General features: G+C 41.7%; 1 protein-coding gene and 2 pseudogenes across 1 annotated transcript; 2 read left to right on the top strand and 1 right to left on the bottom strand.

Moving 5' to 3' along the window:
• The first annotated feature begins 19237 nt into the window (after positions 1-19237).
• Positions 19238-20335, top strand: LOC147005573 (TD and POZ domain-containing protein 3-like). Its single transcript, XM_085835305.1, has one exon. The coding sequence runs from the start codon at positions 19238-19240 to the stop codon at positions 20333-20335; it is 1098 nt and encodes a 365-aa protein (XP_085691431.1).
• A 17778-nt stretch (positions 20336-38113) lies between these two features.
• Positions 38114-39127, bottom strand: LOC147005572 (TD and POZ domain-containing protein 5-like; annotated as a pseudogene).
• Positions 39128-53432: 14305 nt separating this feature from the next.
• Positions 53433-54505, top strand: LOC147005571 (TD and POZ domain-containing protein 5-like; annotated as a pseudogene).
• Positions 54506-72089: the final 17584 nt, after the last annotated feature.

Raw genomic sequence — 72089 nt, 5'->3', positions numbered from 1 at the left:
AAAGCAAGTGAATTGGCAGAAGCAACAGACTCCAGACCTAGCAAAGATCCTGTTAGCAGCCATGTTCAAATCAGAAGACCATTGCAGACACCTGAAACAGCATCAGAAAAATGTGATAAGCGAGACCCAGAAATTCAAAGGTGCCCCTTCCCCATGTCCAGGGTAACCCCAAAATTAAAGGGGAAACCCACCAGCATTTTTTATTGATAACAAAGTTCCACATTTTGTCTTGCTAAAATCTGAAGATAAAGTCTTTTCATCAGTTTATAAATGACTTTCCAGTGGCAACAGAAACAAAACAAAAACCCTAAAGACCTCTTAGATATCCCGAATATTTTGGACTTTTAAGCCTCTGCTAAAAAGGCCTTACTCTGACAATTACAGGTGATGTCCCTAGATCTGGGGATATATACTCAAAACTGGGTCCCTGTCATCAGCCAATGGCCAATATGTCACCAGTTGGCAGAATCTGGCTCTCATCCTGTTTACACATCAGAGCAGCAACGACCTCCTGGTTAAAGATGATGCCAGAATGACTCATTACCAGCCTCTTTGCTTGAATGCCCCCAGGATAACTTTTCAGCTGCCCTGCTGTCTGGCCCTGACCTGCAATGTTGCGCCTTTGCAGGACTGATAGATGGATGCAGAGATAACATGGTTCACCAATGGCAACAGCCTCATTCAGGAAGGACAGAGGTATGCTGGGGTAGCAATGGTCTCAAACACTGAGATCATATGGGCAGAGCTACTCCTGGCAGGAAGATCAGCTCAGAAAGCTGAACTGGCAGCTTTGTCCAAGGCATTAGAGGTGAGTAAAGACAAGAGACACGATAGCCAGTGTGCTTCTGCTACCACTTATGTCTGTGGGACTACTTATCTATAGGGAGAGAGGCCTCCTGACAGCAGAAGGATGAACTAAACTTTATCCCAGAGGACAACAAGACAGCCCAGTGGGTGACCCCTAGAAATTGGGCCCTTCATGTCCTTGTTTACCCTAATCCCAGGAGATCCCACCCACTGACCAAACAGAAGATGTGATCTGGGCCAAAACACTGCCCATGTGTCAGTGTCATAAGACATGACAGAAGACAGCTACAAACTAATTATACCAGAGAAAATGGGTCTACACAAATTGAAAAAGATCCATTGTTCTTCACTCATGGGGCCCTGGAAATTGCAGAATTTAGTCTGCCAGTCCCACATCAGAATTGAAGATGCCAATTTAAAACAGTTGGAATTGTTAAAAGCTGTAAGGCTTGTCAAATGACTAATGCAGTTGCCAATGGAAAACAACCCAGTACTCAATACCAGAACAGCAAGCCAAGAGTCTATCAGTAACTGGACTTCATAGATGTAAAACCAGGAAAATTCAGACACAAATATTTGCTGGTGTTCATAGATACCTTTTCACGATAGACTGAGACTTTCCCAACTAAGCAAAAGACTGTTCAGATGGGAGCAAAGAATCTACTAACAGAAATTCTTTCAAGGTGTGTCGGGCACTTGTTGTGAGAAAACAAAGTGGTTAGGAGAGATGACCTGCATCTCATAACTCCAGGGCTCTGGGTGGGCATACTCAGGGACTCCTTCATGCTCTCCATGCTGCCCTGGTGAGCATCTGACTGTGGGAAGCCTAGGAACTGCAGTCTGCAGGGTTAGAGAGGGAGCAGTCTGGGATCCCTAGTCTCAAGGAGTCCAGGTTCTAGCTGTTAGGCATTTTAGGATGTAAGTGAACACCACAGAAGAACTGAGAATGGGCTGGGAGCTCCGGGGAGTGGTTCAGTCTGCCCCGAGGCTGAAGAGAAAAGTGGCATCGAGAGAAGATATGATGATTTCCTTCAGGGCATAGTCTTTGGTCCTGTCTGCTGACTAGATATGCCGATTCCATTATTCCAGTACAGCAGGTCTTGATGAGCAGAGATGGTTCATGGTTTTAGAGCTTTATTACAGAGAAGTAGAGAAAGAGAGAAAAGGTAGGAAAGTAGAGGCTGGCAATGGCCAGGTGGAGAGAGGGGAGAAGGGAGGGGGAGAGAGGGACTAAGGGGGCTAGAGAGAAAGCAAGAGAAGAAAGAGAGGCAAGGGTAGAAAGAGAGGGAGGTAGGGCCAAGCAATCTCTTTTATATTGGGCTGAGCTACCTTGCTGTTACAGGGTAACTGTGGGGTGGAGCATACCTGGCTGTTGCCAGGTAACTCTGAGGTTGGGGTCTGGACAGCCTACATGACTGATGGACACAGAATGATGCAGTTGAGGGCTCTGGTGTGGGAGTAGCTCACTGTTCTCTCCCTTGTAGGATTTTCTACTGAGTCTCCAAAGTAAGCCTCTTTTGACCAGAACACAAACTGCCTTTCACAGTCTCACAGAGGTATGGTTTTTCTAAGTTTATAGGGTTAGACAATAAAACTACATTTGTGTCCCATGTACGTTAAAGATTAGTTAATATTATGGAGATTGATTAGAAATCTCATTGTATTTACAGACCCTAGAGTTCAGGATAGGTAGAAAAAAACAGAATTCTAAAAGAGATGTTAACTAAATTGAACTTAGAGATTGACAGTGACAAGGTCACTCTTCTTCCTTTCATCCTTTATAGATTACAAAATTCTTCCTACCAGATGGACTCACACCTTTCAAAGTTATGTTTTATTCACCTACTGACAGAAGATAGTACATGATTTCAAGAGTTTTCAATGGGTACACAAATGTGTTTGGTTTAAACTTCTTGCTTTCTATAAAACAGGTCCAGATCTAGAGCATCACCAACTTTAGTTCAGAGATTGGGGCCTGGTCAAGACACACTGCCAGGGGTTACTAGAGATTCCTGAAAGGGTCCCTGTGCTTCAGAGTTGCGGTGTGGGCCCACCACACGTCCATTTACAGGCTAAGAAGGCCCTTGCCAGCAGAAGAAAAATTCAGCCTCAAGATGCACTCCTGTATCTCACTGATGGGTCCCTACCCATGCCCCAGGGATACCACAAAGATATAGCCATGTTAACTGTTTTCATAAAGCTTCAGGAACTCCCATGATTGGGACTTCTAGTCACAAGAGAAAGTGGGGATGAGAGCCCAAACCTTTTAAGTTCAGGTTCCATTTTAGAGAACCTGAACTAAGTTTGACCTCAGGTAAATGGACAGGCTGGTATCTAGCATAGTTTCCAAATTGGCCCCACCCCAATAAAACCAGAGCCTAGAGGAGAGCAGAAGTTTATGATATGACTCCCAGCACCAGTCAATCATGTTAAAGAGTACAGCAGCTTTCCAATTAGATGCCTGCACACATAACCCTGCTTGCTGCTTAATATAAAGTCTTGCACCTATAGACATTTGGGGCTCCCCCTCCACCAAAACTGTCCTACATGATGGTGGTGTGTTGGAAGGGCCCCAGGTAACTCAAATAGAATAAAGAGCATGTTGTGAATTGCATCAGATTGACTCCTGTGTATGTTCTTGGGATCACTAACATTTCCCAGCACAATAGTTTCCCATAACTTTCTCTGCCTACTATCCAAGGATCACCTGCACAGGGATGACACCACCCACAATGGACTGGGTCCTACCCCATCAGGCACTTTTTAAGAAAAGCCCTTGCAGCTGGATTTACTAGAAGCACTTCCTCAATTAAGGTTCCCTCCTCTCAGATACCTCTAATTTGTGATGTTAATATGAGACAGGCCAGCATGTTTAGTAAGCTGGGGATGCCTTGGCTTTATTAGTAATCAATTGCACATTCTCCTTAACGATGAGGTGTCTGCTCAACTGGTGTTTTAATAATTGCAGAACCTGTGTTTTTGGCTTGTTTGTTTGTTTGGTTGGTTGTTTTCATTTAATGTTGTGTGTTTGTTTTTTTCTTTCTTTCTTTTTCTTTTCTTCTTTTTAGATATTAATTCATTTAAGAAGGATGCCATCAATTCAAATAAACTGAGTTTCCCAGGGCAGCCTTACTCACTGTGTATCCTAGGGTACCACTTCAGCTTAGGTTCTTTGCCTCTGATCTTGAATATAATTTTCAGAAGGACACCTTTGACATTACCCTCATAGTTCATCTTTTGGGGAGTCAATTTAAGGGTGTGGATGTTTAGGTGGAATTTGTGAGTTTGTTTTGGTTTTGGAGACAGAATCTCCACATGTGTGATGGACACATAGATCAAGCACCCAAGACTCTGAATTTCCCAATGCAGGCCATTTAGAATATCAAATTTTTTATATATAGAGAGAAAACAGTTGTTTTCATCCTTTCTAGACAAGATTTTGAATCATTGTTCAGAATGACTTTCTTGTATATAAGCAATTTCCTGTGACAATCTTAAAACTACTGTGTACTAAAAACATAAATCACCCAAACCACACAATGAAAAGCAATTTACATGTTGATTTGGTCTCTCTCTGTCTCGCTCTGTTTCTCTCTCTGTCTCTCTCTGTCTCTCTCTCTTCCTCTCTCTCTCAAGAGAGAGACATGACATTGACTACTGGGCTAAAGAAGACAGAAATATTTCTACCTCTGTGTTGTGAGGAATTAAATGTTTGATTTCTTAATTCATAAGGCACAAAATTAAGAGTGTTGGGAAAGGTCATGAAAAAGATATAATAAAAATATTTTTAAATGAATGGAATGTATGTGGTGCAGCCTATGGGCCCTAGCACTTAATAGACAATTGCTTGATAAGATTATTTCCCTAAGCAAATGCAGAACAACATTTTTCTCATACTCTCTTCTTCTCTTTCATTATATACATTCTCAGTTTGTTACTGTTGTAACATCTTCCTTAAGAACAGGCTAGCCTTCATCCTACTACCTATCCCAACCTCCCAGGTAAGAAGATCATTCATGAGTACCACACACCCTCTCTAGGTGACCCCTTTAAGGAGTGTCCTAGAGATGAATCAATGCAAATAATAAATGTGCTTCTCACATCTTCTTCTTGGTCTCCAGACAGTTTTCTTCTTTCTGGAGCCAATCCACATATACAAGCAGTCACTTGTGGGAAGTTGCATCTGTGTGTTGGCAGGAGATACAGTTGGCAACCTCGACATGCTAGGCACATTCCCTTGCATTGAGCTACATTTTCACACTTCATAACCTCATTACTGCCACAGGTCCTTTCTTCCTCTCTTAGAATTTATCAGATTTTCCTAAAGAAAACTTGGTCAAAGAATGACACAGAGCATACAACACTGTGTTTCTGAGACTAATGTTACTCTTAATTTGTTGCATGTAGGACCTCAGGTCTCCAACCCCAGCAGTACAGAGTATAAGACAGGGAAATCTCTATGTCTTGGAGGCCAACATCATCTACATCAAGAATTGTAATGTAACAAAAATTAGGTTTCTGCAAAACCAATAAAAGGGATTCAAAAAGTCCAATTTTTGAGCTTTTCTCCTCTCCCATGGGCATTGGCTTCTCCCTGAAGACCAGCCCACACTCGGCTGCAAGGTGAGCATAGTACAGGGCTCCTTCAGCATTCCTGGACCAAACAGGAAGCTTGAAAGCATGGTTCCAAGGAATCTGAGACCTCCACCCTACTTGTTACCTCTTCTAGAAGATGGTTAAGACAACCTCTATTTGGAGAGATAGGAGAATTCAGCCATGACCAGCTGATTCAGTGTCCAGAACAAGTATGAGATATTACCAGATTCCATGGTGGAGGCCAATCAGGATGCAAACCCCAGCACTTACAAAACGCTACCTGTTAAACTAAAACCAAGGTACATTTGATCATAGTCCACAGTGTTGGAGTGTAGTGCCAGGGAAATGTTAGTGATCCCTTAATACACAGAGAGGAGCCAATCTCATGCAACTTACAGCAGGGTCTTTATTCTATTCAAGCTAGCTCAGGCCCCACCAACCACACCACCATCATGCAGGGTGATTTTGGTAGTTGGGGAGCCCTGATAGCTATAAAGCATGACTTTATAGTAAGTAGCAAGCAGGGAGTATCTGTCAAAACATCTAATTAGAAAACTATTATGGTCTTTATTTGGTTGGTGCTGGGAGTCCTATCATAAAGTTAATTTCTGTACCCCTCTGCATTGCTGGTCATTAGTCAGGGGTGTGCTCCTTACCTGTGGGTGAATGTTTCTTCAGGGAATAACCTAGAGGTACTTGATTTGTTGAGCATGTAATCTAGAGATGCTGGTCTGGTTGGGGATTCGCCTAGAAACTGGAGTTAGACTCAGGTTTTGGTGAGGTGGTCCGGAAATTTGGAAACTAGTGCTAGGTACCAGCATGTTAGTTTATCTGAATTTGAACTTAGGTAACGTTTTCTAAAATGGAGTCTGAGCTTAAAAGATTTGACCTACCAACAGTAATATCTGAATATTCTTTTTTGTTGTTGTTGGTGGTGGTGGTTTTTTTTTTTGTTGTTGTTGTTGGTTTTTTTTTTTTTTTTTTTTTTTTTTGAGACAGGGTTTCTCTGTGTAGCCCTGGCTGTCCTGGAACTCACTCTGTACACCAGGCTGGCCTCAAACTCAGGAATCACCCTGCCTCTGACTCCCCAGTATTGGAATTAAAAATATTCACAACCACTGCCTGGCTTAAATATTCTAACTTTACATTTTGGCTGCCAACTTTCTGTTCCTGGATAACTTTTCCTGTTAACTAAATTGTATCAATGCACAATATGGATTTTGTCATTAAAAGCTTGCTCCATTGAAGCTGATGGTACACTGAGTTCCCAAAAACCCATTGAAAGTTTAGGACTGTTAATATGCATTTTCTATTCACTTAAATCTATGTTCAAGCAGCCTTCTCTGGTTCTACCATATATTTCAGAAGGGTCATTCCACTGAGATCTTGGAGACCAGACATGGATATGGCTTTAGTTTACCTATTTGTCCTTCTGACCCTATTCCCGTCTTGCACTTGCTTTTGCCTGAGGTAAAGTTTTAGTTCCTAGAAGCTGAATATTTACTTCCTACAGAGGTCAATCTGGATGCCAAGATTTTGATGAAATCATTATTACATCTACTCTTCTGTCTACTAAAAGTTCAATTTCAATGGCATTTATTGCATTCTTGGATTTGGTCTGATCATTTGTAGCATTGTGCCAAAATGTTTGTGTGATCTTCTCTCTGAATTTTTTGTCTTAGTTACTGGTGCTGATTTGTCCTTCATTATCTCTAGAGCAATATTGCTTTTGTACAATAAGCATTACATCTTTTAATTACTCTGTGACTGAGTGTCTCTCATACTGACAAGGAATGATTGAATGAAATTTGATATCGGGGCCTGCATGAGCCCCCTTTCCTGATGGCAAAGGGTTACATTGCCTATGCCTTTTTGATCTGTAATCATTACTCCAATGCCAGCCTTTGCCACACCTTCTGCATATGCATATTCCAGAAGGCAGGAGACTTCTCTTTGGATTAATTAAAAAAAAAAAAACCCAAAACCATTGTTGCTATGACTCCCTTACCTACAATCCATGTCAAGTGACCTTGCTTACCACAATTAAAGCATCTGCTATTTTGATTTTTCTTAATACCTTTAGAAGTCACTTCTATCAAACTAGAAACATAAGCATGAGATCCAATGATCCCAGATTGTAATATGGAGACAAAAAGCCACAGAGATGACAAGAAATACAGATGAATAATAGTTACTTTTCCAATAAACACCTTAGAAATTCAACTGCTCTGTCACCTCTGGAGGTAAGTTTTGTTAAGGCATCTTCAGTTTAGGTATTCGTGTCCTGAAACTTTGAAAGATGTGATGTCAGACTTTACAGGATTCTGATCTGAGGCTGGGGTTCCAATGTCTGAAAAGAATCTGCTGAAGAGTCACTGATACTAATAGTAGCAATAAGTCAAAGGGAGGAATCAAAAATCAAAAACAACGAATTGATTTATCCTGAGGGATGAGCAGCATTGGAGCCAGGCATACAGGAGAGCTGGGGGTGGCTGAGCTGGTTGAACCAATCTAGGTATTTTTGTGTCCTCTAGACTATAGTTCTAAGAAATGAAGAACTGAAGAGATGAGACATGTAGGAAAAGATTTACACTTCATTTTACATGAGGGCGGTAATGACTAACCCTAATCTTTGATATCTGTTGCATGTATGCTGCAGTCCTCCCCTTTCAGGACTAATACAGTAAGCATGGCAGTTCCATGTCTGAAGAAGACAAAAATCATTTGTGGAGGATGGAGTCTATGAGGCATTGATAAGGTGAATCCTGCCAATTAAAGTGTTGAATTAAGAAGCATTTAGGATATTTCTAAACCACTACCTTAAGTGAAAAATAATTTCTAGTGAGGTTTTCCTGAGGGGGACGTACAAGATCACCAACCAAATTGGGAGGAGTCATCACAAGAATTGTGCCTCTAATCAGAATAACACACTGGAAAAAAGAAAGTCACCTTAAGATGTTTGGGGTTTTGCTTTCTGCTCACTATATAGAAGCTCTTCCACATGCCCATCATTTTGTGAGCACTCAGACTGCTGACAAGTTCAGGACAAAACACCTTCCTTAATGATGTTTATGGCAGGAATCAGTGTAAGACCAGCACAAGGGTAAGTAACAGATGTGTCGAGATTGACATGCCTTCATTTGTGGAAGAGTGACCCCAGTAATCAAAGTACACTAGTGATGGCCATTCTTCCTGTCTGGATACTCTGGGCTTACATAACATGCAAAACTCAAGGGCATAGCTTTTAAAATTTTTTTGCTTAAGATAAAGTAGCTAGATCCAGTTCAAATACAGACCCATGGGGTAGAAAATCACACACCTTTAATCTGAGTCTTGAGACAAGAAAACACACACCTTTAAACCAGAAATTGAGACTAGAAGACACACCCTGAACTGGGCCACACCTTCTGATAGGGGCCTATATAAACACATGGAAGAAGGAAGATTTGTCTCTTGGCCTGCTTGCTCTCAACACTAGCAAGCTCATTTCTTCAGTGACATTAGAAACTACTTCTTCAGGATTCTGGTATATACTGAAGAACACCTGAGACTTCAAACTTTGTGGACTAAGTAAGTACTGGCTTTAGCAGCTGTTATATTAGCTGGACCTCTGCCCATACTCTTTTGTTGGTAGTCCAGTCTTGGGGATAGTCTAGCCTGTTGAAACTGTTGCTCAGAAAATGGGCATGCAAACCCCCTCAACTCCTTCAGTCTCTTCTCCAAATCCTTCATTGGGGACCACATTCCACCTCACTACTTGTGCTCACTGAAATGGTTTGTCCTTTGAGTAGAGGAAGGCTACTAATTTGTTTGAGTTAATTTCATATCCAGCCCTGCTGAAGTTGTTTATCAGATTTAGGAGTTCTCTGGTGGGATGTTTGGGGTGGCTTAAGGATACTATCATATCAGTTGTAAATAGTGATATTTTTTTACTTCTTCCTTCCCAATTTGTATCTTTTGTTGTCTAATTACTCTGGTTAGGATTTCAAGTATTATATTGAATATGTAGGGTGAGCATCCTTGATTTTAGTGAGGTGTCCTCAAATTTTTCTCCATTTAGTTTGATGTAGGCTACTCACTTTGTAGACCAGGCTGGCCTGGAACTCAGAAATCTGCCTGCCTCTGCCTCCCCAGTGCTGGGATTAAAGGCGTGAGCCACTATGCCTGGTAGTATTTGTTTTCTTTATTGATTCTATTTCCATCTTTTGGCCTTATACATTTTTATTCATTTTCTTCCACTGTTTGTTTTGTCTTCTGGGATTTCTTTAATGGATTTCTTTCTTTCCCCACACTGTTTGTATGTGTTTTTATGGACTTGTTTAAGGGATTTCTTCATTTTCTCCTTAATGACCTCTATCACCTTCATACAGATTGTTTTATGGTCTATACTTGTGCCTGAGCCATGTTGGAATGTTCAGGGACTGCTGTGTCAGGATAGCTGGGCTCTATTCTAAACATAAAGTCCTAGCTGCTTTTGACTTTGTTGTTTTTGCTAGCATCTAAGATTCTGGCATTGCAATGGTTAAAGATTTTTGTTTTTTTGTTTTTTTGTTTTTTTTTTTGAGACAGGATTTCTCTGTATAGCCCTGGCTGTCCTGGAGCTCACTTTGTAGACCAGGCTGGCCTCGAACTCAGAAATCCGCCTGCCTCTGCCTCCCGAGTGCTGGGATTAAAGGCGTGCGCCACCATGTCTGGCGGTTAAAGATTTAGATCCTAATTTCTACATTATCTGTGTTGGGTAGCAGATCTGTTACTTGACAGGGAAAGTTGAATAAAATTTGATATCAGAGCCTGCAGGAGGTCCCCTTTTCTGGTGCTGAATGGTTATCCTTGCATATCCTTGTTGATCAGCATTCATTACTCCAATGAATGCCACACCTTCTGCATATCCCAGAAGGTTGAAATCTTCTCTTTGGATTATTTCTAGAAAAAAAAATTGGTTCCAGGAGTGCCTTGCCTAAAATCCATTTCAAATGACCTTGCTTACCACAATTAACCCATCTGCCATTTAAATTTTTCTTAATACCTTTAGAAATTGCTTCTTTAAAATTAGCACCATGCACATGAGATACAATATCAGCTCTATGTCTAATCCATTCCTCTATTTGCTCTAATATTGCCTTTAAATATCTAATCACCCCTTTGCATTCTGAATTGGCATTTTCAAAAGTCAAAGCTTCAGTTTTTTCTGACTTCTGAATCTCATATATCCTATTTACAGCTGAAGTAAATCTTTGCAAAAAAAGTCAGCGAATGCTTCTTTGGCCCTTGTATAATTGTAGTAAGTGACGCAGACCACTTTCATACCCCTCAATTTTGTTTGAAGAATTTAAAACTGCTAGACTACATAACACCAAGGTGTAATCATCATATTCCAGCTGTCTTTGTAATTCAGCATTGTATGATGAAAAAAACTTCAAGTCTTTGAACAAATTGATTGTTTCAGATGATGGAAAGATCTGTCATGTTCATGAATCAAATGATTAATCCATAGATTCGATGCAATCTCTGTCCCAATTTTCTGGATGGCTGCATATAGATATAGAATGCAAGTAGATCCACATCTTTCACCCTGTACAAAAATCAAGTCCAAATGTATCAAAGACCTTAAGATAATATCAAGTATAATGAACCTCATAGCAGAGAATGTAAGGAATAAGCTTGAACTCTTTGTCAAAGGAGCCAGCTTTCTAAAAAGAATACAGATAATGTAGGCAGTAAGATCAAGAACTAATAAATAGGACCTGTTGGTCCTGAAAAGCTTCTATAAGGCAAAGAGGACTGCCATTTGGATAAAGCAGTAACCTACAAAATGCAAATAGATTTTTACTTACCATATCATCATCTGACTTAGAGTGAATCTGTCATATTACACACACACACACAAACACACACACACACTCTTACACATATATGTGTTAGTGTAAAGTACATACACATATATGAGAAAATCATGATACTTGAGGAAAAAACAATAAGCAAATTAAAAATGGGTTATAGTGGTGTCTTAGTCAGGGTTCCTATTCCTGCACAAACATCATGACCAAGAAGCAAGTTGGGGAGGAAAGGGTTTATTCAGCTTACACTTCCATACTGCTGTTCCTCACCAAGGAAGTCAGGACTGGAATTCAAGCAGGTCAGAAAGCAGGAGATGATTCAGAGGCCATGGAGGGATGTTCTTTACTGGATTGCTTCCCCTGGCATGCTCAGCTTGCTCTCTTATAGAACCCAAGACTACCAGCCCAGAGATGGAACCACCCACAAGGGGCACTCCCCACTTGATCACCTACACCTAATAGAGGAAATGCCTTACATCTGGATCTCATGGAGGCATTTTCCCAACTAAAGCTCCTTTTTCTGTGATAACTCCAGCCTGTGTCAAGTTGACCTAAAAGTAACCAGTACAAGTAGTAAACAGAGAACTCAGGGAAATATTCTAATGGCTGAAAATCACTTTAAAAATGTTCAACATTCTTAGATATTAGGGAAATGCAAGTCAAAGTACTTTGTGATTCCATCTTCCATCAGTTAGAATGGCTAAAATCAGTAACACTAGTGACAGCTCATGCTGACTAGGATGTGGAATAATAGGAACACTTCTCCATTGCTGGTGGGAATGAACATTTTTACAGCCACTGCATAAATTACTGTGGTAATTCCTCAGAAAGATAGGAATCAGTTTACCCCAGACCCATCTATATCACTGTTGGGCATATATCTAAAGGATGCTTCTCTCTACCACAGAGATCTTGATCAACCATATTTATTGCTTCCTTATTCCTCATGGCCAGAAATTAGAAACCTGACTAAAGATAATGTGGTACATTCTCAAAATGGTGTGTTACTCAGCTATTAAAAAAAAAATGGCAGGAAAGCCAGGACACAAGTTCTGGGCTAATCCACTGTGCTACAATCTAACCATGGATCCAATGCTTTGAGATGGTCCACCCAACAATGTATTCCATCTGTGAGCTCCTAGAGGTCATGGAGGAGCCAAGTGCAAATGTAGTAGAGGCCTATTTTGTCTGGCCTCAGTGGAAAAGGAGTGTCTAATCTTGGAGAGGCCTAATGCCCCAAGGAGGGGAAGTGCTATGGGGCACAATCTGAGAGGCAAAGGGGATGGGGAAGGACTAAAGAAATCTGAGGTGGGGACTGTGATAGGGCAACATTTGGGATGCAAAGTAATAAAATAAATAATGAAAAAACAAGAAACCAGAATACAGAGAAAAGAAAGAGAGGAGGTAGGTTTTCCAGGAGAGTTTTTCAGAGACAGAAAGAAGAGAGAACAATGGAGACAAAGGTATAGAAAGATAGAATGATTCAGAGACCCAGAAAGATCCACAAGAGTAGAATTGATTGTCAAATTTAATTTGAGGCCAAGCAGAGCAGTTCAGGAAAAACTGACAGAACTCAGATTGAATCGTTTACCTGGAGAGGAGCCTTAAATCAACCAACCAGCGCTCAGAATGAACTAGGAAGGAGTGAGCTTATTCAGATATAACTCTCAGATGCTAAACAACATTCTAGGAGTAGAAGATATTTTATGGAAACTCAAAGCTTCTAGGGCTAAGCCAAGGTTGGCATGTGGAGGCAGAAAGCCTCAGAGATGATAATAAATACAGATGAATAATAGTTTTACAATAAACATGTTAGAAAGTCAACTGCTAGATCAACTCTGGAGGAAAGTCTGGTTAAGACATCTTCAATTTAGATACCAGTGTGCAGAAACTGTGACAGATGTGATTCTAGGTGTTTGAGAACTCGGATCTGAGTCTTTGGTCCTTCCCACCAAGTTCATAAAACAACCTGATGAAGAGTCACTGATGTTAATAATAGCAATAAGTCCAAGGAAGGAAACAAAATCAAAACAAATTAATTGATTTATCCAGACGGATGAGTAACATTGGAGCCAGACATACAGGAGAGCTGGGAGTATCTGAACTAATTGAATCAGTGTAGTTATTTCTGTGTCCTCTAGACTGTAGGTGTAAGACACGACAAACTAGAGAGATGAGAGATGTAGGCAGAGTTTTACACTTCATTGTACATAAGGGCAGTAATGACAAATCTTTGATATCTATTCAATATATGCTGCAGCCCTTGGAAAGCAACAAAATCTCTCCCTTTTCAGGATAGCAGAGAAAGCAGGGCAGTCCAAGTCTGTAAAGGACAGAACTCATCAGGGGAGAATGCACAGTTAAGAGGTGAAACCTGCCAATTAAAGTGATTGAATTGAGAAGCATTTAGAATATCCCTAAACCACACCCTTAAACGGCTCTTGAAAAGGATTTCCAATGAGGATTTCCTGAGGTAAAGCACAAGATCACTAAACAAATTGGGCGGAGACATCAAAAGAAGAAGAGCACCTTCATAGTTTTGGGGCTCTGCTTCCTGCCCACCATGTAGGAGCTCTGCCACATTCCCTCCAGTTTGTGAACACTCAGACTTCAGACCAGTTAAGGAATACACTCCTTCCCTGATCATTTTTATAGCAATTATCAGTGTAAGACAAGCACAAGGGTAAATAAACCATCTCTGTGCAGAAATTGACATGAGCACTTTATTTATGGAAGACTGACCCTAGCAAGCAAAGTAAACTGGTGATGGCTATTCTTCTTGTGTTACTACCTGTGGACCTAAGTACCATAAAAAACTTGAGGGCATGCCTGTTAAATACTTTTTTGTTTGTTTAGGTAGAAGTAGATAGATCCAATTAAAAACCAGACTCTTCAGGTAGAAACACACACCTTTAATCTGAGTTTTGAATTAGGAAATCACCCACCTTTAATCCAGATCTTGAGACTAGAAGACACACCTTCAACTGGGCCACACCTTCTGCTCTAAGCCTATATAATCACTTGGAAGAAGGAAGCTAGGTCTTTGCCTGCTTGCTCTCATTTTACAAGCAAATCCATTTCATCACAGGTATTGGACCTCTTCAGAGTTCCACCATCTACTGAAGAACACCTGAGACTTCAAACCTTGTGGACTAAGTAAGTACTGGTTTTAGCCATTGTTGGATTAACTGGATCTCATCCTATAAGTTTTTCTCATATATCCATTTTCTATTGATATGGTGGAATTCATTCTATATGTTCTCTACAGGACCCTGAATAATACCGATGTATTTGAAATGTGAATGTATAACATTTTCCAAACTCATCCAAAGTTCTATATAATAATTGTTGTGCTTTAGGGAAAGAAAGCCAGGATATGTTTATTAGAACCAAATATGGTAAGAGTTGGAGGGGTGCTTTGGAGGGCTCATGCTGAGGCACCCCTTCCTCCTGTGGTACCAGCCACAGTATAGAAGAGTGATTATTGTATAGATTGGTTTAATACAGGATTCTTGTAGAATAGTTTATTTAGAGCGTGGGAATGGGTATTAACTAGGGGTGAGAAGAGAGTAGAGGGCAGAGAAAGGGGGGGGGAAGGAAAGTAGAGTGAAAAAGTAAAGAGTAGTCAGGCCAGGAACATGTGGAGGAAGAGGGGGTGGGGGAATGGGAGAGAGGGAGAAAGTGGTTACAGAGTCAGGGAGAGTAAGAGAGAATAAAATTGCAAGGAGGGGGGTAAATAAACTGTTTTATAGTGAATCATGTGTACCTGACCAGGTGACTGTTGGATGAAGCCTAGTAAGAATGGTAACATTCTTTCATTTTGGATTTAATAATTCAAAATAAAAGGAAAAACTAGGCAGAGCCGATTGTGGAGCAGGAATAGGGTCAGGCGATATCTTTAGTTACTTCCTGCTGACTTTGAGATGATGAGTCTTTGGGAAACCAAAGAAAATGTGGATGGAGATGATGGTCCAGTCTTAGGAGAGTTGGCTGTTGCCTTGTTATCCAGGGTCTGTGGAACCATCTGTAGGTAAAAGGAGTAGGTCCAGTTGAAACATCTGTGTCTGTGAGAGTAGATTGGAGCATGTGGGTTGCTTCTCTGGAGTTGTCATGGATGTTGATTTTGAGTAAAGTGCTGGACCTGACTTCCTGTTTCAAAATGCTGAAATATTGTGTGCGTGTGTGTGTGTGTTGGTAGTAGTAATAGTACTAGTAGAAATAGAAGGAGAAGAAGAAGTAAGAGAAGAAAAAAATATACAGTAGAGAATAAGGTTAAGTATGTGCTTTGGGAGAGAATTTTTCTTAGGTATACATTTGAAACTCTTAGGTCTTGGTGATTGGGGTGAGGGGAGTCCCAATGCTAGGTAACAGGGGAAGAATCCCATCTTCTAGAATAGGTCACAAGTGGGAATGTAGATTATTGACTGACAGGTGTAATTATTAAAATGGAGTCTGTTGGGTCCATGAGAGCTAGATCTCATTGTGTTTATTGGAGCTTATGTGTATACAAAAGAGATAAATTTGTTAACAGGATGAACAGTCTTTAAGATGAGTTTAGGGAAGACAAAGACCTTTCCTAGAGCAGAAGGAGCAAGAAGGGCTATTTCTTCTGCTTAGGAGACTGAAAAAAATACATGTATAATGAAAAGCCTTTTTGAAATATGAATTGAAAAGACGATTATTGGAAACTGGAAAATTTGATGACCTTATGAATATGATAATTTATCATATCATTTAGCATGAGAAACACCTTAGGTCTATAGTTTAAAAAAACATCCATAGGAAATTTATATTTGTAACTATGACAGCTGATAGTATAGATTTAGCATGAGAAACACTTTAAGTCTATAGGTTAAAGAAAATGAACTGAAACTTAAAGATTGTACTCGTGATTATAAAAGTTGGATCATATAGTGGAATGTTTTACAACGCTTAGGCTAATTTATAAGTACTCTATTGATTAATGTTAGGACAGTAGTGTAACAAGCAGAGGAAAAATGATGCATTTAGTCTCTGGTAACTGAGTTTAGAAAAGGAAGTAACAGAAGGTTATGTCTGTGAAAGGTTACATCTGAACTTTGTATCCTTTATCATGAAACCAGAGAGTAAAGCAAACCTGTCTGATTTGATAAGAGATCTGGTAGTCTTAAGTAGTTAACAAATTGACTAATTAGCTAATAAGGTGGTAAATTACCTTGGGGTAACTAGAGGTCTGTTTTCTAGCTGTAGTTAGCTCAGCTGTCAATGTAGTTAGAAATTCGGGAAAAATAAATTATAATCTAGATATCGTTAATTAAAATGACAGAGGTTGGTCAATAGACCACTCCATAGAAGGTTTCATCAGGTCCCTGCATTCTCCATGACAATTTGGGCAGTTTATGTGTGTCCATTAGGCCCAGAAAACAATAAGCAATTTTCGTGTGGAATAGGATCTGGGGAAATGACTCACCTTGTCCTAGGCAATATGAGAGATTTAACTCTCTGGGTATCCTCAGTTTGACAGTGTAGGGTAAGTTCAGGAAGCCTCAATGCAATGGAGCTCTGTAACTCATGGTGTTCATAACACAATCTAGGCAGTCTTGTCACTGTGCCTACATCTTGGAGACCTTGATGGGGATGGGGAGGTTGTAACTGTTTTGCTTTGGGGGGTGGTTTCTGTCCTAATAAGCTTAAACATTTAATGTTACATTTTAGTAGATCTCTGACAAGATTGAGAGCTAGTTTCTATTAAGCATTTCTGAGTTAGGTGCCCCCTTGGAATCAGAGATGTGGATGTTAGGAGTGGATGTTCTCAGGGTATGGTAGGAAGAGATAAATGTGCTGGGTCAGGGCTGCCAGAGAATGACAGTGGAAAGGTCAGATGGATGAGTGGAGAGGGGAGAGCCGACTAAGTTAAGATCTTTAACTTAAGGCAGTGATCTTTAACATTTTTTAGTGTTTTAAATCTTTAAATTAATATTAAAATTACTATTTACCAAGGCAGAATAGACATAGGAAACCCTAAGTCATTATGTTCTAAGGTGGGAAGGCAATGAGGTAGGAATTGTCCATAAAAAAGATTGTGGGTGGTTATGGGACTGTCATTAACTAAGATGGCACTGAGCATACAGTCATTCATGTGACCTCCCTTAGCTAAAATGGCACTGAAGCAATAGCATAGAAAAACCTTATCTGCCCACAGAAAAGATGGCAGACACTCACAAGATTGCCCCAAACCAAGGTGGTGCTGAAGCTACAGCTCTGCCTGCAGGAGTGTCACATGTTTGTTATATCTTGGAATGGCAGATATAATTGTTTATCAGCAGATAAAAACATTAAAAATACAAACATACAAATGGACACATTTTGTTTGGTGGACAAGAGGTCACTGCTTTCTCCATAGTTTGCCTCTGTTACTGTAGCCAGAGCAGTGGGTTTGATCTACTCATTGAGCAGGTAAGCTGTTACACCTGGTTTAGAGCTGATACAGAAGAGAATGGAAAGAAATCCGAAAGTTGACAGTGGTGGTGGTGGGCAGCCCCAGGAGCACAGAAGCATAGGCAGAACTCGAACTGGTGTGAGCAGGGCACAAGTTGGGCAGGGTAAGAGAGCAAGCACCTGGGGTGGGGCAGGGAGTAAGAGGCAGGGCCTGCAGCTGTGCTCTATCTGCAACTCTGCTCTAGCACAGCATGTTTTATGCCCCATGGTTTTGGGTCAGGCAGGGAGTAAACATGCAATGGAGAAAGGAGAGAGAGGAGGCTAGCCTCAGCCACAGGGGCAATGTCAGAATCAAGGGGGAACACTGCTTCTCAGTGGTTATCATACCAAAATCCAGGCTGTCTTGTCACTGCCTGTATGCAGGAGGGAGAGCAAAGAAGTAAAATGGCAAGATATGGATGTGGTGGGAAGGGACCCTACATAGAAATCTTTTAATTTATCTGGATGGCTGGTGAGAGACTTGTAAAAAAATTTAAGTGTCCTTAAAGAGCAATGAAGAGTCATTGCTTAGTGGATATTGGGGCCAAATGTAGCCTGTGAATTCGGAAGCCTTTAAGAGTGGGAGGCATCTCAGTAAGGATCCTGGGAGTGGCTGCAAAGGCATATCCTTTCTGGGTGAGAGTGGCAGTTATTAATTTCCCCTACCAGCATCCTGAGGATACATTAACTAAAATAACAGGAGGGACAGATCACAATGATTTCAAGTAGTCAATTGGAGTCTGAGCTCAGGCCAGTACCTAAGTGGGTAGAGAGGCGAAGAATGATTTACCCAGGCCTGGGGTTTCTCAGCAGTGAGAAAAGAAAAAGACACAGAGAAGAGAGAAAATCTCACTCAAGGGAAAATGTCTTAAAATGAGGACTCAGTCTCCATCCACAATGATACTACAGGGTGGATGGGAATTCAATAGCCTTCCGTAGGAACCAGGAGACATTTACACTGACCAGTGTGGGAGAGGGAGCTTACCCATTTGCTGGTGTTTGGATGGAGAGTTCTAGCAAGTGATGTGTTGGATGGAAACTTCATGTGGAAGCGAATATGTTAACCTGCAAGTTTTTAAATCCCAGTCACAACATCAGTGTTATAAAATGAAATCCAGGATATGTTTGCAAGAGCCAGGTATGGTGAGGTAGGGAGTGGTACTGTGGTGGGTCCATGTTGAGGCACCCCTTCCCCCTGAAGTATACCAGTCATATGACAGGATTAGTATAGATTTTGTTTAGAGCATGGGCAGGAGAGTTGTGTAGGGGTGAGAAGTCAGGAGAGGCAGAGAAAGTCAGACCAAAAAAGAAGAGACAAGGAGAGAGAGAGAGAGAGAGAGAGAGAGAGAGAGAGAGAGAGAGAGAGAGAGAGAGAGAGAGAGAGAGAGAGAGAGAGAAGAGAGAGAGAGAGAATCTATCTAAAAGAAATACAATCTAAAATCTAAATTATACCTATAATTGTATCCAACAGGAGGAAGAATAAGTAACTTCTATTTCTTCTTCTCAGACCAATGTTAACCTCCAAACTATCGCCAGCAGAAATGGCAGGGGACATGGAATTCAAGAGCTGGAGCCACACACAGATCAATGTCCAAAAATTCTGCTATAATTGGACCATTAGCAACTTTTCATTTAGCATGGGGGCACATCAGAAAAGGATTATAAGCCCAGTGTTCTCATTAGAGGCCAGTGAGGAAGTGGCATGGTGTTTGAGGTTGTACCCAAATGGGGTTGATGAAGAAAGCAATGATTACCTGTCAGTTTACCTGGAGTTGCTCAGCGCTCTGGAGAGCCCAATTCTGGCAAAGTTCGAGTTCTGGATCATAAATTCCCAAGGAGAGAAATATCAAAGTAGGAAGAGCTCCAATGTCCAATCCTTTCTGCGATACGAACACAGAGGATTCAAAAAGTTTCTCCTTCGAGGTCTTCTCCTCTCCCATCAGAATTGGTTTCTCCCTGAAGACCAGTTAACCATATGCTGCAAGGTGAGCATAGTTGGAACCATATTTGACATGCCTGGACAGAATGTGGCACCTGCAATCAAGGACCCAAGGCACATGTTGACAGATGATCTAGGGGAGCTATGGGAGAATTCCCTCTTCACAGATTGCTGCCTGCTGGTAGCTGGCCATGAATTCAAGGCTCACAAGGCAATCCTAGCAGCCCACTCTCCAGTTTTCAGAGCCATGTTTGAAAATGAAATGAAGGAGAGTCTAAAGAACCCCATTGAGATCAAGGACCTGGATCTTGGTGTCTTTAAGGAGATGATGGGTTTCATCTACACAGGGAAGGCACCACACCTCCACAGCCACTCCATGGCCTGTGATGTGCTGGCAGCTGCTGACAAGTATGGACTGGTGGGCCTGAAGGTCCTGTGTGAGGATGCCCTCCTCAGGACCCTCTCTGTGAAGAATGCTGCACACACTCTGATCCTGGCTGACCTCAACAGCACAGAGAAGCTGAAGAGTCAGGCCCTGGATTTCATTGCCATTTATGCCTGTGAGGTTTCTGAGACCTCAGAGTGGGAGTCAGTGTTGGAGTCACATCCCCACTTGGTGGCTGAAGCATTCCACTCCCTGGCTTCTGCAAAGTGTTCTTTCTTGGAGCCAAATGTGGTCTCAGAATCTAGCCAGCTATGATCTACATCTTTCTTCCAGCAACAACAACAACAAACAATAGCAACAACAACATCTAGTGTTGTTACCAATGACTTCTGGTTAGACAATCATGTTGAAGAATTTACAGTGAATCTGGGGACATGCAGCATGGTAGATGAGGATTTAAATCATCTGTAATATGTTAAAATAGTGGGGGGTGGGAAGGGCAGCACTACAATCTGGGATACTCTACCTGCCATCTACACTTTTGATGTTCTTGATTGATTCTTGTTTGGTGTCTTGCAAACCAAACAATTCAATTAGGTGCTGGCCCTACGCATGGGCCAACTGAGCTTCTTTGATGAAATGTATCTGCATTGGACTGAGCAGAAAAGATGACCATAGTCAGAGGAAAGGAGAAATCAAACATGAGTGTTTACTCATTACAGAAAGAAAGACAGTGTAGAGTTTCTTTTTAAAGACTCAGTTTGTGTGAACTCAGCTGCAAAAACAATTACTGCTCTCTCAGAGAACTCTGTTTAAGTTCCCAGCACACACAGAAGAATTTTCAACCACTTGTAACTGGTTATTCGGAGGACCTGAAGCCCTCTTCTGGTGTCCATGGCCACAAACCTCTCTGTAGACAAAACCTTAACCAAATAATATCTAATATGAATAAAACTTTTGAAGTCATTCTGGATTCCAGAGATGTTTGTTAAGATAAGTAACGTGTAGTCCAAACAGCCAAGCTCAGTTGTGGATGTTTATGCAGAACTCGTGCTCTGCCACGAGTAGTAGAAACTCATTGGTTTTTTTCTTGGAATTTAATCTTGGCAAATGAGAACTCCATTATCATGCTCTTATGACAACTGAGAAGAGAAGGCCAAAGTGCAGGGAGAGAAATGTTTGTGGGTCAACACATGCAAAAATCTTTCATCTGTTTTGAAAACATTTGAACGGATTGATTCATTACAGATCTATATATCCGAGGCTAATTGTTCTCAAATTTCTTAATGCTGGCACCTCTTGTAAGAGTTTTTCTTTTTGTGGACAAACAGAACCATTAAAGTACTTTCTGGCTACTTCATAATTGTAATGTTGCTCCTGTTACAAATCATACTACAAATACCTGATATATAGGATATCTGATATTCAATCTCTATGAATTGGTCATTAGACTGCGAACGGGATGGGGAGTTACAATTTGAGTACCACGGCTGCAGGCCATGCCTGGCAGCATACCAGGTGGACTGCTGCTTACAGATCTTCTCTTACATCAGTTCTCCCAGACCCTATCCCACTTTCTCAATCCCACCACTGTAGCATACCACCTGTTGGAGTTTTCATTGCTCATACTTCCGTGGACCACAGGCATCTTCCCCTTCTATCCTCCCTCCTCCTACTCCATGCACTGTTCCAGACCCCAAGCCACCTTTCCCAGAAGTGCTGGTCTTTCCATTGTAACAGAAATCTAAAGGCAGACCCTCATCTCTCTCTTTGCTTTCTCACTTAAAATTTCCCTGTTTTCAAATTTTATATGCCCCAGTACAGGGGAATGCTAGGGACAAAAAAATGGGAATGGGTGGGTAGGGAAGAGTGGGGGAGTGTATGGGGGACTTTTGGGATAGCATTGGAAATGTAATTGAGGAAAATATGTAATAAAAAATTAAAAATTAAAAAAAAAATTCCATGTTTTCTTTCTCAGATGTATAGCAGGAAAATCTGCTGTGCTTCCTCTTTCCTGTAAAGTGCCAACCCAGGAGGATCACAAAAACTTCTTCTCTAGTCTTCCTTTCCCAAACATAGCCCATCATCTCAACTTCCAAAGGCAGCAGACATTCACTAAGAACACAGCAAAAGAACAGGGCAGAGAAACACTTATGGAATTATTCCCTCCACCATGCCAACTTCAATCATCTAGGTTCTATGGTAGAGCTATATTATAACAATAGCTGTACTCTTCCTTTCTGCCTGACTACATCTCTTGTGATTCCCACAGACAATTCCTTTGTAATCTCCCTCCCCCTAACTCCTTACTGTATTCCAGCCCTTAACTCCAAAATGCACTCACTGAAAACTCACTGACCATTCCTGTATGTGAAGCATGGAATATGTCTACAGATCTTCCCCTCTCCTTTACTTCCTGTAGAATACCTACCAGTCCAATTCCCAGGTCTATAGCAATCCTTCTATTCTAGGGTGACATCTTTTTCTTCCTTCCTTTCTTCCTTCCTTTCTTTCTTTCTTTCTTTCTTTCTTTCTTTCTTTCTTTCTTTCTTTCTTTCTTTCTTTCTTTCTTCCTTCCTTCCTTCCTTCCTTCCTTCCTTTCTTTCTTTCTTCCTTTCTTCCTTTCTTTCTTCCTTCCTTCCTTCCTTCCTTCCTTCCTTCCTTTCTTTCTTTCTTTCTTTCTTTCTTTCTTTCTTTCTTTCTTTCTTTCTTCCTCTCTTCCTCTCTTCCTCTCTTCCTCTCTTCCTCTCTTCCTCTCTTCCTCTCTTCCTCTCTTCCTCTCTTCCTCTCTTCCTCTCTTCCTCTCTTCCTCTCTTCCTCTCTTCCTCTCTTCCTCTCTTCCTCTCTTCCTCTCTTTCTCTCTCTCTCTCTCTCTCTCTCTCTCTCTCTCTCTCTCTCTCTCTCTCTCTCCCTCTCTCCCTCCCTCCCTCCCTCCCTCCCTCCCTCCCTCCCTCCCTCCCTCCCTCCCTCCCTTCCTTCCTTCCATCAGGAAAATGAAAATGACTCTGAGATTCCTTCTCAAACCTTTCAGAGTGGCTAAGGTCAAAAACATAAGTGAGAGCTCATGCAGGTAAGGCTGTGGAACAAATACACTCCCCCATTGCTAGTGGAAATGCTAACGTGTACAGTCACTCTGGAAATCAATATGGTGGTTCCTCAGATAACTGGGAATCTATCTACCTCAAAACCCAGCTTTCCCACTCCTGGGCATATACCCAAAGGACTTTTCATCCTAACTCAAATTTGCTTAAATATGTTTGTAGCAGCTTTAATCATAATATGCAGAAACTGGAAACCTACATGACCCTTAAGAGAAGGATGGATGAAGAAAATTGGCATATTTACACAATAGAGCATTACTAGGTTGACATAAAAAAAAAAGACATACTGAATTTTGCAAGCAAATGGATGAAAATAAGTTTTTTCCTTAGTGAAGTAATCCAGTCCCAGAAATTCACACATGGAATCAAATCACTTGAAAGTGGATATTAGGTTTTTTTAAATTGGGTATTTATTTCATTTACATTTCCAATGCTATCCCAAAAGTCCCCCACACGCTCCCCCACCCACTCCCCAACCCACCCACTCCCACTCTTTGGCCCTGTCCTTCCCCTGTACTAAGGCATATAAAGTTTGCAAGACCAATGGGCCTCTCTTTCCACTGATGGCCGACTAGGTCATCTTCTGATTCATATGCAGCTAGAGACACTAGCTCTGGGGGTGTACTGGTTAGTTCATATTGTTGTTCCACCTATAGGGCTGCAGATTCCCCCAGCTCCTTGGGTACTTTGTCTAGCTCCTCCATTGGGGGCCCTGTGTTCCATCCAATAGCTGACTGTGTGTGTCCACCTCTGTGTTTGCCAGGCACTGGCATTGCCTCACAAGAGACAGCTATATCAGGGTCCTTTCAGCAAAATCTTGCTGTCATATGCAATAGTGTCTGTGTTTGGTGGCTAATTATGAGATGGATCCCCAGGTGGGGCAGTCTCTGCATGGTCCAGTCGATTCTCGATCTTACAGCACAAGCCATTGATATTCTGTTCAGGAATTTTCCCTCTGTGCCCATATCTTCGAGGCTTTTCCCCACTTTCTCCTCTATAAATTTCAGTCTCTGGTTTTATGTGGATGTCTTTGGTCCACTTATAGTTGAGCTTTGTACAAGGAGATAAGAATGGATTGATTTGCATTCTTCTACCTGATAACCACCAGTTGTGCCAGCACCATTTGTTGAAAATGCTGTCTTTTTTCCACTGGATGGTTTAGCTCTCTTGTCAAAGATCAAGTGACCATAGATGTATGGGTTCGTTTCTGGGTCTTCAATTCTATTCCATTTATCTTCCGGTCTTTCGCTGTACCAGTACCATTCAGTTTTAATCACAATTGCTCTGTAGTACAGCTGGAGGTCAGACATGGTGATCCCCCAGAGGTTCTTTTATTGTTGGGAATAGTTTTTGCTATCCTAGATTTTTTGTTATTTTAGATGAATTTGCAAATTGCCCTTTCTAACTCAGTGAAGAATTGAGTTGGAATTTTGATGGGGATTTCATTGAATCTATAGATTGCTTTCAGCAGGATAGTCATTTTGACTATATTAATCCTGCCAATCCATGAGCATGGTAGATCTTTCCATCTTCTGAGATCTTCTGCAATTACTTTCTTTTTTTTTTTTTTTTTTTTTTTTATTTTTTTTTTTTAAATATTTTTATTACATAATTTCCTCAATTACATTTCCAATACTATCCCAAAAGTCCCCCATAGCGCCCCCCACTTCCCTACCCACCCATTCCCATTCTTTTGGCCCTGGCATTCCCCTATATTGGGGCATATAAAGTTTGCAAGTCCAATGGGCCTCTCTTTCCATTGATGGCCGACTAGGCCATCTTTCGATACTTTCTTCAGAGACTTGAAGATCTTGTCATACAGATCTTTCACTTCCTTGGTTAGAGTCACACCAAACTATTTTATATATTTTTTGTGACTATTGTGAAGGGTTTTGTTTTCCTAATTTCTTTCTCATCCTGTTTGTCCTTTGTGTAGAGAAAGGTCACATATTTGTTTGAGTTAATTTTATACCCAGTACTGCACTAAAGCTGTTTATCAGGTTTAGCAGTTCTCTGGTAGAATTTTTTTTTGAATTATTTTTTTTATTAGGTATTGTCCTCATTTACATTTCCAATGCTATCCAAAAAGTCCCCAATACACTCCCCCCCCCCCCACTCCCCTACTCACCAACTCCCACATTTTGGCCCTGGCATTCCCCTGTACTGGGGTATATAAAGTTTGCAAGTCCAATGGGCCTCTCTTTCAGGTGATGGCCTACTAGGCCATCTTTTTTTTTTTTTTCTTTTTTTTTAATAGGTATTTTCCTCAATTACATTTCCAATGCTATCCAAAAAGTTCCCAATACACTCCCCCCCACCCCAGTTCCCCACCCACCCACCCCCACCCCTTGGCCCTGGCATTCCCCTGTACTGGGGCATATAAAGTTGGCAAGTCCAATGGGCCTCTCTTTCCAGTGATGGCAGCTAGAGACAAGAGCTCTGGGGTACTGGTTAGTTCCTAATAATGATCCACCTATGGGGTTGCAGTTCCCTTTAGCTCCTTGGGTACTTTCTCTAGCTCATCCATTAGGGGCCCTGTGATCCATCCAATAGCTGACTGTGAGCATCCACTTCTGTGTTTGCTAGGCCCCTGCATTGTCTCACAAGAGACAGCAATATGTGGGACCTTTCAGCAAAATCTTGCTAGTGTATGCAATGGTGTCAGCGTTTGGAAGCTGATTATGGGATGGATCCCTGGATATGGCAGTCTTTAGATGGTCCATCCTTTCTTCACAGCTCCAAACTTTATCTCTGTAACTCTTTCCATGGGTGTTTTGTTCCCAGCTTCAAGAAGGGGCACAGTGTCCACACTTTGGTCTTCGTTCTTCTTGAGTTTCATGCGTTTAACAAATAATATCTTATAACTTGGGTATCCTAAGTTTTTGGGCTAATATCCACTTATCAGTGAGTACATATTGTGTGAGTTCCTTTGTGAATATGTTACCTCACTCAGGATGATGCCCTCCAATTCCATCCATTTGCCTAGGAATTTCATAAATTCATTCCTTTTAATAGCTGAGTAGTACTCCATTGTGTAAATGTACCACATTTTCTGTATCCATTCCTCTGTTGAGGGGCACCTGGGTTCTTTCCAGCTTCTGGCTATTATAAATAAGGCTGCTATGAACACAGTGGAGCATGTGTCCTTCATACCAGTTGGAACATCTTCTGGATATATGCCCAGGAGAGGTATTGCTGGATTCTCTGGTAGTATTATGTCCAATTTCCTGAGGAACAGTCAAACTGATTTCCAGAGTGGTTGTACAAGCTTGCAATCCCACCAACAATGGAGGAGTGTTCCTCTTTCTCCACATCCTCGCCAGCATCTGCTGTCACCTGAATTTTTGATCTTAGCCATTCTGACTGGTGTGAGGTGGAATCTCAGGGTTGTTTTGATTTGCATTTCCCTGATGATTAAGGATGTTGAACATTTTTTCAGATACTTCTCTGCCATTCAGTATTCCTCAGGTGAGAATTCTTTTTTTCAGTTCTGAGCCCCATTTTTTTAATGGGGTTATTTGATTTTCTGGAGTCCACCTTCTTGAGTTCTTTATATATATTGGATATTAATCCCCTATCTGATTTAGGGTAGGTAAAGATCCTTTCCCAATCTTTTGGTGGTCTTTTTGTCTTATTGAAGGTGTCTTTTGCCTTGCAGAAGCTTGCAACTTTATGAGGTCTCATTTATCGATTCCTGATCTTACAGCACAAGCGTTTTCTGTTCTATTCAGGAATTTTTCCCCTGTACCCATATCTTCGAGGCTTTTCCCTACTTTATCCTCTATAAGTTTCAGTGTCTCTGGTTTTATGTGGAGTTCCTTAATCTACTTAGATTTGACCTTAGTACAAGGAGATAGGAATGGATCAATTTGCATTCTTCTACATGATAACCGCCAGTTGTGCCAGCACCATTTGTTGAAAATGCTGTCTTTTTTCCACTGGACGGTTTTAGCTCCCTTGTCAAAGATCAAGTGACCATAGGTGTGTGGGTTCATCTCAGGGTCTTCAATTCTGTTCCATTGGTCTACTTGTCTGTCATTATACCAGTACCATGCAGTTTTTATCACAATTGCTCTGTAGTACAGCTTTAGGTCAGGCATGGTGATTCCACCAGAGGTTCTTTTATCCTTGAGAAGAGTTTTTGCTATCCTAGGTTTTTTGTTGTTCCAGACGAATTTGCAGATTGCCCTTTCTAATTCGTTGAAGAATTGAGTTGGAATTCTGATGGGGATTGCATTGAATCTGTAGATTGCTTTTGGTAAGATAGCCATTTTTACAATGTTGATCCTGCCAATCCATGAGCATGGGAGGTCTTTCCATCTTCTGAGATCTTCTTTAATTACTTTCTTCAGAGACTTGAATTTCTTGTCATACAGACCTTTGACTTCCTTTGTTAGAGTCATGCCAAGGTATTTTATATTTTTTGTGACTATTGAGAAGGGTGTTGTTGCCTTAATATCCTTCTCAGCCTGTTTATCCTTTGTGTACAGAATGGCCATTTACTTGCTTGAGTTCATTTTACATCCAGCTACTTCATTGAAGCTGTTTATCAGGCTTAGGAGTTCTCTGGTGGAATTTTTAGGGTCACTTATGTATACTATCATATCATCTGCAACGAGTGATATTTTGACTTCTTCTTTTCCAATTTGCATCCCCTTGATCTTCTTTTGTTGTCTAATTGCTCTGGCTAGGACTTCAAGTACAATTTTGAATAGGTAGGGAGAGAGTGGACAGCCTTGTCTAGTCCCTGGTTTTAGTGGGATTTCTTCTGCTTCTCACCATTTACTTTGATGTTGGCTACAGGTTTGCTGTAGATTGCTTTTATCATGGTTATGGGCCTTGAATTCCTGATCTTTCCAAGACTTTTATCATGAAGGGGTGTTGGATTTTGTCAAAGTTTTCTCAGCATCTAAGGAGATGATCATGTGGTTTTTGTCTTTGAGTTTGTTTATATACTGATTACATTGATGGATTTCCGTATATTGAACCATCCTTGCATCCCTGGGATGAAACCTACTTGGTCAGGATGGATGATTGTTTTGATGTGTCTTGGATTTGGTTAGCGAGAAGTTTATTGAGGATTATTGCATTGATATTCATAAGGTAAATTGGTCTGAAGTTCTCTATTTTGTTGGGACTTTTTGTGGTTTAGGTATCAAAGTAATTGTGGCTTCATAGAATGAGTTGGGTAGAGTAACTTCTGTTTCTATTTTATGGAATAGTTTGCTAAGAGCTGGGATTAAATCTTCTTTGAAGGTCTGATAGAACTCTGCACTAAACCCATCTGGTCCTGGGCTTTTTTTGTTTGGGAGACTATTAATGACTTCTATTTCTTTAGGGGATATGGAACTGTTTAGATCGTTCACCTGATCTTGATTTAACTTTGGTACCTGGTATCTGTCTAGAAACTTGTCCATTTCATCCAGGTTCTCCAGTTTTGTTGAGTATAGCCTTTGTAGAAGGATCTTATGGTGTTTTGGATTTCTTCAGGATCTGTTGTTATGTCTCCCTTTTAATTTCTGATTTTGTTAATTAGAATAATTTCCCTATGCCCTCTAGTGTGTCTGGCTAAGGGTTTATCTATCTTGTTGATTTTCTCAAAGAACCAGCTCCTCGATTGGTTGATTCTTTGAATAGTTCTTCTTGTTTCCACTTGGTTGATTTCAACCCTGAGTTTGATTATTTCCTGCTGTCTACTCCTCTTGGGTGAATTTGCTTCCTTTCGTTCTAGAGCTTCTAGGTGTGTTGTTAAGATGCTAATGTGTGCTCTCTCTAGTTTCTTTTTGGAGGAACTCAGAGCTATGAGTTTTCCTCTTATAAATGCTTTCATTGCGTCCCATATGTTTGGGTATGTTGTGGCTTCATTTTCATTGAACTCTAAAAAGTCCTTAATTTCTTTCTTTATTCCTTCCTTGACCAAGGTATCATTGAGAAGAGTGTTGTTTAGTTTCCACGTGTGTGTTGGCTTTCTATTATTTATTTTGTTATTGAAGATCAGCCTCAGTCCATGGTGGTCTGATAGGATTCATGGGACAATTTCAATATTTTTGTGTATGTTGAGGATTGTTTTGTGACCAATTATTGGTCAATTTTGGAGAAGGTACCATGTGGTGCTGAGAAGAAAGTATATCCTTTTGTTTTAGGATAAAATGTTCTGTAGATATCTGTCAGATCCATTTATTTCATAACTTCTGTTAGTTTCACTGTGTCCATGTTTAGTTTCTGCTTCCATGATCTGTCCATTGGTGAAAGTGATGTGTTGAAGTCTCCCACTATTATTGTGTGAGGTGCAATGTGTGCTTTGAGCTTTACTAAAGTATCTTTAATGAATGTGGCTGCCCTTGTATTTGGAGCATAGATATTCAGAATTGATAGCTCCTCTTGGAGGATTTTACCTTTGATGAGTATGAAGTGCCCTTCCTTGTCTTTTTTGATGACTTTGTGTTGGAAGTCGATTTTATTAGATATTAGAATGGCTACTCCAGCTTGTTTCTTCATACCATTTGTTTGGAAAATTGTATTCCAGCCTTTCATTCTGAGGTAGTGTCTATCTTTTTCTCTAAGATGAGTTTCCTGTAAGCAGCGAAATGGTGGGTCCTGTTTGTGTAGCCAGTCTGTTAGTCTATGTCTTTTTATTGGGGAGTTGAGTCCATTGATATTAAGAGATATTAGGGAGAAGTAATTGTTGCTTCTTTTTATTTTTGTTGTTAGAGTTGGTGTTCTGTTCTTGTGGCTGTCTTCTTTTATATTTGTTGAGGGATTACCTTCTTGCTTTTTCTAGGACGTGGTTTCTGTCCTTGTATTGGTTTTTTTCTGTTATTATCCTTTGAAGGGCTGGATTCGTGGAAAGATTATGTGTGAATTTGGTTTTGTCGTGGAATATTTTGGTTTCTCCATCTATGTTAATTGAGAGTTTGGCTGGGTATAGTAGCCTGGGCTGGAATTTGTGTTCTTTTAGTGTCTGTATAACATCTGTCCAGGCCCTTCTGGCTTTCATAGTCTCTGGTGAAAAATCTGGTGTAATTTTGATAGGCTTGCCTTTATATGTTACTTGACCTTTTTCCCTCACTGCTTTTACTATTCTATCGTTATTTAGTGCATTTGTTGTTCTGATTATTATGTGTTGGGAGGAATTTCTTTTCTGGTCCAGTCTATTTGGAGTTCTGTAGGCTTCTTGTATGTTCATGGACATCTCTTTCTTTAGGTTTGGGAAGTTTTCTTCTATAATTTTGTTGAAGATATTTGCCTGTTTTTTGAGTTGATAATCTTCATTCTCAACTACTCCTATTATCCCTAAGTTTGGTCTTCTCATTGTGTCCTGGATTTTCTGAATGTTTTGAGTTAGGATCTTTTTGGATTTTTTATTTTCTTTGATTGTTGTGCCGATGTTCTCTATGGAGTCTTCTGCACCTGAGATTCTCTCTTCCATCTCTTGTATTCTTTTGCTGATGCTCGCATCTATGGTTCCAGATTTTTTTCCTAGGGTTTTTATCTCCAGCGTTGCCTCAATTTGGGTTTTCTTTATTGCATCTACTTCCCTTTTTAGGTCTTGTATGGTTTTATTCAATTATATCACCTGTTTGGTCTGGTTTACCTGCAATTCTTTAAGGGATTTTTGTGCTTCCTCTTTAATGTCTTCTACCTATTTAGCAGTGTTCTCCTGCAATTCTTTAAGGGATTTTTGTGCTTCTTCTTTAATTTCTTCTACCTGTTTAGCAGTGTTCTCCTGCAATTCTTTAAGGATTTTTGTGCTTCCTCTTTAATGTCTTCTACCTGTTTAGCAGTGTTCTCCTGTATTTCTTTAAGTGTGTTATTAAAGTCCTTCTTGATGTCCTCTACCATCATCATGAGATATGCTTTTAGATCCGGGTCTACCTTTTCTGGTGTGTTGGGGTGCCCTGGACTGGGTGAACTGGGAGTGCTGGGTTCTGATGATGGTGAGTGGTCTTGGTTTCTGTTAATAAGATTATTACATTTACCTTTCGCCATCTGGTAATCTCTGGAGTTAGTTGTTATAGTTGTCTCTGTTTAGAGATTGGAGCAGAGGCTGTGTTCCACTCACCAGAAGTCTTAAGATCCCTTGGGGGGTGTCCTGGGTAGCTGGTGGGTGTCAGCCATCTCTGCGCCCTAGCTACTCCGGTGCTGGTGGGACCGAAAGGGGCTTGTGCCCCTACTGAGGCCGGTTTTCTGTTTCTCTAACTAATGCAGTCTCAGGTCCCAAGTGATTGGATTGGAGCAGAGTCTGTGATCCACTCACCAGAAGTCTTAAGATCCCTTGGCGGGTGTCCTGGGTAGCTGGTGGGTGTTAGCCAACACTGAGCCCTAGCTACCCCGGTGCTGGTCGAACTGGAGGGCTCTGGTAGAATTTTTAGGGTCACTTATATATACTATCATATCATCTGCAAAAAGTGATATTTTGACTTCTTCCTTTCCAATTTGTATCCCCTTGATCTCCTTTTGTTCAGTTTCCACACCAGTCAGAATGGCTAAGATCAATAATTCAGGTGACAGCAGATGCTGGCAAGGATGTGGAGAAAGAGGAACACTCCTCCATTGCTGATGGGATTGCAAGCTTGTACAACCACTCTGGAAATCAGTTTGGTGGTTCCTCAGAAAATTGGACATAATACTACTGGAAGATCCAGCAATACCACTCCTGGGTATATACCCAGGAGATGCTCCAAAATGTAATAAGGACATATTCTCCACTATGTTCATAGCAGCCTTATGTATAATAGACAGAAACATGAAACAACCCAGATGTCCCTCAACAGAGGAATGGATACTGAAAATGTAGTACATATACACAATGGAGTACTACTGACCTATTAAAAAAATGAAGTTATGAAATTCTTAGGCAAATGGATGGATCTGGAGAATAACATCCTGAGTGAGGTAACCCAATCACAAAAGAACACATATAATATGCACTCAGTGATAAGTTGATATTAGTCCAGAAACTTAGAATACCCAAGATACAATATGCAAAACTCATGAAACTCAAGAAGAACGAAGACGAAAGTGTGGATAATGTGTTTCTTCTTAGAAGGGGGAACCATGTAACACCCATGGAAAGAGTTACAGAGACAAAGTTCGGAGCAGACACCGGAGGAAGGTCCATCCAGAGATTGCCCCACCCAGAGATTCATCTCACAAACAACCACCAAACTCAGACACTATTGCATATACCAACAAGATTTGCTGACAAGACCCTGATATAGATGCCTCCTGTGAGGGTATGCAGGTGCCTGGCAAATATGGAAGTGGATGTTCACAGTCATCTAATGGATGGAACATAGGGTCCCCAATGAAGGAGCTAGAGAAAGTACCCAAGAAGCTGAAGGGGTCTGCAACCCTATAGGAGGAACCACAATATGAACTAACCAGTACCCCTAGAGCTCCTGTCTTTAACTGCATCTGTAGCAGAGGATGGCCTAGTCAGCAATCAATGGGAGGAGAGGCCCTTCATCTTGCGAAGATTCTATACCCCAGTATAGGGGAATGCCAAGGCCAGGTAGTGGGAGTGGATGGGTTTGGGAGCAGGAGAAGGGAGAGAGTATAGGGAATTTTCAGAGAGGAAACTATGAAAAGGGCTAGTGTTTGAAATGTAAATGAAGAGAACATGTAATAAAAAAAAAAAGCTCTATACATTAAAAAAAAAGTGTGACCTTGTGAGTCTCTGGACTTTCTGTGTCTGTTATTTCATCTCACATTTAATTTCTCTGTAGGTGGATTTGTATATTCTGTTTAGTTTTGTTAGTTTGGAATAGGAGTTATTGTTTTTTTGGATTTTCTGAAAGAACCAAGCGTTATTTCATTAATTCCTTGTATGGAAATGTTAAATTCCTCATTTCCTAAATTCCCTGAGTATTTGTTTTCTTTATGGATTCTATTTCCATTTTCACACATTAAACAATTTGACTCATTTCCTTCCACTCTTTACTTTGTTTTTGTCGATTTCTTTAATGGATCTCTTTCTTTCCTTACACTGTTTATATATGGGTTCATGGATTGGTTTAAGGGATTTCTTCATTCTCTCCTTAATGACCTCTATCACCTTCATACAGATTGTTTTAAGGTTTTTGCATGTGCTTCAGGCATGTTGGAATGTTCAGGGAATGCTGTGCTAGGATAGCTGGGCTGCAGTGTAGACATAATGGCCTGGCTGTTACTGACAGTGTTGTTTATGCTAGAATCTAAGATTCTGGGGTTGCAATGGTTAAAGATTTAGATCCTAATTTCTACATTTTTCTGTGTTTGGTAGAAGTTCTCATCCTTGTCTTGTGTTCCCTCTCTAGATTTTTGAAGAGTGTGATTGATATATGTTGTCGATGTTTAGGATTCATGGCTGTGAAGGGACATCATTATCAAAGCAACTCATATAAAGGCAAACATTTATTTGGTGCTGGCTCGCCATTTTGGAGTTTCAGTCTATTATCATCATGGTGGGAAGCATGTCATGATGCAGGCTGGCTTGCTGCTAGAAGTGCTAACATCTCTACTTCTTGATCAAAAGGTGACTCTAATCTAGACCCAAGCTGCCCACTGTTGGTGCTTGCTGGAACTGGAACATGCTTCTTTGGTTCTATTTCAGGTTCACTGCCTAGGCTTGGCTGTCTTAGAACTAGTTCTGTAAGCTGACATTGAACTCAGATCTGCATGGCTCTGTTTCCTGAATGCTGGGATTAAAGGCCTGTACTACTAGGTCTGGACATAATCCTCTGTTTACATTTTTACAATATCTTCATAAATTCTGGATTGTAGTTCAATCCAGATACAGTCAAGTTAACCGTTGAGAATAGCCATCACCGCCGTCAGGCAGGAAATTTTATTTGGACCTAATACTTTTGGCCACTGGTGGTTCAATGTTTCTATGTAGAGGGAGCTGGCACTTAGGAATGGGGATAGTTTAAAAGTCTGAAATTGTTCACAGGAGGGAGGAGATTGCACCACAACCTGCTTATTTTGTCTCCTTGAAATTTGGGGAGACAGTGAAAAGTGGTCACCCCAGGATTGCTATAGAGTTGAGGATTAGACTGGAAGGTGTGTTTCTACAAGAAGTGAAGGAGAGGGAAACATCTACAGGTAGTTTCCATGCTTCCCTGTCAGGATTGGTCAGTGAGTTTTCAGTGAGTGAATACTGGAGTTAGCACCTAGCATACAGCAAGAATTTAGGGGAGGGAGGGGGAGCTTAAGGAGGAATTGTTGAGCTTGATCTACATAAAGAGATCCTGGACAGCCAGAGAAAAGCTGTCACTAATTCCACCATCACCCCAACAAAACCAAACAATACATCCCCCAACGCCAAAAAAGAAACAAAAAAAGAAAGAAACAAACAAACAAAAAATACCTTTCCATTCTCCAGGTTAGAATTCTGGAAGGAGTTCTGAGAAACATTGTTGATTCAGTGAAAAGGACAGGAATTTGGGATGGAATTCATAAAACACTGGGAATTTAGCTGAGGGGAGAAAGTCCTTCATGTGTCATCAAATCTGGTGACTTGTGCAATTTGGTCATCTGTAGTGCAGGGGTGAGTGACTCAGTTGCCCACAGCTATGATGGGTGTTTGTGTTTCCTTTGTCTAGAACTATGCTCCTTACATGTTAGTATTTTCAGTGAGAACCGTAGTGAATACATTAAGTATTTGGTACTTTCTTACTCATAAGTTGCTGCTGTGTGTTTTCGAAATATCCAACTCTTCAAAGTTTCCCTTTCCATTAACCAAAATGGCTTTGAAGACAAAGATGGCAGCGGAGGGGGTGGGTGGGTAGGGGAGGGCGAGATCATGTTAAAATTAAGCTTGCCCTCATCTCTGCTTGTGACTTCCTCAGTGTCAAGAATATGATATCCCCAGACTACTGCATAGGAGAAGGCAGAGGAGGGCCCTTGAAAAGGATCCACATTTCGGTGGCAGTGCACCTGGTAGGTTTCAGTCAGAGTTACTATGGCGGCCAATGCTGTCAAGGTTGGAAAATTTCTCGCCTCTTGCCTCACTGGCTGCACTGTGGAGGAGGCTGCGGTGGATCACAGCCCTGGCCTCCAAGCTTCTCCTTCCTCCTCTGAGTCAGCCTCCCTTCCCCTTCCCCACACCTTAGTCCTCCAGGAGCTGGCAGTCCATGAGATGAAACCATTGGGAGGATGCTCCTAAGGGGAGGTGGCCCAAGTCCTGAGCAGCAGAGCCCAGAAATGCAAGGAACCAAATTTGGGCAGGCCTGGGCAGCCAAGCCTCATTTGTGTAGGTCCTTCCTCTCTCCACACTGTTCTGCAGAGCCAGGTCCCCCGCAATGGTCTCAGGGATACTTGCCAGGTACCCAGGACTTAAGACTCAGAGGCCGCCCATGCCTGGGCAGCACTCCCATGCCCACTGCCCTGATCACACACAGCCTGGGCTCACACTAGGCCTGGGACCCCTACCATTCCCTGGCGGCCTTGGCCCAACTGGGCAATGGAGCCAGGCCTACTGACCCTCTAACCCTCATCCTCTGTCCCTGCACCACTTCTCACCCCCAAGACCCCGGAGGCCCCGCCATGGCTGCCCTGAGGTCCTCTGCTTTTCTTCCTTGGGCCCTGAAGTACCTTCCTGGTTGATCAGAGTCAACCTTCTTCATACTTCAGTGCTGCACCTTTTCTGCTATGGAAGGGGAGATGCAAAGAAGCTGAGGGTTGTCAAACAAAACACAAGACTGATGTGTGACTTAACTACTGGGAAGCCTCCAGTCCCCAAACTCTCTTCCAGGAGTGTTTTTTTGGCTGAAGGACATTTTTTTGGTCAAGGAGCCAATGATTTTAAAGGAGGTATGGGGCTTGCACTGGCTTTTTCTTGCCCTACTGAAGAGTTGTTGATGTGCAGTTTGTTTTAATTAAAAATGTCGGGGGGGGTGTTAGAGGCATGGGCTTTTGAAGAGCATTCTGAAGCTGGAGGAGCTATTCATTATCCTGGTCCAAACCCCCACACCCAGCCTGTTCTCAATGCAGTCAGCCTTGGGCTTCTGCACAGGCTGCCAGAACTCGAATCCGTTTCAGGAGCATCCTGTCTACATGGACCAGCCCATCAAGATAAGCCGCTCAGTGGCACACTGTCCACCAGCACAGAATAATGCCACCTTTGATTGCAGAGTGCTGTCAAGGAACCATGCTCTCCTCTGGTTTAATCACAAGATGAGCAAGACAGGGTCCAGCTGTCCTGGAACTCATTCTCTACATCAGTCTGGCCTCAAACTCAGAGATTTACCTTCCTCTGCCTCCCGAGTGCTGGAATTAAAGGTCACCATGCTTGGCCTTGCTTTTAATTTTTAATCCAATTTAGCTTGTTTATAGTGACACTGTACTGTGCTAGTTTCTTATATTAAAGAAAAAAATAAAACTATCTTTTTAGTTTGTCAAGAATTCATACGTATGGAGAGTATTTTAAAGAATTCTTCTTTGAGCCTAAACCTCAGGTTTTGGTTGAAATACTGAATTAATTCCAACTCAAACGAAGTTACATAAGGCTAAGAGGACAATCTCCTGTTTTGTCTCCTGATTTTTCCCCCTCTTTCCAAGACTCGATTAACTCTATTTTTTTAAGAGAAGAATTTGTCTTCAAGAGTGCTGTTTTGAAATTAAATATACTTGAGCCTCTAGAGGAAGAAAGTAACAACAGTGTAGCTACTGAAATAAGGAATTACTAGATAAATGCTATCTTTTCTTTTAAATTGAATTGTTTGTGGGACTCACAGGTGGTGTAGGCACACAGAAAGGATGGCTACAGTTTGTTCTTAAACTATGGGTCCCCATCCCTTAGGCAGTCTGATGAGCCATTCATAGGGGGTACATATCACATATCCTGTATATCAGCTATTTACAATATAACTCATAACAGTAGCATCACTACATTTATGAAGTAGCCACAAAATGTTTCTGGTTGACAACAACATGCAGAACTGTATTAAGGGTCAGAGCATTGGGAAGATTGAGATTTAATGGCCTAGGGAGTGTGAACCTGTAATGAACCAATCCCTTCTAATGTTTTCAAAACACATAAAAGATTTTTACATGTGAGAAACACAAATGCATCTCTCTCAGAAGGATTAGACTCCCTCCACTTTGGCCTACTCTTTCCAGTCGCCTTAAGAGCATGATGGTAGATTTCTCATTTGTCAACACTAAATGCCAAGAAAAAGTTAGAGGGCTTCCAATACTGGTAGGACAGTGAGAGGTCTGCATAAACATCCAGAGCTGAGGAGGACTTATTGAACTACATGTGACTTCTCTGAACATAAACATCTCTAGAATCCACCAACTGTTTTCAAAAGTTTTATTCATATTATATTCTATTTGGCTAAGATTTTGTCTACAGAGCTCTTTGTATCAATGGAGACATGAGCAGGGCCTCAGATCCTCTGGATCACAAGTTAGAGGTGGCTGAAAAACTCTCCTGCATGCTGACAACTTAACCAGAGTTCTCTGAGTGAGCTTTAAGGGTTTCTACAGCTGAGATCCCATAAACTGAATCATTAATAAAAGTCTTCATTGTCTTTTCCTTCTCCAAAGAGTTAACATTCGTGTTTGATTTGTCCTTTGTTCTGGGCCCCAGTTATCTGTTCTACATAGTCCAATGCAGACAGGTTTCTCTGAAGAAACTCGGGTTTGTCTGTGCTTAGGGCCAGCACCTAAATTAATTCCCAGTTTTCAAGGCATCAGACAAAAATCATACTAGAACATTAACAGAGTAGATGTCAAGTAGACTGCCCAGACTCCATCCCTCACCCACCATTTTAACATATTACAGCTGTTTTAAATCCTGAGCCACCATGGTGCTTTTTCCTAGATTTACTATAAATGTTCCAGCAATACTGCACTCTAACCAGAAGTCGGTGGTAACAACACTGGTTATAGCTATTGGAAGGCAGATGTTGGTCATAGCTGTCCATCCCCAAACTCATTTTAGGTGTTTGAGTGAGGGCTCCACTAAACACTGTGCAGGAGCCAGGTTATGGAATGCTTCAGCCACCTAGTGGGGATGGGACTCCATCATTGACTTACACTCTGAGGTCTTAGAGACCAGAGAAGCATAAAAGGCAATGAAATATAGCGCCTCAGTCTTCAGCTTCTGTATTTTCTGGAAGTCATCCAGGATGAGAGTGTGTGCAGCATTTTCCACAGAGAGGTTCCTTAAGAGGGCCTCTTCACATATGACCTTCAAGCCCTCCAGACCATACCTGTCAGCAGCTGCCAGCAGATCACAGGCCATGGAGTGACTTTGGAGATTTGTCACCTTCCCAGTGTAAATGAAGCCCATCATCTCCTTGAAGACTTTGGGATCCAGGTCATTGATGTCAACATGGTTTGTTAGTCTCTCCTCCATTTCATGTTCAAACATGGCTCTGAAAACTGGAGAGCGAGCTGCTAGGATGGCCTTGTGAGCCCTGAATTCTTGGCCAGCTACAAACAGGCAGCAGTCTGTGAAGAGGGAATTCTCCCACAGCTCACCTAGGTCATCTGCCATCATGTGTCTTGGATCCGGGATTGCAGGTGTTATGTTCTCTCCAGGTGTGTTAAACAAGTCTCCCACTATGCTCACCTTGCAGCAGAGGGTAAGCTGGTCTTCAGGGAGGAGACTATGTGGATTGGAGAGGAGGAAATCTCGTAGGATAAACTTTTTGAATCCCCTGTATTGGTTTTTCTGAAAGCTAAAGACATTAGTGCTGGACCTACTTTGATAATTCTTTCCTTGGGAATTTATGATCCAGAATTCATACTTTGCCCAAACTGGGCTCTTTTGACAGTGGAGTAATCCCAGGTAAACTGACAGGTAATCCTTGCTTTCTTCATCAATTCAGTTTGGGTGTACCCTCAAACCCCATTCCACTTTGTCACTGGCCTCCAACGAGAATTTTGTGCTTGTAATTTTTTCCCTAATTCCATCCATGCAAAATGAAAAGTTGCTAATGGTCCACTTGTGGCAGATGCTGTCAACTCTGATCTGTGTGTATCCCCACCCTGTGGCTTCCATGTCCCTTGACATTTCTGCTGGAGGTAGTTTCGAGGATTAAGTTGATCTGTAAAGAAGAACTAGATGTTATTTTCCCTTCATCATATCAGATACAATTATAGATATATTTTAGATTTTAGTTTCAATTTCCCATAAATTGCCCCATGTATTATGTTGAAAACATGTATTTTTTTCTCTAGGTTTCAATATTTGTTTTATACAAGATAATATAGTCTATGGTGAGTTTTAAATCTCCCTCTCATGTACTCTGTCTCCCCCCTCTGTGTTTGTGTCTCACTTTGTCTCTGCCATTCTGTGACTTTGTGTGTTTACTGAATCTTAGGACTGTGGTAACTAGTTTTGGCTATTTGATCCACTTTTCTAAGAGTTTGAAATATTTTAAACATTCTCATTTAAATTGTGGTGTATTTCTCTTGCCATCTGGTTATCTGTGGTGTTAGTTGGTCTCGCTGGTTCTGATTGTGATTTGCCCTTCCTGCAAATCATCGAAACAGTCCCATAACCCCTAAAGAAATAGAAGCAGTCATTAAAATTCTCCCAACCCCAAAATCCCAGGACCGGATTGGTTTAGTGAAGAATTCAATCAGACATTCAAAGAAGACCTAATACCAATACTCTTCAAACTAATCCACAAAATAGAAACAGAAGGAACACTACCCAATTCTGTCCATGAAGCCACAGTTATGCTGATACAGAAACCACACAAAGACACATCAAAGAAAGAGAACTTCAAGCCAGGCATGGTGGCACTCACCTTTAATCCCAGCACTTGGGAGGCAGAGACAGGGTTTCTGAGTTAGAGGCCAGCCTGGTCTACAGAGTGAGTTCCAGGACAGCCAGAGCTACTAGAGAAACCCTGTCTTGAAAAACAAACAAACAAACAAACAAAAAAAAAAAAAAGAAAAGAAAGAGCTTCAGAACAATTTCCGTCATGAGCATTGATGCAAAAATACTCAATAAAATTCTCACACATCGAATCTAAAGACACATCAAAATTATCATCCACCTCAATCAAGTAGGCTTCATCCCAGGGATGCAGGGATGGTTCAATATATGGAAATCCATCAACATAATTCTCTACATAAACAAACTCAAAGAATAAAAACCACATGATCATCTCATTAGATGCTGAGAATGCATTTGACAAAATTCAGTACCCCTTCATGGTGAAAGTCTTGGAAAGATCAGGAATTCAAGGCCCATACTTTAACATAGTAAAAGCAATATATAGTAAACCAGTAGCCTACATCAAACTAAATGGAGAAAAACTTGAAGAAACCTCACAAAAATCAGGGACGCTCACCCTACATATTCAATATATTACTTCAAATCCTAACTAGAGCAATTACACAACAAAAAGATACAAACTGAGAAGGAAGAAGTAGAAAAATATCACTATTTACAGCTGATATGATAGTATCCTTAAGCCATCCCAAACTACCCACCAGAGAACTCCTAAACCTGATAAACAACTTCAGAGGAGTGGATATGAAATTAACTCAAACAAATCAGTAGCCTTCCTCTACTCAAAAGACAAACCATTTCAGTGAGCCCAAGTAGCAAGGTGGAATGTGGTGCCCAATGAAGGATTTGGAGAAGAGAATGAAGGAGTTGAGGGGGTTTGCAGGCCCATTTTCTGAGCAAAAGTTTCAACTGGCTAGATTCTCCCCAAGACTGGACTACCAACCAAAGAGTACGGGCAGAGGTCCAGCTAATATAACAGCTGCTAAAGCCAGTACTTACTTAGTCCACAAAGTTTGAAGTCTCAGGTGTTCTTCAGTATATACCAGAATCCTGAAGAAGTAGTTTCTAATGTCACTGAAGAAATGAGCTTGCTAGTGTGGTGAGAGCAAGCAGGCCAAGAGACAAATCTTCCTTCTTCCATGTGTTTATATAGGCCCCTATCAGAAGGTGTGACCCAGTTCAGGGTGTTTCTTCTAGTCTCAATTTCTGGATTAAAGGTGTGTGAATTCTTGTCTCAAGAGTGAGATTAAAGGTGCGTGTTTTTCTACCCCATGGGTCTGTATTTGAACTGGCTCTAACTACTTTATCTTAAGAAAAAAAATTTAAAAGCTATGCCCTTTAGTTTTGCATGTTATGTAAGTTCAGAGTATCCAGACAGGAAGAATGGCCATCACTAGTGTACTTTGATTACTGGGGTCACTCTTCCACAAATGAAGACATAATGTCAATCTCTGCACATCTGTTACTTTCCCTTGTGCTGGTCTTACACTGATTCCTGCCATAAACATGATTAAGGAAGGTGTTTTGTCCAGAACTTATCAGCAGTCTGAGTGCTCACAAAATGGAGGGCATGTAGAAGAGCTTCTATATAGTGGGTAGAAAGCAAAACCCCAAACCTCTTAAGGTGACTTTCTTTTTTCCAGTGTGTTATTCTGATTACACCCACAGATCTTGTGATGACTCCTCCCAATTTGGTTGGTGATCTTGTACGTCCCCCTCAGGAAAACCTCACTGGAAATAATTTTTCACTTAAGGTTGTGGTTTAGAAATATCCTAAACGCTTCTTAATTTAACACTTTAATTGGCAGGATTCATCTTATCAATGCCTCACAGAGTACATCCTCCACAGGTGATTTTTGTCCTATTCAGACATGGAACTGCCATGCTTACTGTATTAGTCCTGAAAGGGGAGAGACTGCAGCATACATGCAACAGATATCAAAGATTAGGGTTTGTCATTACCGCCCTCATGTAAAATGAAGTGTAAATCTCTTCCTACATCTCTCATCTCTTCAGTTCTTCATTTCTTAGAACTATAGTCTAGAGATCACAAAGATACCTAGAGTGGTTCAATCAGCTCAGCCGCCCCCAGCTCTCCTGTATGCCTGGCTCCAATGCTGCTCATCCCTCAGGATAAATCAATTCGTTGTTTTTGATTTTTGATTCCTCCCTTTGATTTATTGCTACTATTAGTATCAGTGACTCTTCAGCAAATTCTTTCCAGACATTGGAACCCCAGCCTCAGATCAGAATCCTGTAAAGTCTGACATCACATCTTTCAAAGTTTCAGGACACCAGTACCTAAACTGAAGATGCCTTAACAAGACTTACCTCTAGAGGTGACAGAGCAGTTGAATTTCTAAGGTGTTTATTGGAAAAGTAAATGTATTTCTTGTCATCTCTGTGGCTTTCTGTCTCCATATTACAATCTGGGATCATTGGATCTCAGGCTTATGTTACTAGTTCGATAGAAGTGACTTCTAAAGGTATTAAGAAAAATCAAAATAGCAGATGCTTTAATTGTGGTAAGCAAGGTCACTTGACATGGATTGTAGGTAAGGTATTCCTAGCAACAATGGCTTTTGGGATTTTTTTTTTTTTTGAAAATTAATCCAAAGAGAAGTCTCCTGCCTTCTGGAATATGCAGAAGGTGTGGCAAAGGCTGGCATTGGAGTAATGATTACAGATCAAAAAGGCATAGGCAATGTAACTTTTTGCCATCAGGAAAGGGGGCTCATGCAGGCCCCGATATCAAATTTCATTCAATCATTCCTTGTCAGTATGGGAGACACTCAGTCACAGAGTAATTAAAAGATGTAATGCTTATTGTACAAAAGCAATATTGCTCTTCAGATAATGAAGGACAAAACAGCACCAGTAACTAAGACAAAAAATTCAGAGAGAAGATCACACAAACATTTTGGCACAATGCTACAAATGAGCAGACCAAATCCAAGAATGCAATAAATGCCATTGAAATTGAACTTTTAGTAGACAGAAGAGTAGATGTAATAATGATTTCATCAAAATCTTGGCATCCAGATTGACCTCTGTAGGAAGTAAATATTCAGCTTCTAAGAACTAATACTTTACCTCAGGCAAAAGCAAGTGCAAGACAGGAATAGGGTCAGAAGGACAAATAGGTAAACTAAAGCCATATCCATGTCTGGTCTCTAAGATCTCAGTGGAATGACCCTTCTGAAATATATGTTAGAACCAGAGAAGGCTGCTTGAACATAGATTTAAGTGAATAGAAATTGCATATTAGCAGCCCTAAACTTTCAATGGGTTTTTGGGAACTCAGTGTACCATCAGCTTCAATGGAGCAAGCTTTTAATGACAAAATCCATATTGTGCATTGATACAATTTAGTTAACAGGAACAGTTATCCAGGAGCAGAAAGTTGGCAGCCAAAATGTAAAGTTAGAATATTTAAGCCAGGCAGTGGTTGTGCACGCCTTTAATTCCAATACTGGGGAGTCAGAGGCAGGATGATTCCTGAGTTTGAGGCCAGCCTGGTGTACAGAGTGAGTTCCAAGACAGCCAGGGCTACACATGGAAACCCTGTCTCAAAAAAAAAAACAAAAAAAACAAAACAAAAAACCAAAAAAAAAAAAAAGAACCCCCCCCCCCAAAAAAAATCCCACCACCACCACGAACAACAAAAAAGAATATTCAGATATTACTGTTGGTAGGTCAAATCTTTTAAGTTCAGACTCCATTTTTGAAAACGTTACCTAAGTTCAAATTCAGATAAACTAACATGCTGGTACCTAGCACTAGTTTCCAAATTTCCTGACCACCTCGCCAAAACCTGAGTCTAACTCCAGTTTCTAGGCGAATCCCCAAGCAGACCAGAATCTCTAGGTTACATGCTCAACAAATCAAGCACCTCTAGGTTATTTCCTGAAGAAACATTCACCCACAGGTAAGGAGCACACCCCTGATTAACGACCAGCAATGCAGAGGGGAACAGAAATTAAGTTTATGATATGACTCCCCGCACCAACCAAATAAAGACCATAATAGTTTTCTAATGAGATGTTTTGACAGATACTCCCTGCTTGCTGCTTACTATAAAGCCATGCCTTATAGCTATCAGGGCTCCCCAACTACCAAAATCACCCTGCATGATGGTGGTGTGGTTGGTGGGGCCTGAGCAAGCTTGAATAGAACAAAGACCCTCCTGTAAGTTGCATGAGATTGGCTCCTCTCTGTGTATTAAGAGATCACTAACATTTCCCTGGCACTACACTCCAACATTGTGGACTATGATCAAATGTACCTTGGTTTTAATTTAACAGGTAGTGTTTTGTAAGTGCTGGGGTTTGCATCCTGATTGGCCTCCACCATGGAATCTGGTAATATCTCATACTTGTTCTGGACACTGAGTCAGCTGGTCATGGCTGAATTCTCCTATATCTCCAAATAGAGGTTGTCTTAATCATCTTCTAGAAGAGGTAACAAGTAAGGTGGACATCTCAGATTCCTTGGAACCATGCTTTCAAGCTTCCTGTTTTGTCCAGGAATGCTGAAGGAGCCCTGTACTATGCTCACCTTGCAGCCGAGTGTGGGCTGGTCTTCAGGGAGAAGCCATTGCCCGTGGGAGAGGAGAAAAGCTCAAAAATTGGACTTTTTGAATCCCTTGTATTGGTTTTGCAGAAACCTAATTTTTGTTACATTACAATTCTTGATGTAGATGATGTTGGCCTCCAAGACATAGAGATTTCCCTGTCTTATACTCTGCACTGCTGGGGTTGGAGACCTGAGGTCCTACATGCAACAAATTAAGAGTAACATTAGTCTCAGAAACACAGTGTTGTATGCTCTGTGTCATTCTTTGACCAAGTTTTCTTTAGGAAAATCTGATAAATTCTAAGAGAGGAAGAAAGGACCTGTGGCAGTAATGAGGTTATGAAGTGTGAAAATGTAGCTCAATGCAAGGGAATGTGCCTAGCATGTCGAGGTTGCCAACTGTATCTCCTGCCAACACACAGATGCAACTTCCCACAAGTGACTGCTTGTATATGTGGATTGGCTCCAGAAAGAAGAAAACTGTCTGGAGACCAAGAAGAAGATGTCAGAAGCACATTGATCATTTGCATTGATTCATCTCTAGGACACTCCATAAAGGGGTCACCTAGTGAGGGTGTGTGGTACTCATGAATGTTCTTCTTACTTGGGAGGTTGGGATAGATAGAAGGATGAAGGCTAGCCTGTTCTGAAGGAAGATGTTACAACAGTAACAAACTGAGAATGTATATAATGAAAGAGAAGAAGAAAGTATGAGAAAGATGTTGTTCTGCATTTGCTTAGGGAAATAATCATATCAAGCAAATGTCTATCAAGTGCTAGGGCCCATAGGCTGCACCACATACATTCCATTCATTTAAAAATATTTTCATCATATTTTTTTCATGACCTTTCCCAACACTCTTAATTTTGTGCCTTATGAATTAAGAAATCAAACATTTAATTCCTCACAACACAGAGGTAGGAATATTTCTGTCTTCTTTAGCCCAGTAGTCAATGCCATGTAAAGACACTCTCTTGAGAGAGAGAGGAAGAGAGAGAGACAGAGAGAGAGACAGAGCGAAACAGAGAGAGACCAAATCAATATGAAAATTGCTTTACATTGTGTGGTTTGGGTGATTTATGCTTTTAGTACACAGTACTTTTAAGATTGTCACAGGAAATTGCTTATATACAAGAAAGTCATTCTGAACAATGATTCAAAATCTTGTCTAGAAAGGATGAAAACAACTGTTTTCTCTATATACATAAATAGTTTGATATTCTAAATGGCCTGCATTGGGAAATTCAGAGTCCTGGGTGCTTGATCTATGTATCCATCACACATATGGAGATTCTGTCTCCAAAACCAAAACAAACTCTCAAATTCCACCTAAACATCCACACCCTTAAATTGACTCCCCAAAAGATGAACTATGAGGGTAAAGTCAAAGGTGTCCTTCTGAAAATTATATTCAAGATCAGAGGCAGAAGAACCTAAGCTGAAGTGGTACCCTAGGATGCACAGTGAGTAAGGCTGCCCTGGGAAACTCAGTTTATTTGAATTGATGGCATCCTTCTTAAATGAATTAATATCTAAAAAGAAAGAAAAAGAAAGAAAGAAAAACAAACACACAAACATTAAATGAAAACAAAGAAACAAACAAGCCAAAACATAGGTTCCACAATTATTAAAACAGCAGCTGAGCAGACAACTCATCGTTAAGGAGAATGTGCAATTGATTACTAATAAAGCCAAGGCATCCCCAGCTTACTAAACATGCTGGTCCTTCTCATATTAACATCACAAACTAGAGGTATCTGAGAGGAGGGAACCTTAATTGAGGAAATGCTTCTAGTAAATCCAGCTGCAAGGCATTTTCTTAAAAAGTGCCTGATGGGGTAGGAGCCAGTCCATTGTGGGTGGTGTCATCCCTGTGCAGGTGATCCTTGGATAGTAGGCAGAGAAAGCTATGGGAAACTATTGTGCCGGGAAATGTTAGTGTTCCCAAGAACATACACAGGAGTCAATTTGATGCAACTCACAACATGCTCTTTATTTTATTTGAGCTACCTGGGGCCCTCCCAACACACCACCATCATGCAGGGAAGTTTTGGTGGAGGGGGAGCCCCAAATGTCTATAGGTGCAAGACTTTATATAAAGCAGCAAGCAGGGTTATGTGTGCAGGCATCTAATTGGAAAGATGCTGTACCCTTTAACATGATTGGCTGGTGCTGGGAGTCATATCATAAACTTCTGCTCTCCTCTGCATTGGTGATCATTAGGCAAATGGGTAGGCTTGTAACCCGGGTTGCAGATTTGTTGGGGGAATAACCTAGAGACACTGGTCTTGTAGAGGGTGTAAGGATTAGCCTAGAGACTGGAGCTAGGCTCTGGTTTTATTGGGGTGGGGGCAACTTGGAAACTATGCTAGATACCAACCTGTCCATTTACCTGAGGTCAAACTTAGTTCAGGTTCTCTAAATTGGAACCTGAACTTAAAAGCTTTGGGCTCTCATCCCCACTTTCTCTTGTGACTAGAAGTCCCAATCATGGGAGTTCCTGAAGCTTTATGAAAACAGTTAACATGGCTATATCTTTGTGGTATCCCTGGGGCATGGGTAGGGACCCATCAGTGGGATACAGGAGTGCATCTTGAGGCTGAATTTTTCTTCTGCTGGCAGGGGCCTTCTTAGCCTATAAATGGATGTGTGGTGGGCCCACACTGCAACTCTGAAGCACAGGGACCCTTTCAGGAATCTCTAGTAACCCCTGGCAGTGTCTCTTGACCAGGCCCCAATCTCTGATTTAAAGTTGGTGATGCTCTAGACCTGGACCTGTTTTATAGAAAGCAAGAAGGTTAAACCAAATACATTTGTGTACCCATTGAAAACCCTCGAAATCATGTACTAACTTCTGTCAGTAGGTGAATAAAACATAACTTTGAAAGGTGTGAGTCCATCTGGTAGGAAGAATTTTGTAATCTATAAAGGATGAAAGGAAGAAGAGTGACCTTGTCACTGTCAATCTCTAAGTTCAATTTAGTTAACATCTCTTTTAGAATTCTGTTTATCTTTTCTACCTATCCTGAACTCTAGGGTCTGTAAATACAATGAGATTTCTAATCAATCTCCATAATATTAACTAATCTTTAACGTACATGGGACACAAATGTAGTTTTATTGTCTAACCCTATAAACTTAGAAAAACCATACCTCTGTGAGACTGTGAAAGGCAGTCTGTGTTCTGGTCAAAAGAGGCTTACTTTGGAGACTCAGTAGAAAATCCTACAAGGGAGAGAACAGTGAGCTACTCCCACACCAGAGCCCTCAACTGCATCATTCTGTGTCCATCAGTCATGTAGGCTGTCCAGACCCCAACCTCAGAGTTACCTGGCAATTGCTAGGTATGCTCCTCCCCACAGTTACCCTGTAACAGCAAGGTAGCTCAGCCCCATATAAAAGGGGTTGCTTGGCCCTACCTCCTTCTCTTTCTTCTCTTGCCTCCCTTTCTTCTTTTGCATTCTCTCTAGCTCCCTTACTCCCTCTCTCCCCCTCTCTTCTCCCCTCTCTCCACCTGTCCATTGCCAGCCTCTACTTTTCTACCTTTTCTCTCTTTCTCTGCTTCTCTATAATAAAGCTCTAAAACCATCAACCATCTCTGCTCATCAAGACCTGCTGTACTGGAATAATGGAATCGGCATATCTAGTCAGCAGACAGGACCAAAGACTATGCCCTGGAGGAAATCATCATATCTTCTCTCGATGCCACTTTTCTCTTCAGCCTCAGGGCAGACTGAACCACTCCTGGGAGCTCCCAGCCCATTCTCAGTTCTTCTGTGATGTTCACTGACATCCCGGGATGCCCAAGAGCTAGAATCTGGACTCCTTGAGGCTAGGGATCCCAGACTGCTCCCTCTCTAACCCTGCAGACTACAGTTCCTAGAATCCCCACAGTCAGATGCTCACCGGGGCAGCATGGAGAGCATGAAGGAGTCTCTGAGTATGCCCACCTGGAGCCCTGGAGTTATCATGAGATGCAGGTCATCTCTCCTAACCACTTTCTTTTCTCACAACAAGTGCCCGACACACCTTGAAAGAATTTCTGTTAGAAGATTCTTTGCTCCCATCTGAACAGTCTTTTGCTTAGTTGGGAAAGTCTAAGTCTATCGTGAAAAGGTATCTATGAACACCAGCAAATATTGTTTCTGAATTTTCCTGGTTTTACATCTATGACGTACATTTACTGATAGACTCTTGGCTTGGTGTTCTGGTATTGAGTACTGGGTTGTTTTCCATTGGCAACTGCATTAGTCATTTGACAAGCCTTACAGCTTTTAACAATTCCAACTGTTTTAAATTGGCATCTTCAATTCTGATGTGGGACTGGCAGACTAAATTCTGCAATTTCCAGGGCCCCATGAGTGAAGAACAATGGATCTTTTTCAATTTGTGTAGACCCATTTTCTCTGGTATAATTAGTTTGTAGTCTGTTAGCTGTCTTCTGTCATCTCTTATGACACTGACACATGGGCAGAGTTTTGACCCAGATCACATCTTCTGTCTGATCAGTGTGTGGGATCTTCTGGGTCTAGGGTAATCAAGGACATGAAGGGTCCAATTTATAGGGGTCACCCTCTGGGCTGTCTTGTTGTCCTCTGGGATAAAGTTTAGTTCGTCCTTCTACTGTCAGGAGACCTCTGTTCCTATAGATAAGTAGTCCCACAGATATAAGTGGTAGCAGACACACACTGGCTATCATGTCTCTTGCCTTTTCTCACCTCTAATGCCTTGGTCGAAGTTCTCAGTTCAGCTTTCTGAGCTGATCTTCCTGCCAGGAGTAGCTCTGCCCATATGATCTCAGTGTTTGAGACCATTGCTACCCCAGCATACCTCTGTACTTCCTGAATGAGGCTGTTGCCATTGGTGAACCATGTTACCTCTGCATCCATCTATCAGTCCTGCAAAGGCACATCATTGCAGGTCAGGGCCAGACTTCAGGGCAGCTGAACAGTTATCCTGGGGGCATTCAAGCAAAGAGGCTGGTAATGGGTCATTCTGGCATCTTCTTTAACCAGGAGGTCATTGCTGCACTGATGTGTAAACAGGATGAGAGCCAGATTCTGCCAACTGGTGACATATTGGCCATTGGCTGATGACAGGGACCCAATTTTGAGTATATATTCCCAGATCTAGGGACGTCACCTGTAATTGACAGAGTAAGGCCTTTTTAGCAGAGGCTTACTAGTCCAAAATATTTGGGATATCTAAGAGGTCTTTAGGGTTTTTTGTTTTGTTTCTGTTGCCACTGGAAAGTCATTTATAAACTGATGAAGAGACTTTATCTTCAGATTTTAGCAAAACAAAATGTGGAACTTTGTTATCAATAAAAAAAGCTGGTGGGTTTCCCCTTTAATTTTAGGGTTACCCTGGACATGGGGAAGAGGCACCTTTGATCTTCTGGTTCTCGATTATCATCTTTTTCTGATGCTGTTTCAGGTGTCTGCAATGGTCTTCTGGTTTGAACACGGCTGCTAACAGGATCTTTGCTAGGTCTGGAGTCTGTTGCTTCTGCCAATTCACTTGTTTTCCTCTGTAGTCTCACTTTTAGTAAATATTCTCTTTGTCACTATCCCTGGGTCTCTCAGACTCTTTTCTCTTAACCTCTCCAACCTCTATACATTTTTCTTAATATATGGTCTTGCCTGATTGATAGACGCTAAAGCAACTGCTGCCTTTGCTTTTGGTAATTCAGGGTCCATTGGGGTGTATTGTCGAAAGGCCTCCATGATCCTCCTTAAAGGGCTTTTACTCTCTAATATCATACATCATGGTCATTTTTGTGGTCCTGTGTCCTTGAGACCTACCAGAAGAGCCTGAAGGTAGACCAAGAGCCTCCTCTTACCTTTAATGGTGTTAAAATCCTTGTCTGGATAATTCATGGGAAAGGAAGCATATAGGAGGGGGATCCCCTGTGGGGCCAGCAACCAGCTTCCTGGTCTCTTGTGTGATGAAGGAAACCTGTAGATTGTGGTAGACATAGCCTTTCTCTTGTGAATAAGTCCATCAAAGTCAAAGTTACTTTGTCAGAGTCAACTGGCAAAGTCATGTCATCAAAGTTACCTGTCAAAGTCATCTCATCAAAGTTACCTCTCAAAGTCATCTCGTTAAAGTCACCTCATCAAAGTTTCTTTGTCAAAGTCATCTTGATATGAGAAACACAAACACAACATACAAAACATATATAAAACCTTCCCTGTCTTTCAAGCAGAAAGAAGAAAGAACCAGAACTGTCACTCATGTAAAAGAGCTCCCTATGACACCCAAAACACAAGGCTAACCTTTTCTCTCTATCTGGCAGAGATGAGAAATAGCAGCATTGGAGCCAGACATACAAGAGAGCTGGGGGTGGCTGAGCTGTTTGAACCACTCTAGGTATCTCTGTGTCCTCTAGACTATAGTTCTAAGACATGAAGAACTGAAGAGATGAGAGATGTAGGAAGAGATTTACACTTTATTTTACATGAGGGCAGTAATGACAAACCATAATCTTTGATATCTGTTGCATGTATGCTGCAGTCTCTCCCCTTTCAGGACTAATACAGTAACCATGGCAGTTCCATGTCTGAAGAGGACAAAAATCACCTGTGGAGGATGTACTCTATGAGGCATTGATAAGGTGAATCCTGCCAATTAAAGTGTTGAATTAAAAAGCGTTTAGGATATTTCTAAACCAGAACCTTAAGTGAAAAATGATTTCCAGTGAGGTTTTCCTGAGGGGGACCTACAAATTCACGAACTAAATTGGAAGGAGTCATCACAAGATCTGTGGGTGTAATCAGAATAACACACTGGAAAAAAGAAACTCACCTTAAGAGGTTTGGGGTTTTGCTTTCTGCCCACTATATAGGAGCTCTTCCACATGCCCTCCATTTTGTGAGCACTCAGACTGCTGACAAGTTCAGGAAAAAAACACCTTCCTTATTCATGTTTATGTCAGGAATCAGTGTAAGACCAGCACAAGGGAAAGCAACACATGTGCAGAGATTGATATTATGTCTTCATTTGTTGAAGAGTGACCCCAGTAATCAAAGTACACTAGTGATGGCCATTCTTTCTATCTGGACTACTCTGGGCTTAGATAACATACAAAACTAGAGGGCACAGCTTTTAAAAATTTTTTGCTTAAGATGAAGTATTTAGATCCAGTTCAAATACAGACCCCTGGGGTAGAAATACACACACCTTTAATCTGAGTCGTGAGACATGAAAACACACACCTTTAATCCAGAAATTGAGACTAGAAGACACACCCTGAACTGGGCCATACCTTCTGATAGGGGCCTATATAAACACATGGAAGAAGGAAGATTTGTCTCTTGGCCTGCTTGCTCTCACCACACTAGCAAGCTCATTTCTTCAGTGACATTAGAAACTACTTCTTCAGGATTCTGGTATATATTGAAGAACACCTGAGACTTCAAACTTTGTGGATTAAGTAAGTACTGGCTTTAGCAGCTGTTATATTAGCTGGACCTCTGCCCATACTCTTTGGTTGGTAGTTCAGTCCTGGGGAGAGTGTAACTAGTGACACCATTGCTCAGAAAATGGGCTTGCAAACCACCTTAACTCCTTCAGTCTCTTCTCCAAATCATTCATTGCAAACCACATTCTACCTCACTACTTGTGTTCAGGGAAATGGTTTATCCTTTGAGTAGAGGAAGGCTTTGTTTGAGTTAATTTTATATCTAGCCCTGCTGAAGTTGTTTATCAGGTTTAGGAGTTTTGTGGTGGGATTTTTGGGGTGGCTTAAGGATGCTATTATATCAGCTGCAAATAGTGATATTTTGACTTCTTCCTTTCCAATTTGTATCCTTCTCATATCCTTTGTTGTCTAATTGCTCTGGTTAGGACTTTGAGTACTCTATTGAATAGGTAGGCAGAGTCCCTGATTTTAGTGAGGTTTCTTCATGTTTTTCTCCATTCATTTGATGTAGGCTACTGGTTTGCTGTATATTACTTTTATTATGCTTAGGTTCGGGCCTTGAATTCCTGATCTTTCCAAGACTTTCACCATGAAGGGTTGTTAAATTTTGTCAAATGCATTCTCAGCATCTAATGAGATGATCATATGGTTTATTTTTTGAGTTTGTTTATATAGTGAATTATGTTGATGGATTTCCATATATTGAACCATCCCTGCATCCCTGGGATGAAGCCTAATTGACTGAGGTGGATGATCATTTTGATGTGCACTTAGATTCCATTTGTGAGAATTTTATTGAGTATTTTTCCATTGAAGTTTATGGAGGAAATTGTTATGAAGTTCTCTTTTCTTTGATGGGTCTTTGTGTGGTTTTTGTTTCAGCATAACTGTGGCTTCATGGACCGAATTGGGTAGTGTTCCTTCTGTTTCGATTTTGTGATATTAGTAAGAAGAGTATTGGTATTAGGTCTTCTTTGAATGTCTGATTGAATTCTGCACTAAAGCTATCTGGTTCTAGAGTTTTTTGGTTGGGAGACTTTTAATGACTGCTTCTATTTCTTTAGGGGTTACGGGACTGTTTAGATGATTTGCAGGAAGGGCAAGTCACAATCAGAACCAGCGAGACCAACTAACACCACAGATAACCAGATGGCAAGAAAAATACAGCACAATATAAATAAGATGTTTAAAAAATTTCAAACTCTTAGAAAAGTGGATAGAATAGCCAAAACTAGGTACCACAGACCTAAGATTCAATAAACACACAAAGACACATAAAGGCAGAGACAAAGAGGGACACAAACACAGAGGGGGGAGACAGAGAGCAGGAGAGAGAGAGGGGGAGACTTAAAACTCCCTACAGATCTATATTATCTTCTATAAAACAAATATTGAAACCTAGAGAAAAATACGGTAGAAACACAAGTTTCCAACATAATAGAAGGGGCAATTTAGGAGAAATTGAAACTAAAATCTAAACTGTATCTATAATTTTATCTAACAGGATCAAGGGGAAATAACTTACAGTTCTTTTTTACAGATCAACTTAAATCTCGAAACTATCTCCAGCAGAAATGTCAGGAGACATGGAAGCCACTGGGTGGGGATACACACATATCAGCATTTACAACTTCTGCCACAAGTGGACCATTAGCAACTTTTCATTTTTCATGGATGGAACTAGGGAAAAGATTACAAGCCCAAAATTCTCACTGGAGGCCAGTGACAAAGTAGACTGTTGTTTGAGGGTACACCCAAACGGAAGTGATGAAGAAAGCAAAGATTACCTGTCAGTTTACCTGGGGTTACTCCACTGTCAAAAGAGCCCAGTTTGGGCAAAGTATGAATTCTGGATCATAAATTCCCAAGGAGAGAATTTTCAAAGTATGAAGAGCACAAATGCCGTTAGCTTTCAAAAAAACCAATACAGGGGATTCAAAAAGTTTATCCTACGAGATTTCCTCCTCTCCAATCCACCTTGGCTCCTCCCTGAAGACCAGCTTACCCTCTGCTGCCAAGTGAGCATAGTGGGAGACTTGTTTAACACACCCGGAGAGAACATAACACCTGCAATCCCGGATCCAAGACACATGATGGCAGATGACCTAGGTGAGCTGTGGGAGAATTCCCTCTTCACAGACTGCTGCCTGTTTGTAGCTGGCCAAGAATTCAGGGCTCACAAGGCCATCCTAGCAGCTCGCTCTCCAGTTTTCAGAGCCATGTTTGAACATGAAATGGAGGAGAGACTAACAAACCATGTTGACATCAATGACCTGGATCCCAAAGTCTTCAAGGAGATGATGGGCTTCATCTACACTGGGAAGGTGCCAAATCTCCACAGTCACTCCATGGCCTGTGATCTGCTGGCAGCTGCTGACAGGTATGGCATGGAGGGCTTGATGGTCATATGTGAGGATGCTCTCTCCAGGAACCTCTCTGTGGAGAATGCTGCACACACTCTCATCCTGGCTACCTCCACAGCACACAGCAGCTGAAGACTCAGGCCCTGGATTTCATTGTACTTCATGCTTCTAAGGTCTCTGAGACCTCAGAGTGGAAGTCAATGGTGGAGTCCCATCCCCACTTGGTGGCTGAAGCATTCCACTTCCTGGCTTCTGCACGGTGTTTTCTTGGATTCCTCACTTAAACACCTAAAATGAGTTTAGGGGATGGACAGCTATGACCAACATCTGTCTTCCAATAGCATAACCAGTGTTGTTACCACCGATTTCTGGTTACAGTACAGTATTGCTGGAACATTTATGGTGAACCTGGGAAACATTAGCATGGTGGCTCAGCATTTAAAACTGTTATATGTTAAAATGGTGGGTTGGGGATGGAGTCTGGGCAGTCTACTTGACATCTACTCTGTTATTGTTCTAGTTTGATTTTTGTCTGATGACATGGAAATTGGGATTTAACTTAGGTGCTGGACAAAGCGCAGACAATCCCGAGTTTCTTCAGAGAAACTTGTCTGCATTGGACTATGTAGAAGAGATGACTGGGGCCCAGAGCAAAGGATAAATCAAGCACAAAACCTTGTCTGCTGGAACTTGCAGTGTGATTTATAAAAATGCATACCATAAATAACCATGTTAAACCTTATCAAGACCTGTTTAGCCTTTGAACTATAGATGAGAGTCCATGTGGACTGATGTTGTTGGGAGCTATTAAGACAACTCTTGATCTCTGAATTGGGCCTCCCCCCCCCCCGAAGGGGGCTTTTATTGCCCTACCCCTCCCACTGACAAGTATCTATACTTCCCCTTTTGCTTGTGCATTTAAGCCTTGGGCCTTTGTCAATACATTTGGGGCTTTGATGCATTCCAGAATGCTTCCATGTCGTTATTCGCACAAGGCCCTCGTCCCTCTGTACCCCGCATTTGGTTCTTAGGAGGAGGTCCCCTCGAGACCCTCGAATAACTGGACCTGCTGGACGGGTCACGTGGCACCCAATGTGGGGCATGAGGTACGACCACTCTTCGGACAAAGGATTAAAGAGGTACTGCGCAGACAGGGAAACAGTGGGACAGTCAGCTGATACTTCGCTAGTATCGAGTATTGAGGACGGACATCAGAGAGGTAAGCCTAGGCATTCAGTTGTTGTCCCATTAACCATGGGGAAGGTTCTGTCCAAAGAGGCAGTTTTTATTCAAGAGATGAAGGGTTCTCTTAAGGAGAGAGGGATAAGAGTTTAAAAAAAGGATTTAATAAAGTTTTTTTGTTTTGTGGACAAGAGATGTCCATGGCTGGTATTAAATGGTTCTGAAATACACCCTTTAACCTGGAATAAAGTAGGCAAAGAAATCAATAGTTTAATAAAACAAGAAGATGTCCCTGAATCCTTTTTTAGTTATTGGGGAATCATCGGAGACCTCCTTGAGCAGGCAGAAAAAGGGCAGAGAAGGCACTCACTTCTTAGCCCTCACTGAAGATTTTTTTAGAAAACTCCCGATTGCCATCTCGTAAAAGCAAAGCTGAGCCATCGGCGAATCATCAGTCTAGGCTGTCATCGATTATCTATGCCCCGGCCCCTAAGGACTCCCTGCCTTCCCCTCTTTCTCCCCAAATTACATTAGATTCTAGAAAAGGGGCCACTGATCAACCCTCTGTTGGACCAAAAAGAATTTACCCCGTTTTGTATAAGGAGTTGTCAAACAAACCCCTCGATCCTGCCTCAGAGGCAGAATTGGGTGAGGAAGCCTTTAAATATGAACAAGACCACTATGGTCCCGGGCCCGGTGCCTATCTTACCATGGAGCCCTTCAATTACCACCCCCCTCCTTACTTGCCCCCCATTCCCCCTACCGCCCATCCCATATCGCTGGCTTCTCCATCCCTTCGGCAATTACTTCAAACTAAAAAAGAACTTCAGACTCAGATCACCAATCTTAAAGATGTTCTAGGGCTTCAAAAGGAGCTAAAAGACCTCAGTCTAGAGACCCAGAGTCTACAAAGAGTCTTCATGGGGAACCTTCAAGGTCCCATCTCAAAAAATCCCCAAACTGGCCGCAGAGGTCCCTCTCAGAAACAAGGGAATAAAAATTGACCTTCCCTGTCCTCACCCAAGCTCAAGCTTGTCAGGTTGTTCCAGGTCATGAGGACCCCCCCCCCACTGGCTTTTCTGATAAAGATCAGGGGGAACCAGAGAGTGATAAGGAGGAGGATCAAACAAACTCTGATTCCGATGAGGGTGGCATGTCCCCTGATGAAGGGTTGGACACCAACAGTGAACCAGTCTACAAAAAGCTAAAACTGAAACATGTAAAAGATCTTCATTCAGCAGTCAAAAATTATGGGGTTAATGCCCCGTTCACAGTATCTATATTAGAAGGTTTAGCAGGAGAAGGCTACTTGATACCCAATGAATGGAATAAAGTTGTTTAGTCTGTCCTCACTAGAGGCCAATATTTAACTTGGAAGTCAGAGTTTGTGGACAGAGGAGAAAATTTGGCTGCAAATAATAAAAAGAATCCTACCAGTAAGGCAGCCTCCTAGACTGCTGATAAAATCTGTGGTAAAGGCAATTTCGCTACAGACAAAAAACAATTAGAGCTCTCCCCCGGTATCCTCGCCCAGATGGCGCAGGCGGCCCTGGGAGCTTGGCATGCTGTCCCTGCTGCAGGGGCGCTAACTACGCCCCTAACCAAGATTATACAAGGGCCCCAAGAGTCCTATGCGCAGTTCGTTGCCAGATTGCAGGAAGCAGTTGAGAGAATTTTGGGACCTGAGGAAAGTGAGGGTCTGTTAGTCTGACAACTTGCTCTTGAAAACGCCAATTCGGCATGTAGGGCTGCCCTGAGAGGTAAAACCAAGAGTTTAGATATAAATGGTATGATCAAGCTTTGTAATGAGGTAGATGTGTTTTCTCAGCAAGTTTCTAAGTCTATTAACCTGGCCATTGGGGCTGCTCTACAACTAAGTAAAGGACAAAAAACTTGCTATAGATGCAACCAACCTGGACATTTTGCTAGAGAATGCCCTACGCAAGGACAGACCACCCTAGTCTCAACCAGGCCTGTTACCCAACAAAAACTCTCCCCTGGTCTTTGCCATAAGTGCAAGAGAGGACACCATTGGACACGAGATTGCCGATCTAAGACTGATATCAATGGCCATCCACTATCTGCGGTTCAGGGAAATGGCCAAAGGGCCCCCCTGCGGGGCCCGTCTCCCCTAATAACAACTGCAGACAACCCCCTAGCCCCCATGGGAGATTGTGCAGGGCCACGACAGGAAATGCAGCGTTGGACCTGTGTTCCTCCACCACCAGTATTATAACTCCTGAGGAGGGAACAGTGGTCATCGAAACAGGTGAATTTGGGCCCCCTCCCCAAAAGACGTTTTTTTCTCATCATCGGCCGAGTGTCCAGACTTTTACAAGGCCTAACAGTGACTCCTACAATGGTTGACACCGACTACCATGGGGAGATAAAAATCTTAGTCACCGCCACGCAGGGACCACTTACCCTTAGGGCTGGAGAGCGCATAGATCAAGCCCTACCACTCCCACTATTCGGCCATTTCCCTTATATGAAAAAAGAGGGAGGACCATCCTCTCTGGGATCCTCAGAAGCCTACTGGGCACAGAAAATAACTGATTCACGGCCCATGTTGACTTTGTTTCTAGAGGGCAAACAGTTTCAAGGACTCCTGGATACTGGGGCAGATGGGACAGTAATTTCCTTAACACATTGGCCTGCAGCCTGGCCCTTACAGCCCACTGCCACTCATTTAAAAGGCATAGGTCAAACACAGGACACCTTACAAAGCTCCAAACTACTAACATGGTCAGACAAAGAAAACAATACTGGAACTGTTCGACCCTTTGTGGTCAAAGGCCTTCCTGTAAACCTATGGGGAAGAGACATACTCTCCCAAATGGGGATGATAATGTTTAGCCCCAATGAGACTGTTACCAATTTGATGCTAAAAACAGGGTACCTCCCAGGGAAGGGTCTAGGGAAAGATGTACAAGGAAGGATTTCTCCCATTATGCCCACACCCAAAAATAATAAAAAGGGTTTAGAGGCAGACCTTTTTTCCTAGAGACCACTGCTCCTCCTGCATTCCAGGCAGATAAAATATCTTGGAAATCCAATGATCCTGTCTGGATCAATCAGTGGTCTATGTCTCAAGAGAAAGTTCAGGCAGCCTTACAGTTGATGCAGGAACAATTAAGACTGTCACACCTTGAGCCTTCTACCTCCCCGTGGAACACACCGATATTTGTCATAAAAAAGAAAAGTGGAGCCTGGAGACTGTTACAGGACCTTCGAGCTGTAAATAAGACCATGATGCCGATGGGGGCACTTCAACCAGGCTTACCATCTCCTATCGCAATTCCCAGAGGTTATTCTAAAATTGTCATAGATATTAAAGTTTGTTTCTTTTCTATCCCACTTCATCCCCAAGATTGTGTCCGTTTTGCCTTTTCCATTCCCATTGTAAATCACGTGGGACCAAATCCCCGCTTTCAATGGCGGGTTTTACCCCAGGGAATGGCTAATAGCCCTACCTTATGTCAGAAATATGTGCCACAGATTATTATCCCTTTAAGACAAGAATTCCCTGATGCCTATATAGTACACCATATGGATGACCTGCTCATTGCCACAAAAGAATTATCCTCCACCCATGTGGTTGCCCAGGCCATAGTTAGGGCCCTCCAAAGGTGGGGATTTGTCATAGCTCCTGATAAAATTCAAATTCAGTACCCTTTCATGTTTCTAGGCTTTCAGTTAGAACCCATTAGAGTTCATTCCCAGAAATTAACCATCCGCACCTCACAGCTGAGGACCTTAAATGATTTCCAAAAGTTGGAGATATAAATTGGTTACGTCCCTATTTAAAATTGACTACTGGAGACCTAAAGCCCCTTTTTGATACACTCGGGGGAGATTCTGACCCAAACTCCCTGAGAAAGTTATCTCCTGCTGCCCTAGAGGCGATTAATGGTGCAGGGACTTGTGCAAATGCCACCCAACATGCGGCCCTCAGAGATCAACTCTTTTCTAAAAACAGTCATTCTGAGGGATTTTACGTATGCCCAGGTCCCTCACATTGTGCTCCTAATCTTGGCCATAAGTGCGGCTATGACAATTCGGTTTTTTTGTGCCTCCTGGGGGTGTGAGACCATTGGCGATGCCTATTGGAGCCCCTCATCTTCGTGGGACCTTATTGCCCTCAAAAATATTGGAACATATTCCACCAATGATGATCCTTGCAAAAGTGAAGGGCCCACTAAGGGATGGTGTAATCCACTGATCCTAAAATTTACTGCTAAGGGGAGGAATTTAAAAGCATGGGAAAGTTCACGCCCTCTGGCCTGGGGCCTAAAATTGTATCAAGATAACAATGATAATGGCCTGACCTTTAAGGTTTAGCTTCTTAAAACCATCCCTAACAATCATAAATTTTTCTATAGGGCCTAATCCCCAGTTACACCACCCTATATCCCCAAACAGTCCCTGACTTCCAGGTACCCGCCCTCCTGTTCCTGCCCCAGGGCATGATACAACCCTATTTCAGCCCACTCTCCCTGCGGGGGGGGGGGGGGGGGCTCTTCCACTGATTTACTGTGGTCTATATTGAATGCTTCTGCTTTAGCCTTGTTAGATAAGACACAAAGAGATAATGTGTCAGAATTTGAAGATTGTTGGATGTGCTTTTCTGCTTCCCCGCCCTTTTATGAGGGCATAGCCTTATTTGGAAATTTTACCCTGCTTTCAGATGCTAGGCAGCTTCCCTTTGAGTCAGTTCAGCTTACCCTGACAAAACTCTCTGGGATAGGAAGTTGTGTGTTGGTCCCAGACATGCTTCTGCCACGGCCCTTGCTAGAGATTTGCAATAACACGTTTAGAGTAAATAAAAATGGGTTTTCTTATCTTCTTGCCCCAAATGATACCTTTTTAGCATGTTCCACGGGCCTTACACGGTATATTATTATACAAGATTTTATAAATAATAGAGATTATTGTGTCCTGGTTCAGCTTTTTCCAAATTTTAGTATTCATAAGTCAGATGACTTATTAAAGTTTTGGGACCAAGGTGCCTCCTTGCCATCTCGCTACAAAAGAGAGCCTATCTCAGCAGTGACCCTTTCGGTCCTTCTTGGCCTGGGTGCTGCTGGGACTGGAACCGGAATCGCAGCCCTTGTGTCATCTCAACAGAATGTGCGAAATTACCATCTGCTCAACGAGGCTATTAGCCAAGATATAGAGAATATAAAAAGGGACCTAGATGATCTTACTGATTCCTTGGTCTCCTTTTCAGAAGTTGCCCTTCAAAATAGAAGGGGATTAGATTTCCTCTTTCTACAACAAGGAGGCTTATGCACTGCAGTTAAAGAACAATGCTGCGTATATGTTGATAAAACTGGATTAGTTAAAGATAGCATTGCCAAGGTTACTGCCAGTTTAGAAAAAAGAAAAAGGGAGAGAGAACAACAAGAGTCATGGTATCAAAATTTGTTTTCAACCTCCCCCTGGCTCTCAACCTTGTTGTCGCACAAGGCCTCATCCCTCTCTACCCCCCATTTGGTTCTTAGGAGGAGGTCCCTTCGAGACCCTTGAATAACTGGACCTGCTGGATGGGTCATGATGTGACAGAATTTAACCTTCAAATGCTCTCCAGTTTTGTTGTTTTTGTTTTGTAAGCGGCTTTGGAAAAATTATATGATAGTAGGTGTAGTAATTCATGCTCCTAACCCCAGCACTGAGGTAGCTGCAACAGAAAGATTAGTAGACCCCAACCTGGGCTAAAAGAGAAGAAATTTACATTATGCGTTATTATGTCTGTTTATCTGCCTTATATTATTATGAAATTTAAAAATTGAGTGCTGAGAAAGACTGATGAATTTTTCATTTATTTATATAAAATTGTCACAGCAAGTTCCCCCTTCCCCTGAACCTTGTGACTTTCAAAATTATTTTTATGGACAGCTGAGAGTGAAGAGTCCTCTCAGGATAGGAAACGAACATGTATTGAACCAGTGCAGGGCTGAGGAAATGCATGCTACATCCTTCAAAACAACTATCTTGTAGGCCATTCAACTAATACATTATTAATGTTGAAAAAATAAATGACAGAAATCCAAAAGTATGTTCTTCTTTGTGTCTTATCCTTGTTATTCGTGTCTCCACTTAAACTCTAAAGAATGTGTGGATACTTCCTAGTGAACTTTGGTGACATTCTTGAAAAGTCAAAACATCTGTTGAAAGTAAGACACTCAGACAGGCACAGTGGCTCACACCTTTAATCCCAGCACTAGGGAGGCAGAGGCAGGTAGATCTGAGTTCAACAGTCTACAGAGCCAGTTCTAGGACAGCCAGGGATATAAAGAGAAATGCTATCTTAAAAAAGAAAAAAAGAGATTAAGACACCCTGTCAGCAGTTTGAGGGTGGGGTTCATACTATTTTTGTTGTGCAGTCTGCTTTTGTAATGTGTTTAATCCTCATGGTACTCCGTGGCCCTCTGTAGCTCTGTGCTGGAGGAAGACTTCAGCAGTGGTAGACACAGTCCAGTCTCTGTCTGATCTGCCTTCCATGGGTAACCAGAGTATATTCTGCCACCCTGAACCTTGTAAGGAAAGTGTAAGTGCTCCTTCTTTGTAGCAGGTTGTCCTTCCCTCCCCACGTTTGCTTTGTAAGATGAATGAGCAATATGGCAGATCTTTGATCCCATTCAAGAGTCCTTTCTTCCTCTCTGAGGTGGAAGAAAGCTGCCTTTCTAAGGGAAAAGATTTGTATAAGCATGGCAGCTCATGTCTATTATCCTAACATTTAGACTAAGGAAGAGGTTCATGAGTTGAAGGCCAGCCTGGACTTCAAAATAAGAACTTGTCTCAAAGCAGCATAACAGTACATCAGCAAAGGGTGTTTAACAGCCTCACATCTTCCTTTCCTGTGTCTTGTTGGATAGGTCATATGCCCCAGTGTCTGAAAGTATGCTGCAGCAACAGTCATGTCATCTCCTAGCACAAGGAGCTTTCCCATGACCAAGGGGACCTTCCTTCCCTCGATGCTGCTGACAGCGGTCGTGGGAGCTGGACATCATGCTCTGATGGTTCTCATGACAACATACAGACCATTCAGCACCAGAGAAGCTGGGAAATACTGCCATTTGGACACACTCACTTTAACTATTCAGGGGATACTGTGGGCGTCTTCCATGGGCTACTGGGGAGAAGATTCAGAAGGCTACACAGGCACTATCAAGCCAAGGGGTGGGAAGGATGTCTCCACTGAGGCAGAGAGCAGCAGCATGGAGCCCATGACTACAGAGGAAGCCAAACCTGTTCCTATGGCTGCCCACATAGCTGTGATGCCAAGCACTACCAAGGGACCCATCAGTAAGTGTGGAAATGGAATGCTAGGGGGCACACCTCAACTATGGCTGTAACCTAGTTACTGTGGAAACTGGCTCCTCAATTGTCCATTGCCACATATGGTCCCAAATCAGAACTTTGAGGAAAGCAGATGCTGTTTTGGTTTCCAGGACTTCCCACATTATCATCATGAACCAGTCTTCTGATTTTATTTTTTTATTTTTTAAAAAATTTTATTAGCTATTTTGTTCATTTACATTTCCAATGCTATCCCAAAATTCCCCCATGCCCTTCCCCCTCTCTCCTGGCCCTGGCGTTCCCCTGTACTTAGGCATATAAAGTTTGCAAGACCAATGGGCCTCTGTTTCCACTGATGTCCGACTAGGCCATCTTCTGATACATATGCAGCTAGAGACACAAGCTCCGGGGAATACTGGTTAGTTCGTATTGTTGTTCCACCTATAGGGTTGCAGATTTCTTTAGCTCCTTGAGTACTTTCTCTAGCTCCTCCATTGGGGGCCCTGTGATCCATCCAATTAGCTGACTGTGAGCATCCACTTCTGGGTTTGCTAGGCCCAAGAATAGCCTAACAAGAGACAGCTATATCAGGGTCCTTTCAGCAAAATCTTGTTAGTGTATGCAATGCTGTCAGTGTTTGGAGGCTGATTATGGGATGGATCCCCGGGAATGGCAGTCTCTAGATGGTCCAACCTTTTGTCTCAGCTCCAAACTTTGTCTCTGTAACTCCTTCCATGGGTGTTTTGTTCCCAATTCTAAGAAGGGGCAAAGTGTCCACACTTTGGTCTTCGTTCTTCTTCAGTTTCATGTGTTTAGCAAATTGTATCTTATATCTTGGGTAGTCTAAGTTTCTGGGCTAATATCCACTTATCAGTGAGTTCATATCATGTGAGTTCTTTTGTGATTGAGTTACCTCACTCAGAATGATGCCCTCCAGGTCCAACCATTTGCCTAGGAATTTCAGAAATTCATTCTTTTTAATAGCTGAGTAGTACTCCATTGTGTAAATGTACCACATTTTTTTGTATCCATTCCTCTGTTGAGGGGCATCTGGGTTCTTTCCAGCTTCTGGCTATTATAAATAAGGCTGCTATGAACATAGTGGAGCATGTGTCCTTCTTACTGGTTGGAACATCTTCTGGATATATGCCCAGGAGAGGTATTGTGGGATCCTCCGGTAGTACTATGTCCAATTTTGTGAGGAACCGCTAGACTGATTTTCAGAGTGGTTGTACAAGCTTGCAATCCCACCAACAATGGAGGAGTGTTCCTCTTTCCCTACATCCTCACCAGCATCTGCTGTCACCTGAATTTTTTATCTTAGCCATTCTGGCTGGTGTGAGGTGGAATCTCAGGGTAGTACACAGCCATCATAGCAAAGTCTAAACGTAATAAATGGAAATCACTATCATTCAATTATAGATAAATAAATATTGACATTTTTGTAAATTCTCCTGGAATTTTTTTGTAGTTTTTATCTTATTTGTGTCTGTGTGTTTGCCTGTTTAACTGTATTGTTACAAAACGAGGGGCTTAGGGCTGAAGAGATAGTTCTGTGTCTAAGAGCTCTTGTTTCTTGGCCAGAGGAGCAAAATTCAGCTCCCAACACTCATGTGGACATCTTAGAGCCCGCAGTAACTCTAGATACAGGAGATCCAACACACTCTGCTGGCCACTGGGTCTCATGTGTGTGCGTGTGTGCTCGTGTATGTGTGTGTGTGTGTGTGTGTGTTTGCATGTGTACATACAGAATTTTAAAACCACGCTTTTTAAAAAGGAAGGCCTGGAGAGATGGCTCTGTGGTTAAGCATATAAACTGCTCTTGCAGCACAGTTCAGTTTCCACACCCATGTAGGTGTGGCTCAGGACTGCCTAAAATGTTAGTGCAGGAAATCCAGTCCTTTCTTCTGGCTCCCAGGGACAACTTTGCTCCCATGCATGTACCTCACACAGAAACAGGCATACATATAAATCTTGTTAAAATACACCTGGTTTTAGAGCTTAAATAAACTTCACTAATTACATTCCAACCAATAAGCATGTACATAGTTTTATTTATTTATTGCAGTCTGAGTTTGGTTCCTCTGTCTGTTATAAAACCAATCTGACCAAAAGCAACTTGGGGAAGGAAAGCGTTTATTCCATCTTCCATTCCAGGTAAGAAAAACCCATCATTCAGGGAAGTTGGAGCAGGAACTGAAGCAGGGTCCTGGGAAATACTGCCTACTGGATTACCCTCAGGCTCACAGTCAGCTCATATAGGCCAGGCCTACTTTCCAAGGGAGGGCACCACCTGCAGTGGGCTAGACCCTCCTGAGTCAATTAGCAATCAGGAAAATGTCTAACAGGCCACCTACTGGAGGCAGTTCCTCAAGTTGAAATTTCCCTTTTCCAGGTTAATCAAGGTAGCACCCTAGACTGGCCATCACAGTTATTACTGTATATAAGACAGTAGGCTGGACCTGCTTCAGCTACTTACTCCTGGCTCAGCTTCCTAGGTGCTGGAATATGGACCTAAACAACCACACCCAGCTGCCTTTTTAGTAGATTTTATAAACCAGGTATGACAGTGTAGAAATTGAATCCCAGCTTTTGGGAAGCAGAGGCAAGAGGATCTGTTCGTGTTCAAGGCCAACCTGGTCTACATATCACCTTCTAGCATAGCCAAGGCTACACCCACCCCCAAAGATATATACATATATTTTTGTGGATATTGTGGATATCTGTTAAGATTTGCATGATGTACCCATTTTGTTGTTTTTGTGCATGATAGCACAGAGAAATTATCCACTTGTTGATTCCTTATTTTGTTTTCTCCCCTGCTGTGTTTGCAGAAGATGAACAAGTGTCTACTGTTTGAGGCACAGGCTCCTTGATCCAGAATGAGCCACCCAAAGGAGAGCACAAGAAGACATCCCAAGCCTTGGAGCCTTGGCATGCACATCTGAGGATGGTGGACCAGTTCGCCTCCTTCCCTGCCTTAAAGTAGCATGGGGCTTCTTCTCCCCTTCTTCCTTTCCCCTTTGCATGTGAACATGTGAAATACTGTGAAGAAAGGCGATTCCCTCTGGCAGTCCTTCTCCATGCCTGGAAGGAGATTCCAATCTTCCTCTTAGATTTCAATCCAGTCCTAGCCCTGGATCTCATTTGGAAGATGAGATAAGCTAGCCTTTGAACTACCCGGGGTCTCAAACCCACCAAATAAGACAAAGACTGATATGAAATCCTTTAAGTACAGTGTTTGTCCACTTGTTTACAATATCCTTTAAAAAATTAGTTTGAAGATTGTGTTCACAGAGTAAATGTTATATCCATTTAATGATTAGAGTATTATTTTGAACCTTATCTAGGATTGCCAGCCTGGGTTTCTGGAAAACCAAATATGTCAGACAGGGTTTGGCCTCACCAAGGAAAGACCTGTGCAGTGACTCTGTCTTCCCATGTCCTTCTGGCCTTGCCCAGGAAGTGCCCTATCCCAGAAGCATCAAACATTAGCCAATTACTTAAATACCAAGACTCCTCACCTGCCCCTTCCCCAGTGGGTGAGGCTCTAATGTAAAACAGTTTGCACATGACCATGGGAGGGAACTAGGACTTGTATGTCCTGTCTGAGCCTTATGAGGCAGGATGGTGTTATTTAAGTTGTGTCCTGCTCAATTACAATGGCAACCCCTGTTTTTTTGTTGTTTTTGTTTTGTTTTTAGATTTTGAGACAGGGTTTCTCTGTATAAACCTGGCTATCCTGGAACTCACTTTGTAGACCAGGCTGGCCTTGGACTCAGAAATCTGCCTTCCTCTGCCTCCGGAGTGCTGGGATTACAGGCGTGTGCCACCACACCTGGCTAGCAACCCCTGTTTTTAAGTTATGTTTGTTTGTTTGTGTTTTATGTTTGTTTTTTGAGTTTTGTTAATTTAGGATTTTAGAGCTTTTTGTTTTTATTTCTTAAAAGAAACGTTTATAACTGGATAGCATTGCAGTGAGGCAGCTTGGGGTGTTGGAGCAAATGCCAGCTATTTGTACTGCTCTTTTAAGACAGCCTCCCCTTGTTGGATTGGCACCAGAGAGTATGTCTTTAAACACGATTAAAGGTCACAAACATGGTTAAATATGCCAGCCCTTGCAAAGTGGTTAGTCTCCAAAGACTGACATATAAGTAGCTTTGGGGACACTGCATATGGAGAAGGCCTAAGTGTAGCACCCGTCTGCTCATAGCTGCTCATAGCCCTAGAATGACTGAAAATGACCCAGCCAGTCTATTCTTGTGTTGTTTTTGCACAGACTCCAGAAAAGTGAAGGCTGCCAATCTGAGTAGTACTCAGATGTGAGGGGCTGCTGATCTGGATTTATCCATTAAATTCAGCTGATCATATTGATCAGTAGATAAACGTAAATAGCTTCAAGTTTTAAAGGTCGAATTGTGGTGTTTTTCACTGTGTCAGACAATGTCAGTGCTTTAATAATTCTCTTCTATGTCATGGCATTTGTCTACTTCTGTATCACATTGTCACATATGCATTTGTAATTTTACATGTAATATGCATTATTGCCAGTTTTACTCTATAGGCTACGAACCTCATGTGCTATGAACCTCATGAAAAAGACAAACCTCTAGCTCTACCACAAATTGCACAGATGTTATCTAAGCATTAAGTAATTGTAGAACGTAGGACTGCTAATCTCAGTTCGCTCTGTGATGTCAAGTGCAGAATGTACAATTAACTAGTGATTTCCTCACTCTTTTGATACCACCTGTACCTGTATGTCTTTTACAAAGACATTGGTGGAGTCTGTATCCCTTTTGTATTTTTAATACAATAATTGCACATATTGGTTATATTTTTTGTTGAAGATGGTAGAAATACTATGTTTATGCTTCTACATCCAGTTTGTACAAGCTGGAGAATAAATAAATGCAACATAAAGCCTTGTCTAAACGTTTAATGGATTGAGCATGCTTTTCTTGGCTCTTTATTGAGTCAAAGGAATTAATATCATTAGTGTTAGCACCAATTAAGCCATGGTCAAATTCTTTCATGTTTCTTGAGGCTCAATGTAGCACTTGTCTCCTCTGTACCTTCTCCCAATGTAAATCTCTGTAGGACATCAGGACACCTTGTTCATTGAAGTCACGGTCACTAAGAGAACAGGTTGGCTGTTCACTGCTGACATCCAGCTAGCAAGTGATAATCTTTGGTGACCTGTTTTGTTTTTATTGCTGGGGTTGAGCTCAGAGACCTGTGCCCACTAAGTAAGCTTGGTCTGTTAAGTTTCAGGGATAGTATCTCAGTCCCTCAAAAGAGCATTTTTATCTTAATAGGTAAAAATCAGTTAAGTAGCTGCCTGCTTAAATACATGTTGTGAGCAAAGACTCTTCCTTCCAGCAGATGTAAGTAAAATTCTGAGAAGCTGGACTAAACACATGGAGACTGGGAGGCCAGGAACTGAATGAGATGGAGGAGGGTGGCTCTCCCACCCACCCACTCCTGCTAAATCTGTCTATCAAAATGGTTCAGAGATGTGAAGAAAAAAGAAAGGTTGTCCTAGTGACTTCACCTGTTTAAGAGAACGTTCTCCTGATTGCCTTTTGCTTTCTGCAAAAAATACAAAACTAAGACAAGTCACTTGCAGCTGCTATCCATGTCTTACTACTCTTCCACACTCTTAAGTAAGCAACCAGTATAGCCAAATAGCCATCTGTAGGACTTTAATCAGCAAGTACCAGCCAGATACCACCAGTAAGAGGAACAGTTTGCATGTACATGTGAAAAATATAACTGCTGTTCACCACTCTAGTTGGCAGCATGAACCTAGGAGAGGGGGACCTGAAAACGAGGCACTCTAAGGTTGCACGCAGTAGCCACCTTTATTCTGAGCATCTTTGTCCAGACAGTTTATACTCTGAAGGTTAAGAATCACATAAGTAATGCTCTCAATCACAGGGACAAATCACATGTGCAGAAAATATAGTTTCCCATAGAGGCATATGAATAACAATAGCTGAAGTAAACTCACTTCAATCTGCTACACTAAAAAGCAGCTTAAAAACATTTTCCAAGAAAAGCTCTGTGTTTTGAAGAAAGTGAGGTCACAGACTCTCCTCTTGTTTCCTTGGAGTTTTTCCATAAGCAATCTGGCATCTCCTCCTTTTTTATTTTTGATAGGACGATATCTAGAGTGATTTTGATTTGAGATGTTGTAGATAAATCTAATTCTCATTTGATGCATGAGTATCCTATAAATACAATGGATGTTAGAACTGTTAAAATATTGTGTTTAATACTTTGCCACCAAGAACAAAGAACCAAACGATGTCAGGTACTACTAGTGACATTATTAGGTTGACAACAGAAATCTAGAGAATAGCTTGAAAGGAGACCCAGACAATTTGTAGTTCTAGTATCTTGTAGAATATAATCTCACATTTGCCTTTAATAGTAATAAAAACTTTGTGATGTCCTATGCAGTCAGGAAGTGATTCAGATTCCAAGGGGATGTCCTTTCTCCAGATGGAGGAGTGACTGTTACAACCCAAGGTCTAGGTACCTTCTCCCCTGGTGCCATCATTGGGGCCCAGGTGGGCAACTTGACTTTTGATGGTAGAGCCACATCTCCCTTTTTCCATTAGCAAGAGGCTTGCTATCTTTCTTGTGACTTCCACTTTCTCCTCACACTCCACAGGTATCTTTGATGGCTCAGGGCTGGTGAAGCTAAAGAGGAATTCGTGATGTTTTAGTGGCTCCATTTGCAATGACAGATGCACACCCACCCCTGCCCAACTTTCTTCTGGAAGAGTAAAAATGGGGCAGGTTAATGTATCAGCCTGCTTATTATACAGGCTGTACTTGTAATAGATGAATCAAAACAGCCAGTACCACCTGTTGGGCTGAGGAAAAAGAAGTATACCATGAATCTCTCTCATACCCTTAGTTGAACCAACAATAAAATAAGGATCTGTGGAATGGGAGAAGGTTGGACAATTTTTGTAATTACAAGTTCTGTTTGTGAGAGAACCCTATAGCTTACCAGATGGATAATGATTTCCTATCCTTCCATAGTAATCTGCCAGTGAAATTTAAAAAATCTACAGAGTTCTGTAATGCTCTTTTAAAATGTTAAGATTAATATGATACAGCAAGGGTGGAAACCATGTATCTTAGTCAGGGTTTCTATTCCTGCACAAACATCATGACCAAGAAACAAGTTGGGGAGGAAAGGGTTTATTCAGCTTACACTTCCATACTGCTGTTCATCACCAAGGAAGTCAGAACTGGAACTCAAGCAGGGCAAGAAGCAGGAGCTGATGCAGAGGCCATGGAGGGATGTTCCTTACTGGCTTGCTCAACCTGCTCCCTTGTAGAACCAAGATTATCAGCCCAGAGATGGTCCCACCCACAAGGGGCCTTTTCCCCTTGATCACTAATTGAGAAAATGCCTTTCATCTGGATCTCAGGTAGGAATTTCCTCAACTGAAGCTCCTTTCTTGGTGATAACTCCAGCTGTGTCAAGTTGACACAAAACTAGCCAGTACACCATGTAATTGTTAACATCAGGTTACCCCCACCCCCACCCCACAGACACACACACACATCAGATTTACTAAACTGAGCAAGAAGAGTAAGGTAAGCAGCTAGTATTTTATGGCCCCTGTGCTGTAAATGAATTCATCCCGAAGTTTATCCTCTTGTGCTATATAATACCTATAGGAGACAATTTATTGAGGAAAATTAAATTTAAAGGCAGTAAAGAGTTTACATGATGAGCAAATGCCTCTTTAGTCTGTAATCAAATAGCTGTAGTTCTTGCATCTCTAGATAATATAGGAGGACTGTCCAATGCTGCCTTTCTTTTGAGAGTTTGAAATAAAGACCATAGGGCTTAAAATAATTTTGATTTTGTTGAAATCACACTGGAAATACCAAGTGTACCTCATGAGGCCAGGGAGGAACTGCTAAATATCTGCATGGTTTCCTGCCATGGCCTGGCTTGCCTAGGTTGTGAAGTTAGCATTTTCATAAACTCTCCTCATCAAAAAGTAGAGAAAATTCAGTATTATTTTGATACTAAATTCCCCATCCCATACTTCAGAGTCATTTTCAGGCGATGGCGGGTTTGTCTAAAGGAGACACCACTAACAGCTGAGGGAGCTGTCACCCACACAGGTGGTAGTGGTTTTACTTTTGATATTGCCTGCACAGAGAAAACCTCCTTCATTGCCTCTCATCACTTTTAAGGCTTGATCACCCAGTTTCTATTCATTTAAAGAATTAGCCACCTCTTTCTCATGATTAATATCCTCCCTATCTTTTCCAAGAATTTTAATAACAGCCCAAATTAATTGGTCCAATTTTGACCCAAATTTTAACAGTGTGGTAGTTTGTATATGCTTGCTCTAGGGGGTGGAACATTTAGAGGTACGGCCTTTTGGGAGTAGGTCTGTCATTGTGGGCATGGGCTTTTGTTTGTTTGTTTTTTCAAGGATATTCTTTTTTTATTAGACATTTTCTCTATTTACATTTCTTTTTTTTTCTTTTTACTTTTCTTTGGATTTTTTCTTTATTTCCTTTTCAAATGTTATCCCCTTTCCCGGCTTCCCTCCCTTCCGGAAACGCCCTAACACATCCTCCCTCCCCCTGCTTCTGTGATGGTGTTCCTCCACCCTCCCACTCTCACCTCCCCCACCCTTGATTTCCCTACACTGGGGCATCTATCAAGTCTTCATAGGACCAAGGACCAGTGCTATGCACACTCCAGTGAAGTCTGCTTGGCAGGCCTAGAGGCCTGGAAGCACTCACAAGGCAGGGAGTGTCAAGTAAACTCAACCTCCTGGAACTAGGCATTCTCATAATCCGCATATGCATAACCTATCCCTGTGTTAGTCTGGTGTATGGATCCACATGCTCTCTTTTAGTATTATTTTATTATAAGTGCCTTTAAAGATTTAATTCTGACATAGCTAAGCCTTCACCAGTGTTCCAACATCATAGAAAATCCTTGAAGCCAACAAACTTGGAATTCAGTAGAAAGACAGTATGAATGTTACCTACTCAGTAACATTCAAATTTACTTGTAGTAGAGACAGTGAAACTAATTAGGCATTACAAAGAATGGAGCCTAATAGCTCAGGGCTGGTCTGTAGAGTGTTTACTTGGGATAATAGCCAGTCTTACCCAGATAAGGGAATTCACAGTGGCCTAGAGAATAGGTGGTTTTACCATGAAAAAGTTAGGGAATCCCCCTGAAAAAGGTTTCTTCACTAGGCCCAAAGAAACAGCATAATCAGGCATTTACTAAGAACCCCTGGTGGTGGGCTTAACAATAGACTAGCATTATAGCTGGCTCCCTTCTTAGTGGCAGCAGCCTGGTCCCTGCCTTCTTTTGATGTA

Source organism: Mus caroli, unplaced genomic scaffold, assembly GCF_978045245.1.
Source record: "Mus caroli unplaced genomic scaffold, Mus_caroli_1 scaffold_3, whole genome shotgun sequence".
NCBI lineage: Eukaryota > Metazoa > Chordata > Mammalia > Rodentia > Muridae > Mus > Mus caroli.
This window is presented reverse-complemented; position numbering and strand designations above follow the sequence as displayed.

Bases quoted from the DNA above. Each gene is read 5' to 3' on its own strand.
- LOC147005573 (XM_085835305.1), top strand. From the start codon at position 19,238: ATGGCAGGGGACATGGAATTCAAGAGCTGGAGCCACACACAGATCAAT.